Here is a 72,089-nt window from a genome sequence, read left to right as displayed (position 1 = left end):
AGGACACCACGTGGCTTTGAAGGACCAGGTCACTTAAGTACCGACCCGATCATATATGATATCCTCGGCATCAACAATAAGCTCCTCAAAGCAGAATATGACGAAGTAAGGGTTGGACTAGTGATCGGATGTCTAGTCACCAACCTGACCACTGTGGCTCCATGTCCCAAACCAGAAGAGCATTAATGAGATAGCCTGGTAGGAGGGAAAGGTCGGTTGATGCACATCCCATCCTTAACCAGATGTCACCTTACTCTTCGATCTCTGGGCGGACAGGCTGGTGATGGAGAGGGATCATTTAATGCACCTCTCATCCCTTGTTCGCCTTTCATTTCGCCACCTGATCCCTGTCAAGGAAGTAGGTTGATCATAAGCAAAACATTAAATGTAACTCAATCCAGGGGGATAGAGAATGAGATCTCTTTCATTAAATATCTTGGTCACTCTCTCTCCCCTATAAATACCCCTCACCAATCTCTGGACAAAGGTAATAAACTCTCTAATAGTGAAAACCCTATATCCATTCTCTGCACCTTATACCCATACCTGACTTCATCATCGGAGGGGGTTCAACTGGGTCCAAGCCCAGTTCACCTCAATTCTGATAACTGTTCTGAGTGTGCAGGCCTTTTTAAGGAAGCAACCTGTCCCCGAAAGCCCGGAATAGGCCCATACCGAAGCCCAAATCCAAGGTATACTCGATACGAGAAGGATCCGTGATTTACATTTTGGCACTGTCTGAGGGAAAACTTCTTTACGAACAGAAGTTGCATCCCCTCACCCATCTGAGCATTGACGCAAGCGAAACCAAGCCATGCTGAAAAACCAGCACCTCAGGCAGAAGGCCTCCTCGAGTACAGCCGGGAGAGGTGTTGAAAGACGAAGAAAAGATAAGCTAAGGTTGGCTCGTCTGAAGAACCTAGAGGGGAAGATAAGCCGGATTCTGAAGGGCGTAAAGGACGTACAGAATCTTAGCAACAGCCTCCGTGCGCAAAACGAGATACTACAGGAAAACCATGCCGAGCTGGCAGATATGGTGCACGCACGACAATCCCTCGAGCCGACCGACACCCGGGATACTGCCAAAACCTCGTCTACATCAACGGAGGTCAAGACACCAAGGTGGATGGCAGTCGAAGCAAGGAACATATTGAAGGAGAAGAAGGCCTGGTAGGAGAGCAACGAGCGCCTGGATCGGTCGATTTGGATGGATTGGATTGGATCTTATATAGCTTTTATGCGTCAAGACAAACAACAAACTGGGTTGGGTCTTCCATTTTTCATTTCTTTTCGTTTCTTCAAAAGTGGTTCCTCTCTCAATCTTTGTTCTCCTCAAATTTGGTCTTGGTATTGCAATCGTAAATTCTTCTTTTGTCTTTCTCTTTTTATAATAATTTCATAACACAAAAGATAGCGCAAAATAAAATTATTTGAATGTTTCCAAAATACCACAAGAAGGATTTTTACATAAAACAAAAAAATAACAAAAAAGAAGAAGAAGGATTTTAAAGGAAGAGGAAGCAAGGGAGAGAGGAGAGAGAAAAAAAGAAACTAATATAAAGTTAGGCCAAAAACAGTTGGGGTCGCAACTAGAGGTGTCAAACGGGATGTGTTAGGCGAGCCTGGCCCTATCAGAGTTGGCCCATTTAGAAAGCATGTCGGGCTGAACCTATATAGGAATGGTTTGCACTCATGTCACCCCACTAAACAGGGCGATATGGGCCCAAGCTAAGCTTGACTTATTTATTGCAATTTTTTTAAAAATTTAATTTCAATCCTTTTTTACAACTATGTATATGCTAATAAGATTTATTAGTTGTTAGAAAAAAAGACTTTTTTTAACTGCATTTAAATATTAACGGGCTACAATATTATTTGGGTTTAAAAAGTAGAAATTTGAAAAAAAAAATTATTCTTTTATTTATAAGGAAAACATTCACTTTTAAATTATAATATCAGACAAAAGAAATAGGCTTGAATTTAAGGTATAAATATAATTATATTGCATATTATTTGTATATAAAAAAAATGTAATTTAATAAATGGACTTTAAACGGGCCAATCAAAGATATGGGTCGTACCATATTGGGCCTTACTTAATTGGGTCCGACTCTACGGTGCTTGGACTTGCTTGGTTGACTCTACATCCATATATAGATACAATCGGCTCTTCTCAAAAAGAAAAAAATAATTTACAATCTTTTTTTCGGTCATTGAACATTTTTGTTGAACGACCCAAAAAAATAATTTACAATCTATTTTTCCGTCGTTGAACATTTTTGTTGATAGTGAAGATTTTTGTTCAACTATTAAAATCCAATTGCATGCATTAACTTTAAAAGGGCAAGAAGGAATTAGGTGAATCACAAATTATTCACATAACACTTTGACCTTCTACACTACGTTTTGCAATTTTGAATTGTTTTGCTGAAAATCTGCAACTTATTTGAAAGGGTACCTAGAATTCCTAAATTTCCAAATAGGATGTCTTGAACTTCAAGACTCTTTGACAGAGCTGAGATTCACACTTGTTCTGGACTGTTTAGACCACATCCGTATTTCATTCAGAGGTCTTCATAAAATTCTAGCCTCCCCAACACATAACATATGAACAAAAAGATCATACAAGTCATGCTTTTATACCCTGAAATGGTAAATGATCAGTTTGCTTTACAATAAAATACAATCTTTAAAGCTAACTTATATATTAGAGAAAACTATAAGTTTTAATGCTTCTTGTATTAACACTTCTTATTGTAGAAATGTTTCTTTTTTGGCCAACTTGTAAAATATTTTCATATCAAATATTTAAATATGTAAGATATTGGAGTGAACTAAAGAGGACTTTAGAACAAAAGTAGAATCTATACATGTGAAGAAAATCCATTGAGATTCTTAAGATCAATTTTAGTGTGGAAGCTAGATGGACAGAATTGATTGGATCTTTTGTTTGGCTTATCTTTTTTTCCCAAGCCACTTCGAGAAAACTAACGAATGTAGAGTGTGGTTATTAACGTGATGCGCTTGTTTTTATCTAATTGTTACTTATTCAATGTAGGTTGTTTACATGGATGTAATGGACTTGATCCAACTTGAAGAAACACTTTATGGAATGTTATCAAGCTTGCAAAACAAGACCATATGGTATCATCCTAACCAACTTCAAGAAACACTCTATGGTTTAACTTCTTAGTTTAAATTACGTTTTAATTTAATTGCATGATTCTCACTATATATAAAAATCACAAAAACATCCATACGAAGTCTAACCATTCTCGAGCCCGATGAAGTGAAAGAACCTAAGCCAAGAGTATATTCCTTGCTTGGTCGATCAATTATTTGATTAGAAGTTAGATGCGCAACATATCCATCCAACCCTTTTCATCCAAGCTATTCAGTGGCTTGGTGGTGGCACACTTACACAACTCAAGAAAAGAATGACCAAAAATTCCTTCCAATAGTTACCTCGGGTGAAAAGAGGAAAACACAATATTAAAAAATTAGCTGATATGAAGGCTTGTACTTATGAATAAAACGACAATGTCTTACTACTATTGATACGTCAACTTATGTTTTGGCTCCCACTAACTGAACGATCAAATTTTCTATCTAAGAGAACTCCAAACCCATTTACTAGTCACACCCGCGTTGTGCCACCCACAACCAAAATTTCTTACCGTTAATGCATATTTAAAATAAATAAAAAAAGAGAATTAGGACTATACTAAGCATGAAAAGGTGATGAGACCTCAATGGTTGCGTCTGACCCATCTAACCACAAAATAGGGCAAAATATTCTTGGTGATAGATGAAGCGAGAACAAAATGTATCTCTCTCACACACATAAAAACATAAATTGTAGAGGTTTCAATTCAGTGATGAAATCGAACTCATAACTCGGAGTGGCTTGGGTCAGGACAGGTTCGCTAAGTGAAAATATTTATTTTATTGGATATGAAAATATATTCAACTATATTTAATCTTAACTTTTTAATATCCAACTATATTGTATAACAAGTTAGACTAAACATAATGGATAATATTTATTAAATATTTCGGGGTGGTCCTATCCTCTATGTATATTTATGTGATTTTTTTAGGTAAGTTAAAAAAAAATTATATGAACTCAAAATCACAATTGTGACTTAAAAAGAAAATTAACAATATGTAATTCACATAACAACATTATAAAATACATCAATACATCACTTAAATATCACTCGTCTTACATTTTTCGATGTAAAAGTATCAATTGACTTTACATAATCAAGTTTTTTTACCATGTCTTTTTCAATGAATAACATAACTAAAACCATTCAATAATCTTTCTTATAACATAGTTGATCGAAGGTTAGATTTGATCAACTTCAACTTTGAAAAGCTTCTTTTTGCTAAGGCAATAGAAAATATAAATAATCAAGAACATCAATGATATTAAGCACACACATACTACGTTGCAATGAAAGTATTTGCTCTAATACTGAGTCATAAGTGCTAGATTTCATGAAACCTCAACAACTTCTTTTTTTCTTTGTCGAAACCTCAACTCTATACGATCTCTTAAATAGATCATCCCTGTATTTTATTTCTTACCTTATCCAATTTGGTATTTTTTTTCGCCATTCAACTAGGTGACTGAGTTTCCTTTTTTAAGTTTTTGTGTGGGCTTTTCGTTTTTATATACAATACTTGGGCCTAACATAATATTAAAATATATAGTACAATTTTTTAAAGTAATATACGGATGTATATAGAGGTTTATCCAAATTGGGGGCTCTCCCAATTTGGAGGCCATTGGTGGCCGACTTGCCCGCATGTGCCCAGGGTCTCTCCTTTGTAAATAATAATTTAAATATAAAATTGTGCGAATTTGGGTAAGCCTAAATGGATCGTGTCGCATTGGACTCAAATGAACCGGACTAACTAGCATATAACTTTAGTCTAAAACAAGCTTTGAGTTGAATTTGGTCCAACCTCTTCAAAGAGCTGACCAAGGGCCGAACCATGACCATTATGTAGTAAGTAATTGATAACCCAAGGAGGAAAAAAAACACACACACATCTGTTAAGGCCCAAAAAAAAATCTCAAGAAAAGCCCATGCATATTTTAAAGCCCAATGCATTATCAGGTTATAAAAGCAGCATGCCATGCCATCCCAAGCAAGGCTACAATTTGACACGTGGGAGTGGTGGTACGAGTGTACCACTTTTCACATGCAAACTTGTAAAAATTACAAGGTTCCATAAGCCCAAGCCTACCAAGCCCGCTGCACTGTCAAGCATTATCTAAACGCAAAGCCCAAGCCACTGCAATACAACATAGCCCGGGCATAAACATGCAATAACACGCGATGCCAAGCAACTCCCCTTTAGTGTCAAAATACACAACAAGCTTAAGTGGGCCCAAGCCACATACGTGCCTGGGGTTTGCTGAGCGGGTTGTGGTGTGGATGGTTACAAGATCCATGAGGCCCATTAAAGGTTCAAGAGAATGCAGGTTTTTGGGCTGCTTGGGAGCCCCAAAATCCAAGCCCATTTTCTTGAGCCCACTAAATGGGTAAGCAGAGAGAAAGAAAAGCCCAGCACCAGCACATTCTGTGCGACCGGTCGCCAGGACTGGGCGACCGGTCGCTTTTGCACAGAATTGAAATTCCAAAACAGCACTGGAGCGACCGGTCGCCTGTCACTAGCGACCAGTCGTTGAAGACTCTGCCTAAAAGAGACCGGCCGCTTGCACCTGGCGACCGGTCGCCGATCGCTTTCCTGCAGCAAAACGAAGGCCCGCAGCAAAACAAAGGCCTGCGGTAAACAAAGGTGGCCTGCGGTAGAACAAAGGTGGCCTGCGGTAAACAAAGGTGGCCCGCGGTAAACAAAGGTGGCCCGCGGCAAAAAAACAAAGGTCCTGCTGCAAAACCAACAACCCAAAAACTCCTTACCGGCAACTACATAAAATAAAGAGGTTATGTCATCTCAGCTGGGAGGCAAAACGACAAGAAGGAAACAAACACCTCGAAGCCAGAGAGCAGGTCGGACCACCTCGAAGCCGGAGAGCAAGCCGGACCACCTTGATACCGGAGTGCATGCGTGTGGGGAAGTAAACTCGCAAGGTGTATAAAAGGGCAAGGAAGCAAAAGACCGGACGAGGACAACCGGGGGGGGGGGGGGTGATCGGTTCATAATTGTATATCATTTTGTACCCTTCTAGCTTATGATTTGGTTATGTTTTTGAGTTAAACTTGTGCTTTTAATCCTTTTTGTGTTTATCTTTCAGTTCATTGAGCTTTAGGTAATAATGAGGGCTTTGGATAGTAAATGATGCAATCCATGCATGTTAGGGCCTAATTTGGATGAATGGATGAAGAGCTTAAAGACAAACTCAATTTTGGCTACAGCCCCCTGCCAGTCCAGTTCCGTAGGTCATATTGCAAGCTTTGTTTCAGCAACCTACACAGCTCGGATGAGGCAGCTTTCTTCATGAAAGTTGTTCCAATGGGTGTGTACTATAACATATCCAAAATTCAGCCCCATTGGATAAATCTGGAGTCCGTTACCTAGCAAACACAGAACCATGCTCAGGATGGATCTTATCAGCGCGGAAAATGAGTTAGCAATTTGTTTCGGCCTTAACTTCTTCCTCCGACCTTGGATTGGCCCAAATAACATATGGCTGGAAAGAAGACATTCTGAACTTCAATTTCGAGTGCTTAAAGTCCTAATTTGATTAAGAGAAGCCCAAGTTGTAAGCCCTTGAAGTTGCTGGTCATGCTGACCTCAGCATGTGCTGGTTGGATGCTTGGTCATGGTGAGCTAGGTATGAGCTATCATTTCTGGTTGGAAGCTTGGTCATGGTGACATGAAGATGAGCTAGGGCTGCTGGTGGGATTTATTAGTGAAGTGCATCAACCATTTCAGATTTTATAATGGAAGTGTTGTATGCATTAGTGAAGTGCATCAACCATTTCAGATTTTATAAAACAAAGTGTTGTATGCATTAGCCATACTTAATTCAGATTTTCAGCTTCCTTAGGCCTATATATAGTGAGGTTTCCCAAGCTTGTAAACACACCCCAAGGGGGGGAGCTCTCAAACACTTCTCTAGAGCTCCCTTCCCTTCTCTCCCTCAAATTCTCTTAGTTTCTCTTTCTAGTTTTCAATTGTTATAATGAGATCTTTGTGCTGAAATTCTCCTTAAGTTTTTCCAAGTTCTACTTAATTTTCATTGTTATGTAAATTCTTTTCTTTAGTTTCAAGTTTGATTCGTTTCCAAGTTTCAATTATGATTTTTGTTCTTATTCATTATGCTTATAAGTTAATATGCTAGTTTGAATGATTGATCACCATTTAGGCTTGCATGTTAGCTATCTTGGTTTGAATTAAGAGTAGACACCATGCTTTAATTCGAATTGAACTATGAATAGGAAGAGTATGTATGGACATTCGACAACAGGGATTAGATACATGCTTGGTTGTTTAAATTGTTCTTCTATGCTTAATGGGTTCCTAATGCTTAATTTTAGGTTAGACAACAAATGATCAAATTAGGGAATTAGGAACACAAGGTTATGACCACACACCATGGCTTAATCATACTTTAGCTAGAATCAATCCATTAATCTAAATTGAACTTGGGAACTTATTTGCTTGAGTTACTTATTTCTTTCTTCCTTGTTTTATGTTCTTTGTTTTTGTTTCTATTTTGTGTAGGGAAACTAAATTGGATCATTCAATCACCAATCCTTGTGGAATCGACCTCGCACTTACATATGCTATACTACCAACGGTTCGTGCACTTGCGAGTATCACAAGTTGAGGATGCAGCTTAATCCATTTTGGTGGAGCTAAATCTACACAACAGGGGGGAACACCCAAAAACACCCGAGCTTTAGCCATTCCAAGCCCAGAAACAACAACCATTCTTGCTGCTGTACTCTTGCTGCGTGCTCACCCAAAACACTTCAAGCTTTAGCCATTCCAAACCCAGAAACAATAACCATTTTGCTGCCGTGCTCTAGCCACAGTAAACAACCCAGCAAACCATGCACTGTCGTGCTCTAGATAAAACCCAGGCCTTAGCCTCTCCATTCTCATTCTCTTCCATAATATCACCTTAAGCCTTGGACACCATCCAATCATTCCACAATACACTCCCATAACCATTCATTTCTCAAGCAAGTTACTCTCTCCTGCTAAACTTATGGATTCTTAGCTCCCACGCCACAAGCCTCTCATGCCAAGCTCAATATCTTAACTCATCAAAGGAAACTCTCATGCCAAGCCTATCTCTGTACAACCAAAACACATCATCCTCAACCCTTTCCAAGAATGCCATACGCAATGCGACGCCTTACCAGACTATGCAGCAGTACGGTGCACCATCCAGCAGTGCCATACACCATCCAACAGCGCCTAACACCATCCAGCAGTGTCATACACCATCCAACAGCGCCTAACACCCTCCAGCAATGCCATACATCATCACCGCCGTTCATTTGCACCTGAAGCCAATCAGAAATATGGAGCTGCTGTAAGAATAACAGAGTACCCCCTAGGGCTTGCCTTCCCTTCGGGATGCTCTGGGCCTAGTTCTCGCTAACTCAGAAACGGGGACTTGAAGGCTTCACTCAAGACTAGCAACCATCCGGCCCAGCTAAGCCTTCCGGCAGAAAAAGACCCCCACAACATCTAATTTCGCAAAGACCTATTTTGAGTGATATGATGAAACTATATATAGAAGGGGAGAATATGAATTCCTAGTACTCTTTTATTTTTTTTTTATGTTTTTTGTCTTTAAGGTCATTGGCCATGGGTTGCTATGTAATTTCAAACAGCTCCAGTTAATGTTACATCTTCATATCCGTTGCTTTCCACCCTGTGTTGTGTTTTGTTTTTAAATTTCAAATATTTTTCGGAGTCCATTTATTCCTCTCACCAACTAAACAAATAAAAAGGGATCCTTATTTATAAAAATTAAAATAAATAAATAAAAGCAATCCCTAAACTATGTGCATCGGCGACAACAACAACAACAGCGCATTGACTGCCGCGCTAAATCAGGAGGAGACTACAGCTTTTGCAAGGACCACAAGAATGAAGAATAAATATTGTAATCTGGTAAAACCAAGATCAAGCATGTGAAATCCAATTTTAAATACAAAACCTTTTTATTTTTAATTTTTAATATTCATAACATAATCTTGGTCAAAAATCAAACTGTGGTTCCTTTTTTTATTTTTTAAAGTAAAGACATGGTAAGCACAAATACATTTCTTAATTTATTTTGAAATCATTAAATTTGTTTTGGGTATATGTTAAGCATGCATGTGTGATTTGCTGCCCATAAATCTAGAGAAATTATAGAGTATTACGGTAGCATGTACATGTGATACATTTCCCATTTTTAGAAAATAGTATCAATAAATATTCACTTATATTATACACGTGTACAAGATGTACCACGTGACCGTATTACCGTAGTATTCTATAATCTGACCTCGTAGCCCCCCATCCCTTTTTTTTTTTGTGGCTACATTGGGAGGAAAGAAACCCCTTAAATTTCAAACCTGGATGTCAAGCACGGGGAAGCACGAGGTCACCACTTTGATTTGCTACTAGACTGTTTTGTGCTCTGCTGAGTTTGTAAGGAACAAATTTCCATAATATATGTATATAATTAAGAAGCTTCTAGCATGAAATGAATTGTCCAATTTTGTTTGTATTGGCATTGGGAACATGTAATATGCAAATCAGGATGAGATGTTGTTAATTATTCACTAATTTATAATTAGAAAATCATATGAGAGACCAATATAAAATTCCTTGAGCATATCACCCACCAAACTCTATGAAAACAAAGATGTGTATTAAATTAATAAATGTTCAGTGATTGATATGGGCTCTCCATTAAGGTAAACTGAGGTTGGTCCTCCCCACTACTTTGGATCATCAAAATCTCCTTAGTTTATGAGATAATAATCTTCAATTTAGAAGCAATTAAAACAAACACATGCATTTGCAGGTTCTGTGTTGTACGTGTGATAATAACAATATATTTTTATAAATAAACTCATTTTGGCATGACGTATTATACGTACAAAAATCCATATAGAGTTTATTTGGAGAGAAAACCGCAAAATAGTCACTTGTCATTTTCTAATTGGTTTTTAGAAAATTCTATATTTATTACTGACAAAAAAAATTTGATATTTTTATTCAAACTGAAATTTTGCTTTATCAAGTTTTGTGTCTTCTGGTTCTAGAGATATTCTAGAATTTTGGATATTTGTCTCCGTGGAGACTTTTGTTTCTTTTCTTACAAAGGAGGAATTGAACCTAATCATGACCCCACCCTATCTCATGCCCAAGATGTGTTAGGTTAATGTCAAATCTCATGTTTGGAGCCCTCCTAAATCACAACATTAATTTTAAAATAAGTTTTGATGGTTTCGTTTTAGCATTGAGACATGAGATTTCCTGGCCTTCAATGAGTTCCTACGGCATATATTCGAACGAATTAATTAATATGGTAGCTGACACTCTAGTAAAGAAGACACACACTTGTTCAAATCCTTGTATATGATTATGTCATTTTCCTTTTGATATTTCACATAACATTAAGTTTGAAGTTTGACATGTATAGTTATAAGATTCGCGTTGTTTTATTTTTTTTCAAAAGCAACAAACAAATTGTATCATTTAAGAAAGAAAACGATACTTATAAGGAGATGTAGTTTTAGTAATTAAGAGCGTTTAAACTCTAAATATAATATTGAGGCATTTAGACATTAGGGCCAAAATCATTTCCTGACCTTGTAATCTTGACCATTCATTTGAAATCAACTATCACAAAATAATTTATGCTTTAATGTTCAACACATATCGAATAGAGAAAGATGTTCGTTCTACACTAAAATTCGTAATCTAATATTTGAAAAACCAAGAATTAATTAGATCTTAGGGTGGTCTATAGTTTATCCCACACCTATTTTTTGTTTCCTCAATTCATGACTTTCCCTCAATCGAGTAAATATATCACTAATTCCTTACTTCCTCTCTACTTACTAACATACAAGTATTTGTCACTAATTCAATACTTGAAAAGTCAGTATTGATTATTAGAGGGGAGAGTTGATTCCCATGTACTCATTTAATTCATTCTCGCTCATATTCTCCGATTCATGGCTTCCATCATTCCAAATAAGTAGACATGCACTTACGTGGATTTTCAGAGGACTTTGTTACATTTGTGTTTTGTATTATTATTGTAAATTAATGTGTAATTTTCAAAAGCTGGGAAATGCTTATTAGGTGAGTTAGTCTCAGTAGTTTACTCTATTATAGACAGATCAGTTTAAGTAGGTTCTTTTATGCTTAGGTCCGTTTCTAGCTATGTTCATATTGGAAAAATTGGGTTTAAATTGTTATATTCATATAAAACAAATTATAAATAATTCATGCAATTAAATACACAAATTCAATAGATCACACATTCATTAAAAATGATACACAAACAAAGAAATTTTTGGTTAGAAGAACTTGAAAGTCGGTCGAGGTAAATGTTTGGCATTTTGTCTTTAAAGACAATTTGCGCCTCACTATGATGCTCTCATAGTTGATCGGCGCTTGCCTATAATTCTAGTGTGCATTGAATGGTTGGAATTGAGTATTTGCTTCAATAATGAATGCCCCAGTAGAAAATATGTGTTTGTTTATGCTATAAGATATAGCATTTCTTAGGAATATATGAAAGTATGATCTCTTTATCTGTCGTCACTTATGCCTTATAACGTCAATAGCCTCTTTAGGAAAAGCACTTCTTGGCACTTACCCTCTTTGAAATGTCAAAGTTCCCAACATCCCATGGCGCGAACCTCACTTTAGAATTCTTAATCCTAAGCAAGCTTTTCAGTTGACCCAAAAAAAAAAAAAAAAAAGTTGAAGTCAAATTCATTGATCGAACTATGCGACTAACAAGGTTCTTGGTAAGATAAAGGGAATTGTATTTCTTAAATAGTTACTCAGGCATTCGAAGTTATGCGTTTGAATTTTAATCCGTCAATATCCCTTATATAAAAAGAAAAAGTTCTTCTCCCTCCCTGTATAATAAATATATGATCAAAGAGTACATACTTCACACCTGTAGTAAAAATTCAACTCTACTTCTGTTTTAGTATTTATCATTTATTGATACGAAGTTACGAACTCACAAATTATTATATTTTATACAAGCGCAATCACAAATAATTGATGACGCCAATTTGTACAATAAACATGTAAAATTGCCAGATAAAAAAACATTTTAATTTTGTTAGAAATATCCATTAAAAATTGATTGAGGGAACATATGATGAGATGAGAGCCAAAAAATAAACGTCATGCATGCAAAAGAAAACAAAAATATTGAAAACCAGGACTGAGTAGGAAAAACAAGAATAAGGGGAGCAAAATTTGGATGCATTCTTCACAAAAAAGTAATTTTTTTTTAAAAACACCAGAAAGGTAGCCAAGTGTGCTCCAATCCAGGCATGAAAAGATCAAATTGCATTAACGTCTCATTTAATGTCCTCAACTACACTGAGGTCCTATTCAGAAGCTGCAGTTTCATTGCATTAAATGCTTCTCTCTCTAGATTCTTGCTTGCAACCACATGCAACAATCCATCTTTCTTTAATTTCCCTTCAAGAAATTCACCTTACCACCCAACACACATTCAAAGCAAAATTTTATGGACAGAGAAGTACCAGATTATTGTTCCTATTTTTGAGTTTTGTAGATAGCCTGAAACAAAACTAAGTACGTGGTCGAAAAGGTTATTTACTTTCTGTTTCTGATTCAAATTTGGAGAAATCTTGGAATCATTTTTTAGTGCTAAGATTTATTTTTCAGCAGAAAGTGAAGAAACAGGAGGTTTTTGCACATCGGTGTTGATAAACAGAGTATGAGTAGGTGTGGGTTTCCTTAAAGTTGTTGCCTTTACTAATCTTCTGCAAAAGTTCTCTGTTTCAGAAAGGGCTTTTCTGATTTGGTCCTGCTTGGTTTGACTGATCTGTAGCTTCTGGTACGTTGGTTTGTTGCGCATTCACCTATTTTTCTGTTTATTCATGGCGACTTAGTTTCATCGTTGCCTTTTTCTTCATTTCCATTATGGAGAAAAGGGGAGTGTAATGTCGTTTCAGTTCTTTAGAAAAACTTCAAAAAGACAGCTTTTTCCTTGTAGAGTACTGCAATATATGCTGCTTTGTTGTGTTGAACTGTGGTGGATATCTGACTTTCTCATTTCGAATTGGTCAGAAGGAAAAGTCAGGAACTTTAGGTGGTGGAGTAAATTTTATCTTTGAATAGTTATATTGGCTTGTAATGGGGATTTTTTTAAAGGATTTCCTGATCTGGGTCCTTAATTTCAGCATACTGAGAGCTGGGTTTCTTGTTAAACTAGCAATTTTATCAGATTTATGGTGTTTAGCTTCAGGACTAGGTTCCATGTCAGCCATTGCAGTTTCTTACGGGGAGAAAGGTCCAGTTTTCTGTGGTTTAAAGTTAGATGGGTCTCATCTTGTGACCTGTTATGGATCAAACTCAGCAATAACATATGGAACTCCAAGTCGTTTCCCATTTATTGGTCTAACTGCTGGTGATGGCTTTGTTTGTGGACTTCTCATGGAGTCCAACCAGCCATATTGTTGGGGAAGCAGTGGTTATATCCAAATGGGTGTCCCTCAACCCATTATTAAAGAAGCTCAATATGTAGAAATCAGTGCTGGTGATTACCATTTGTGTGGATTGCGAAAACCTTTAACCGGCAGGCTCAGAAACACCTCTTTTGTTGATTGTTGGGGTTACAACATGACCAAAAGCTATGTGTTTGATGGACAGGTTCAGTCAATATCAGCAGGCTCAGAATTCAATTGTGGATTGTTTTCTCAGAACAGGACAGTGTTTTGCTGGGGTGATGAGACTAGTAGCAGGGTTATCAGCTTGATCCCGAAAAAATTCAGGTTTCGGAAGATTGCAGCTGGTGGGTATCATGTATGTGGGATTTTAGAGAGCGTGAATTCTAGACCCTATTGTTGGGGAAGAAGCTTGGACATTGAAGAAGAAATCTCAGTGACGTATTCGGATCAAGGCAATGTTGATTTGGCCCCAAATGAACCAATGCTCTCAGTTGTGGGAGGGAAGTTCCACGCTTGTGGGATTAAGAGCTCTGACCGTGGGGTGATTTGTTGGGGATTTATTGTGAAACCAAGTACACCGGCTCCGAAAAGTATGAAGGTTTATGAGATTGCTGCTGGAAATTACTTCACTTGTGGAGTTATTGCTGACAAATCATTCTTACCTGTTTGTTGGGGTCTTGGATTTCCAACTTCTCTTCCCTTAGCTGTGGCACCTGGATTCTGCAAGTCTACTCCTTGTGCTCCTGGTTTCTACGAGTTTAGTCATGAGAGTGCCTCTTGCAAATATCCTAACTCTCACATATGTATGCCTTGCAGCGATGGTTGTCCTGCTGAAATGTACCAAAAAACCGGATGCACTCTGAAATCTGATAGACAGTGTGAATATAACTGTTCTAATTGTTACTCAGCTGACTGCTTTTCAAATTGTTCATCTTCGTATTCCAATGCCAAGAATAATGAAAGGTTTTGGTCAATGCAATTACCTATCATAATTGCAGAGATTGCCTTTGCTGTGTTCTTGGTTAGTGTTGTGTCTATAACTGCATTTTTATATGTTCGCTATAAGTTACGAGACTGTCAGTGCACAGCAAAAGATTCGAAGTCTAAAAAGAATATTCAGAGTGGTTCTCCTTTCCATAAAGACAATGGTAAGATTCGTCCCGATTTGGATGACCTGAAGATAAGGAGGGCTCAGATGTTCACTTATGAGGAGCTTGAAAGGGCTACAGCCGGCTTTGAAGAAGTGTCTGTTGTGGGAAAGGGCAGCTTCTCCTGTGTTTTCAGAGGTGTTTTGAAAGATGGTACAGTTGTTGCTGTCAAAAGGGCTATAGTGTCTCCTAACATGCAAAAGAATTCGAAAGAGTTCCATACAGAGCTAGACTTGCTCTCAAGATTAAACCATGCGCATTTACTCAATCTGCTTGGCTATTGTGAAGAAGGTGGGGAAAGGCTTCTTGTTTATGAGTTCATGGCTCATGGATCATTGCATCAACACCTCCATGGAAAGAACAAAGCCTTGAAAGAGCAATTGGATTGGGTTCGAAGGGTCACTATTGCAGTCCAGGCAGCTCGGGGAATTGAATACTTGCATGGTTACGCTTGCCCACCGGTGATTCATCGAGACATTAAGTCTTCAAACATCCTCATTGATGAAGAACACAATGCTCGAGTGTCTGATTTTGGTTTATCATTATTGGGACCTGCAGATAGTGGATCCCCATTGGCGGAGCTACCAGCTGGAACTCTTGGGTATCTTGATCCTGAGTACTACAGACTTCACTACCTTACAACCAAATCTGATGTTTATAGTTTTGGTGTTTTGCTGTTGGAGATTCTTAGTGGCAGAAAAGCCATTGATATGCAATATGAAGATGGAAATATAGTTGAATGGGCAGTGCCTCTTATCAAGTCAGGAGAGATAAATGCAATTCTGGATCCAGTTTTGAAACCCCCACCTGACCTTGAAGCCTTGAAAAGAATTGCCAATGTAGCCTGCAAGTGTGTGAGAATGAGAGGGAAGGAGAGGCCATCAATGGATAAAGTGACGACAGCACTAGAACGAGCTCTTGCACTGTTAATGGGCAGCCCGTGTAACGAGCAACCTATTTTGCCAACTGAGGTGGTACTGGGAAGTAGTAGATTGCACAAAAAGTCCTCTCAAAGATCTTCAAACAGGTCGGTCGACACTGATGTGGTAGAATCGGAAAGGTTTGAATTCAGAGCTCCTTCATGGATCACATTCCCAAGTGTTGCCTCTTCCCAAAGGAGGAAGTCCTCAGTCTCAGACGCCGATGCAGATGGGAAGAACTTAGAAGCTAGAAACTTGGGCAATTGTGGGAGCGGTGGTGATGGGTTGAGGAGTTTGGAGGAAGAGATTGGACCTGCTTCACCTCAAGAGAAGTTGTTCTTGCAGCACAACTTTTAAACTGACCAACCAAGCTTATCAAACTTGATCCATGTTCACAGGTTGCTTGCATTTATTTTCCTGGAGGATGAAATGTAAAAAGATGAATGGGAGGATGTAAGTTTCTCAACTACTAAATTTCAGCTCTTCTTTTGTCTATTCAGTTCTAACAATTTGTTGAATGAAATTCTCCTTTCACACTAAATTTCAGCATCTTAGTAAGACTGTATTCTTCTATTTCGTTTTCAGTTGTGTACCAGCTGCATTTAAATATTTCTTAGCTATTTATTTTATATGTCAAATTTTACACAGGCAATTTAATTTATGTTGATGTTGGTGGTTTAGAAACTGGAATTTCTGTGTTGATAGTGGACTTACAAGTTCTGCCAGCCAAAAAAAAAAGAAAAATGAGACTAAAATAGCGTTTAAAAGCACTGTGGGCTACGCCAATAACGTTTAAAAGTAGGGACGGACCTATAATTTTAAAATAGGGTGGGCTAAAATTATCTTATGTACGCACCAAAGAGTGGAACATAAAGGTGTAGTTACTGAGCGTACCAATTTTTTCTTTTATTTATTTATTTTTTCACTTAAAGGGATTATGTGTGAAGAAGGTTATCACCGAAAGGAAAATTAGCAATAGAATGTTCATAAAAACATTAAATAAAAAGAAGTTCGCAGTAGGCTAAAAAAGTCAGAACGAGACGGAAATACTTTTCATTTTAGAAAGAACTTTACATAGATGTCCTACACAAGAATGTCCTGAAATAGTCAAAGAGAATTGAATTCATTAGTTTGTCTTATCTTCTTTTCCTTGAGTGTATTGTTGGATGAGCGATGGAGAAATTATAGAATGATACCGTACTACCACGTCAGCTCGTGATACTCCCACTCAAAATTTAACATGTGTACAACTTTTTAAAGAAAAATTTAAAATTTAAACAGCTGGATTTAAAATCCTTTTTTCAATTTAAATTTAATTTAACAAAAATGGAAATATCTAAAATAATAATAAATAAAAAAATTCCTCAGCAACATCAACCCCTTCTTTCAACTTGCGACAAAGCCCCCACCCCACCCCCACCTTTCTGCCATGGCTGCCGCTGGTCTTTCTTTTTTCATGTCTTTGTGTTTTTCTCTCTCCCCCTCCCTCTTCCTCCCTCTTCCTCCCTCCTCTCTATTACGGGTAGGGTTCAAGGAATTTAGATTGAAACTTTCTTGGGGGTGAGTTTATGGTCTTTGAGGAATCCAAGCTTTCAACATATATCAAGAGCAAACTCATTTGCCATGGGCTGTCATCATATTCACAGATAGAGAGACAGATAGTCATGACAGGGGGCTTCGTCGCCGTAGATGAGGCAAATGATTTTTGGGTTTTTATTTTTCTTTCTTTTTATTTGTAAGTGTTTAAAATTCTTTTATTTTTTTTTTAAAGGGTAAAATGAATACTCTAGTTGTCAAAAAGTTATACACATGTCAAATTTTGAATGGGAGTATCACCAGCTGACGTGGTGGTACGGTACTATTCTATAATTTCTCTGAGCGATGAGCCTTGGTTTGGTGTGAGCCTTTGAATGTGAGTGTGGCATGATTGTCATTAGTAGAGGTATTTAGTTATATATCTATTCTTAGCACTAGTAATATAGATAAACCCTACACAATTTAATTTCTATAAACGAACCCAAAATAGGACAGCTGGCCTTGTTGAATTTAATTTTGATTATTAAATTACTTTGATGCCTTGTTGATGCCTTGTAAATGGGCTTTGGGTGTGTTTCTAAAGTCCATTTCATGTATGGTTTTTTTTATAAGGCTTAATTACACTAATGCCCTCTGAAACTTCTGTCAAATCTCACTTTGCTTCCCCAAACTCTAAATGGCCCATTTTCATCCCTTGACCGAGGTTTGCACTATTAACTTTGATGACGTGGCAAGGGTGTTTTTGTAATTTCATACATATGGATAATTACCCACTCAAGTAGAGCCTACTCCACATAGATAAAAACATAATTAAATAATTAATAATAATTAATAATTAAAAACATAAAAAACTACATATAAACAAAATAAAATTTTAAAACTAACAAAAATAAAATTAAAAAACAAACAAACCCATTCCATCGTATGCCGTACACAACCACCTCCATCCCGACCTCTCCTTCTCTCCCACTTTCTCCATCCTTCTCTTCTTCTCTCTCCCCCTCTGTGTTTTTCTTGGAATCGAGCCAATCCCGCAAAACGGATCTCACTAACTTTCTCCTAAATCCATGGCCATGGTGGCGGCGGCTCTGCAATTTGAGATCATATGGCTCAGATCTGGGGGACTGGGATGAGAGAGGGGGAGATAGTGGGGTTGAAGGCCAGATCTATTGAGGTTGAACTCAAAACCTAGTAACTGGAAAGCGAAAATGGCAACCCCACAAACAAACATCCACAAAATATCAATAAATAAAAAAATATCCACAAAATATGAAGAACTTAAAACCTAAAAAACAAAATCTGAGGGTGCCGTAGTGGAACTCATCCGGCGCCTCCTGATCTAGACGGCGACACATTGGAACTCATACAAACCATGTCTACGCCAGCAAAGATTTTAAATTTTCTTGTTTTCTAAAATTTAAGAAAAAAAAAAACCACCTGAAAGAACGAAATGAATGATGAGATATATATATATGATGAAAGAGACGAACATATGGAGAAATGGATAAAGGTTGTTTTCTTTTTGGTTGATTTTCTGTGTAAATTGGAATTGGCGTGAACAGGGGTGGTGGGTTTTGAGTTTTTGACAATTTGGATTGTATTGACTTTTTTAGAGAAAAGGAATTTGGAAGAAAGTGTCTCCTTTCTTTCCTTCTCTACAAAGTGGTTGGTCTACCATTTCCAAACTTTTCCAGAATTACTCAAGCCACTGTACCTAGCCTTAGACCCAAGCCCCGATTTGCAGGCCCCAAGCCATTGTACCTCTTTGTCTCTCTACCTCCCCCAAAATTTATCAAGTTTGATTTTGGATTTAGGGTTGATGAAGAGATGAAATTTGAGGAAATAGCTTGAGAAGACGAGCAGAAGGAGAAGGTGTGTATCGGGTAAGACAGAAAGAGAAAGTGGGGGCGGCTAGGGATGAGCACAGGGAAGGCTGAGATGGGGGTGGGGGTGTACACTGGGATGGGTTTGTTTGTTTTTTTAATTTTTTTTTTGTTACTTTTTAAATTTTATTTGTATATATGTTTTTATTTTAATTTTTAATTATTAAAATTATTTAATTATATTTTTATTTATGTAGAAGTGGGCTCTACTTGCCATGTCACCCACTTAATTGGTGAGTAATGGTCCATATATATGAAATTACAAAAACACCCATACCACGTCATTAGATTTAACAGAATTTTGGATGGAGTTGACGGCATGAGGCAAAGTTGGTCACCAAACCTCGGTCAAGGGATGAAAATGGGCCACTTTAACTTTAAGGAGGTAAAGTGAGATTTGACTGAAATTTCAGGAGGCACTACAGTAAATAAGCCTTTTATAATTTAGGTTTCTATATTGGGCATAATAGTGAAACTCCCAATCAAATTTTAGGCTGATAGAATAACAACTCACATGGGCTATATAGCCCAAGTTAGTCCCTTCTAGGGACCGTACCTATTTAAAAGCACATGCGGGCATTCCCCGGTTCCCTTGCACCTGAGTTCGAACTCCATCCCCAATAGCTTAGAATATCGTCATTGTAAAAAAATTAGTTTAAAATAATTCAGCAAACTTGAATAAAAATCACGTGATTGTTGATTCATTTTCCAACAAAGTTTAATAAAGAAAAAATAAGATGCCCTCACGCAGGATCGAACTGCGGACCTTCAGTTTACAAGACTGACGCTCTACCACTGAGCTATAAGGGCTGTTGTTGTCTACAAAAGCTTATATTAGTTATATATATTGTTGTAACCTAGAAAGAATATGACATAAATTTTGAAGTCATGATCTGTTCCAACAATATCAGAATAAATAAATAAAAAATGAACAAGAAAATGCTTCCAAGTTCTCAACTAAAAATCTTATCCCCCATAATAAAATAAAAAATTTGGACCAAGTCAGGCCTATGAATATTAATTGCTTCCCAACTACAGTCTCACATCCAAATCCCAAAATTGAAGCTAAACTCATTATTCAACCAAAATTTCTTCACATTTCTCTTGCAGGACCATCTAGAACTCATAGTTACAATTACAATATCATCAACATTTTTGCTATATGCCATAAACTTCTTCTCTTTAGACTTTGTAAATGAAACTCGGTTTTTCTTTGTATACATATATTATATATATTTATTCGGTCATGATCTGAAACCTGCATCTACTACAAGATGCAGCATTCTGGTGCTCGACGTTGGCACATTTTTTCGTTCAATGAATTGGTTGTTCTTTTATGCATGAGCGTAGGTCTGGCATCTGCAAAACTAGTAGCCACCAATCTCAGAAACGAACCCGATCACATGGCGTTGCTCGAATTCAAGAAAAGAATAACCGAAGATCCTCTCCATGTCATGAGCTCATGGAATGATTCGACTCAAATCTGCAGCTGGACAGGCGTTACGTGCAGCGTTTCGAGCGAAAGAGTGGTGATCTTGAAACTGGATTCTCAAAAACTGGCAGGCTCCTTACCACCTTCTATAGGAAACCTAACATATCTTACGGGAATCAACCTCATTGACAACAACTTTAATGGCGAAATTCCTCAAGAAATCGGCCGTCTGCTACATCTGCAGCATCTTAACCTGTCTATGAATTCCTTTGGTGGGGAAATCCCAACCAATATATCTCACTGCACGCAGCTGAAAGTGCTTAGTCTTGTTTCCAATGAGCTTGTTGGATCGATCCCGAAGCAGCTCAGTTTGATGTTGAGCTTAACTCACATATGGCTTGATGGAAACAATCTCAGTGGCACAATCCCAAGTTGGATAGGGAACTTTTCTTCTTTGAACAGTCTCTCTCTTGGCAGCAACAATCTCCAAGGAAGCATACCGAATGAGCTCGGGCGTTTGAAAAGCTTGGGATCATTCAGGCTTGGAAGCAATAATTTGTCTGGTATGGTCCCTGCTTCAATCTATAATATTTCTTCCATATATATTTTTGGTGTCACTCAGAACCAGCTTCATGGAGAGCTGCCACCAAATGCCGGCATTACTCTTCCTAATCTCCAGATGTTTGTCGGCGGTGCCAACAGATTCACAGGGAACATTCCTGCATCGTTGTCAAATGCTTCTGGACTTCAGGTTCTTGATTTTGCTCGAAATGGTTTCACTGGAAAACTTCCTGGTGAAAGTTTTGGAAAGCTGCAAAGCTTGGTTAAACTAAACTTTGATGAAAATAGATTGGGAAGTGGGAAAGCCGGTGACTTGAATTTTCTAAGTGTCCTGGCTAATTGTACTAATCTAGAGGTGTTAGGTCTTAGCCATAATCGTTTTGGAGGAGAATTGCCAGGATCCATAGCCAACCTTTCTACCCAGCTAAAAATTCTTACTTTGGGTGTCAATTTTATACATGGAAGCATCCCTAGAGGCATTGGAAATCTTGTAAATTTGAGTGCTTTCGGAGTTGAAGGTAACGATTTGGGTGGTAGTGTCCCTGGTGAAATTGGGAAGCTTCAAAAGTTACAAGGACTATTCTTAAATGCTAATATTAGAGACAAAGCAATACCCATCCCTTTATTCCAGGGGGAACATCCCATATTGGGGAACATTCCATATTGTGGAACATCCCCTCCATTCTTCTTCAGCTAACAAATTTTCTGGTCTAATCCCATTCTCCATAGGAAATTTGCCTTCATTGACAAGGCTTTACATGCAAGAGAATAGGTTTGAGGGCAGTATACCTAAAAGTCTTGGAAACTGCCAAAATCTACTAATGCTTAACCTTTCTAGTAACAATCTATCTGGCACCATACCTAAACAGCTTCTTATGCTTTCATCTCTTTCGGTTTCTTTGAGCATGTCTAACAATTCGTTGACTGGTTCGCTGCCATCGGAAGTGGGTGACTTGGTACATCTCACGGAGCTAGATGTATCAAGAAATAAGTTATCTGGTGAAATCCCAAGAAGCCTTGGCACTTGTATTAGTTTGGTGCGCTTGCATTTGGAAGGTAATGAATTTGCAGGAGTAATTCCTCAATCTCTTAAAGATTTAAGAGGATTGGAAGAAATAGATATTTCAAGGAACAACTTATCTGGGCAGATTCCTAAGTTTCTGAGCAAGTTTAGATTTCTTAAGCATCTCAATCTTTCTCACAATGATTTCGAGGGTGAATTGCCTGAAGAAGGGATCTTTTCAAATGCTAGTGGTGTCTCAATCCTTGGAAATGATAGGCTATGTGGTGGCATCCCAAAATTATTTCTACCTACATGCTCCAGCAAAAAGCCTCGTTCATCTCAAGGGCTACTTGCCTTAAAAGTGGTAGCTCCTTTAACTTGTGCAATTGCATTCATAATTACTCTGTCGTGCTTCATTGCTCTTTGTTCAATGGTGAAAAAGGCAAGAGGTAGAACTGTAACTTCGCGTTCATATAAGGATTGGAAATCAGGTGTGTCGTACTCTGAACTCATTCAATCAACTAATGGGTTCTCTTTGGACAATCTGATTGGTTCAGGAAGTTTTGGTTCTGTTTACAAAGGGGTACTCTCTAGTGATGGAACAATAGTTGCTGTGAAGGTATTAAACCTTCAACAAGAAGGCGCTTCCAAGAGTTTTGTTGATGAATGCAAAGCTTTGAGAAGTATAAGGCATCGCAATCTTCTCCAGATCATAACTGTTTGCTCAAGCATTGATGATCAGGGTAATGACTTCAAAAGCCTAGTTTTCGAGTTCATGGAAAATGGAAGTCTAGATGCGTGGTTGTATCCAAGAGGAGCAATCTCGAATTACGAGATTGAACATTATGGAAAGATTGAATATTGCCATTGATGTTGCTTCTGCATTAGATTATCTCCACCATCGTTGTGAAACTCCCATTGTTCATTGTGATCTAAAGCCGAGCAATGTTCTTCTGGATGAAGATATGGTAGCCCATGTTGGTGACTTTGGTTTAGCAAGGTTCCTCTTGGAAGCATCAGATAATTCTTCCAAAAATCAAACCATGTCCGTGGGGCTAAAGGGTTCGATAGGCTACATTCCTCCAGGTATGAGTCTGATTCTCATTTTCTTATGTTCCAAATAACTTATTACTAAGACAAAAATGAAGTCTCTATATGTAAATGAATGGCAGAGTATGGCATGGGAGGTCAAGTTTCTATACTGGGCGATATTTATAGCTACGGGATATTGTTGCTAGAGCTTTTCACTGGAAAAAGGCCGACAGATGAAATGTTCAAAGATGGTCTAAGCATTCACCAATTGGCAGCCATGGCTTTGCCTAACCATGTCATGGACATCGTTGATCCTTCGTTGCTCCTCGAAACAGATGGTGAGGATGATGATGATGACAGATACGACAATGACATACAAGAACAACCAATTACAAGATATCATGATGGTGGTCAACTCCAAGCAAGAAGATTGGAAGAATGCTTCGTTTCAGTGATGCGTATAGGACTTTCATGCTCTGCAATATCACAACCAGAGCGGATGTCTATGGATGCGGTTGTCAACAAAATGAAGGCAATTAGAGACTCTTGTCTCAGTTTAAGAAGAAGCTAGTTACATGCAAGATAGGCCAAGATTGTTGCCTAATGCGATAAATTATTTGTATCAATGGTGTGTGGCATCATGGACGTTTGAATTCAGGCTATTGAACACTTGTAAATAAGTCTTCATCATTCAGACCATAAAAAAGAAAAAAATTCTTCATTATTGAGAACCAGCTTTCTTCTCTTTCCCTCCAACTAAGGTTCTTATAGTGAGATGTGTATTGGGTTTGATGGTTATAGGCCTGGGTACTCGGTTCAGCTAGATATTACAAGCATGAAATCAAGGCTTTTGCTTGGCCCGTTCTATATATGAAATCAAAGGATGAAGCATACAAAATTCAATCAATATGAGATCAGGAAAACAAAAAAAATACAAACCTAGTAAGTTAGCCGCACAATAATAAACAATATAAAAATAAAAGTGAATGAGAACTCAGTGCTCTGTAACCATGCCATAATTCAAAAGTTCATGTCAGGCCAAATGAAGGAGATGCTTTTTCACATATTGTTGCAGAACGCTTTTAACATATCAAGAACAAAAAATTTATCTGTCTCTCAATAATTTCTAGTTCTGTTTCATTAAACAAGTTGACCTACGAAATATATACAAATTTGCAAATTCAAATACAAAGTGGGGAACCCTAAAAACTCTTCAGACAAGAATAGAAAACGCTGCAAAACTTCATGTTGATTTCCTCGATTTCCGAAGATGAGCCATAACTCAATCAACAGTGTGGTTCTCCTGGAGTCAACGGGGTTGCTGGAAAACTGAACAATATGTGGAAACAGAGTAAGAGCTGGATAATCAATTGTATACACCATATAAAGGCAGCTATAAATGGCACAGATAGTAACAGCTACTATTGTACTATTGTTGTGACTATTTTCACAAGCAAGCTTTTATGAAGAAATTATGCAAGATATTTCAGCACCCTGAATCACTCACCAGAAAAGTACTGCTTTGGAAGGACAAGCCTAATTCCAAATGGAAGGATTTTTAAATTGTATCGCCATTGCATCCAGCAGAAACCTGACAATATTTTCTCTTTCAACTTCCTTTTCTTTCTTGAGTTCAAGATGACGGACCTGGAGATACAGTCGATTAATTAGTGGCATAATGTGTGTCAGTTCCAAAATTAATTCAGAGGATGAATACAAGTTTTTCAGAATCAAAGGTGCAATTGACATAAGTAAATCCTTGTGCAGCCATAATAGATCTGGGGAGAAGAAATTCTCTCAAAACAGCCCCCAGAGTCACCATCAAGATCTTTCATTTTTTATTGAATTTTCAAGGATGCTATTTATGTTTCTTGAAAATTCATAAATCTCTAGAGTGCTCTTTATCATATTAATTACTTGACGCAATCAGAAACTTCTACAAGTTTGTGAGCCTCGTGAGAATTACTATCATAAAGATGCAATGAAAAAGGATAACACTGTCAACCATTTGAGATTTTCACTACTTAAGGTAAAATAACACAGTACTAATATTAATTTTTTTGGACTGAATAACACAGTAATAATTGAACATACAGAAAAAGAAAAAGTTAACTCTAGAGACAACAAGTGAAAAGATTCTTATCATTAGATAAATCTACTAGAACCACTTCCAACTAATGCATGAATTCAACATGTCAAAAAACAATATAGAAACCATTTGACTAAGATAAACCTCCAGATTAAAGAGAAACATTATAAATTCGCATTAAATGAGTCAAATCTCTGAAATTTTCAGGCCTTTTGGAACTCGTCAAAATTACAACAATTCTTTCTGGCCTTACCAATAAAAAAATGGACATTTTTACAATCAAAATAGTTTTTTGGGCTACCAATGTTTTTCCACATAAACCTTGCATGTGTTAATTTGTGCATTTATTTTCTCTTTTTAAATCAGGATTAGTGCAAAATTCCTAACAGCCCACCACTTGGGGCAACCACTGGTGCCATAATTATTAAGTTATTATACATGGCTAGAGAGACATAAATTCCCATTTTTATAGCATGAAATTTGAGAATGATGCTACTTGACATTTATCTACTTGTCATGGAGAACTTTATAGTCATTAAAATAAATATATTTAATAATGTTTTCTTGCCAGAGAGTCTACTACGGTATCAATATAAACACACATATAGACACATGAATTGCCCAATTAACAGTCTAACAACATAGCAGACTATATAACATTCCCATATGACTCTGTGCCCCTCCCACAATAACATCAAGCTGTTGTGTAACTTGTGTTTAATGTAATTTGCATACCATATTGACAAGGCTACCTGTGACCTTATATAAAATGAGACTTCTACATCAGCACATATATATTACCTTAACAGAACCTTTCTGTGAAACCCCTGTGTCTGTTATGATGACAAGGCACTTTATATCATGTTCATTTGCATATTCATACTGCTCTGTTAAACTTGGATCTGGTATTGGAACAAACTCAGCCTGATAGATAAAAGACTCACTAGTCAGCACAAACCATCAATTACCAGTAACTCTGTAGCCTAAATCTTAAAAAATTCCATCTCAAAACCTTAATGTTCTCCTCCCATAGCTCAGCGACTAGTTCCATGCGCTCTGCCAATAGACCACCACCCCCTTTCGAGCAAACAAGAACATCGTTGCTAACTTCATATCTGCAAGAATGAAAATAAAGAAAATAGAACAGAAATTTATTAAATTAAAGATAGTGAACCATGATGGCAACTTTACAAGATAGAATAAATAAACAAACAAGTAAACATCTACCTGATTGGTTTAACATCGACGGGAGAATGCTGAATTATTGTCTCTAATGCAAGGCTGGCTCCAACAGCACCAGGAGGGCTTGATTTCTGACAAACAGAAAACAGAAACCATTATCAATGTAGGAAGAAGAGAAAGGTTAGACGTAAGTGTAACATAAATATCTTTTATATGGTCAGTAATATTTTTCCTATTACCTTTCAAAATGGTTCACTATAAAGGAAATGCAAGACCTACCAAAATCTTCCAAGACACATCGTAACTAGGTGCAAGTCTTAGATATAAACCTCTACGATAATACGCCATTTAAAAAAAATGCAATATTAATTGCAACTGAGAATAGAGAATGTGACAAATTAATAAACATATCAATATCTCTGAGTATCTGAAATAGCACTAGCATGGTAAACAACTTCCCTGACTGAATCACCCGAAATTAAACACAGTATAATTCAAGAAATATGGTTGAAAACGAAAAATAACCATACAACAGAAAAAGAGAACCAATACAAGAAGAAAGATAAAATTTGATGCTTGAGCCGCTTGGTTATACTAAGAGAGATGTTAAAAGATGTTTTTAAAAAAAAATCATGTATCGAGGGATACAAGGAGGAGGAGAAAAGATGACTTCCACTGCATATTCAAACAAATAGAATAACTCAGCAACACTTTGAATTATAACAGCCACTAATAATCATAAAATTCTTCAACACATTGCTTGTGTCTTAATGCATTATACGGAAGATTTGCTATCGTAAACCTCCTGATTTCTTCGTATAATCCAATTGCTTAATTTACATGAACCTTCACATAGTCAAAGTACTTCAGGAGCATGTGGAGTTTTATAACAAAGAAGAATTCAAGTATAATGTTCCATGCGACAGTCACATTAAAGAGGTATATTAACATTCAGTTCTAAATTCTGTATTGAGTAATTTAGGTAGTTATTAAGGGCAGTAGCAAAAGTTGCGAAAGAGCTCAAGCACATTTCAACTGTTCACCTGCATCTACATACTAAAAAATCTTGTGTTTTCCAGTAATGGCAAGTATTGCTGTAAAGAACAAAAGGTAACTAGAAGAAAGTAAACGTGTATAACCTACATGTTCAAGACCCCACATTTGACGAAGCAAATAGTCATAGCGACCGCCAACAGCAAGCAGTGTACCTTCGGTAAGTGATCCAGGATTGTTATCCTTCACTAAATATACCTGGGAAAGAAATTGCAACTCTTAATAAATACTTTTAAAAAAAAGAAATTTCATTTCTCATCAACTCTTGGTATGAGAGAACATATATATTTTATTATTAATCATGTACTAGAATATTGATAGGACATGTATTACAAAAAATTCTTATAAACAAAATCACTCAAACAGTTTTATCCTTTTGTTGCTGGACTCCTTGTTTGCTTTTTATGTTCTATCATATTTCCTAATAAAAAATGTTTCTAAATAATAATAAAAAAAACAAAATTACTTGAACATGCTAGCAAATACAAAAGGGGCATGCACATAGAGTACATATATCAGGAAACTAATGTGTGAATTTCAGATTCGTGTTCTAATAAGTTGTAGTATTTGAATTATTTGCTAATTTTATTTTGTACTTAACTGCTATTTGAGATGAAATTATATGTTTGGGGGCAGTGAATTCTTTTCTTAATGTTCTGACAGATCAGTGTAATCTGGAAATCTATGTAATTTTTTGTGTTATCACATGATTGAAGTAGCTTGATTAAAATGTAATTTGCTATGATCAGTTCGATGTTGTTATTTTGTAAACACCCATTTGGTTGTAAAACATTTTTATTTTCAGTAATGGATCAATCCATGCACACTTCAACTGTCCATTGTTTTTATTGTGTGTAGACAAGCTAAAAATTCATTCAATCAATGTGTCACTTTCACTTTCTCATTCAAGTTCTGGCTAGTTCACATCAAGATTTAACCATAAACTTACAATAACAGAATTTTATTACGAGCTCACTGTAGCTCAAGATCATACCAGCCATCCATGCTTCACTCAGGTGAATCCTCAACGACTCTACATGCTTACAGGACTAGCATTACTGTCTCATAGATGCATATCTTGAATAAGTTTTATTGACTTTTCATGATAGGAAATACTTAAGTATCCTTATGGTTCTTTGGGAGAGAAAAAGGAAAATTAGCATAAATCTAAAGATATGATACCTGGAAGAACAAATCTCTGTGATAACCCTCAGTTGGTGGCATAAGTGGGTTTATGTAAACGTGTCTTTCGATCCTCCAAACTCTCAAGTGGCTATAGAGATCTGACAACTCATCAAGTGCCTTCCGCGTTGGTTTATCTGCATTAAATTTCTGCAAATGATTCTCATTGCTCATTTGATGTACATGTATAACAGTATAATCAAACATGACAATAATACCAGTTGGCAGGGCTCCCCTCAGTCTAGCAAGTGCCTGATCTGCAGCTCCACAAAACCTTAAACCAACGGTTTGCAACCTGTTTACAACAGCTTCTGGTAAATTAAGTTCCTGTAAAAGGAAATAATTAATAAAATATATAATCCTTTCTGCTCATATTATATTTAGCAATAAATTATTTTCACATGTATTTCACAAATGAGTTGACATAACTCTTTTTATGCTAGTTTAACCATATGAAATCTGTTAGATGCATCGAAAATTCGAGCATAAACTCAATGGAATATGAGAAGCTCATACATTTATATGTGTTTATGGGTGCTTGAGGGAGAGATGGGGGTGGATGTCAGAAAGTTTCTGAACCACCTAAATGATTAGTGTTCTTTTTATGTGTTGATGCAATTAATTTTGTAGCTTTGTGTTGTTAACCTTTTTGTTTTAGTATGAACCAGTTAGATGCCAGTCAATTGAATTATGAATCCCAATTGACCAAGTTGGATCTGCCAATTGACTGAGTGATACATGTTAGCATAACAAAATGCCAGATACACTAGAACTTGAAGCAATGTAAGCTATTTAATCCTTAGAAACCCACAGTAAAATTAAACCACCTGCATAACTTATTTCATTGGACATATCAAAATGCTTCCGAACACCAAGGCGCTTTATATTCCTGCTAGGTATTTGGAAGAACACAACTGGACAATGTCCCTGATGAAAGTATTAGCTCGTGCACTTAAAATAGGTATTTTTCATAAAAGGGATAAGGGGCATATGAACTTTGTTAGGACCCTTGCTTCGCATATTCTAAAAGAGAACTAACATAATGACTAACACACATGGATTAAAAGAAGACATAGGATATGTTTACCTAGAAACAACCTTCGAGTAACTTATTTTATAGAAAATAATGGACAATACCCAGTTTACGAAATTAGCAAAAGGTATTTTTTTCCTTCCAGTGATTCACCAAAATAGGATTTAAGTCCAACCCTTAAAGTTCAAGGCTATGCTGGAGTCTAATGGGGCTCAAAGAGGGGCAACGGCGTAGTCTACTGGGGCTAAAAAATTGGTTAAATCCTAATCAGCCCCTCGAAGGAAGCACTTCCATAGCTTTCTCTACAGAGGCAAAGTTTCTATAATTTAGAAACTTAGTGATGCAGGACGCGTAGGACCTAAATTTATTAGTTTCCTAATGTATTTGTTAGTTTCCTAGATTCTCAAGTTTTCCAAATTCTAGTAGGATTTCTACTTTTCTAGATTTCCAGATTTCTAGTTTTAAGTTTCCTATTTTATTTGGGTTAAGATTTCTGTTTAAGCAAGGGATTTTTATCCTATTATGTCTAGGTTTTAGTTTGCTATAAACACCCCCGTGTAGTTCTTTAAAATTCAGATTTGAATGTTGAGTAAACCTTTTCCTAGAACTCTCTGATTTCGTCCCTTCGATCTATATTTCTTCTCCTTGACCTCCGATATTCTTCTTTGTTCTACTGTTTCTGCCCTTTATCTTGTCTTTCGATCTATATTTCTTCTCCTTGGTCTCTTATATTCTTCTCTGTTCTATTTGTTTAAGTGCTTAATCTAACACCTACGGACTGTACTACATCACTTACTTAGAAAAATAAAAAAGGTATGGAGATCTGCTGTGCTGACAATTCTGGGTAGTGTGGTTGGAGAGGAATGGAAGGATAATTGAAGGAGCAAGGGATGAGGGAGTGGATCATCTGTAGGATAGAGTTTCTTTTGGGCTTACCTTTGGGTGTCAGTTACTTTATAGTCTAGGGAATTTCTTTTCGGTATTTATTCATGATTGGAGTGCTGCTGTATCTTAGGTTTCATTCATGTAATGATAGGATGCTTTCATCTGAGTTACTGTTGTACTTGTTTAGTCTGCTTGTCCAGTGGACAACTTCTCCCCTGTTTTTATTACTGAAAGTATGTTCCTTATAAAGGGTGGGGATTTTTTTTGTCCACTGACACTCCCTTTTGTTTTTTAATAGTTTTTACTATAACCAAAAAAGGAGTGTAAGTGATCAAAAGAGGAGCGGGAAAATCAGCTCCCATAAAAAAATATACTGAGTTTTTATAATTTGATCCTCTTTATTAGTAGATCCATGGAAAAGCATTTCACAATCCTTACATTGTTCACTTCACTATTGATGGGAAAAAATAAAGTACTCCTAAAAATGCAGGATCAGTTTCCATGCACAACCTGAACTAAATTTGAAGACAAAATAAATAAAAATATAGCAAGCTAATCACACCAGCTACAAATCCTATTTGGTTTCTACATGTTAAACTATATAGCAAATCATAAAGACTTCTGGTCTGCTGAAGTCGGTAGTTCCAATTATAATTGTTAACAGGCTAGAAAGTGTAAGTACATTTTTATCAAACCTGCAAAAGCTGACGCCGGATTACCACCCATTTGGATTTCCGCTCAGAGGATTGAGGACGTAAAGAGCCCATCATAGACAGGAGCTTCATTCATTAAGGGTAGCATCAATGAGTATCATTAATGGTAATACACACACAGATCATTTACGGAAATGTCCCGAATACATTAATTGTTTACCTCTGCTACTTTATGTCTATGCTCTGACTTGACTCCTACCCAAGACCAAATTGCTTCCAGTAAGTCCCCATGGTTTAGATGAATATCACAAAAATCTGAATTAAAAAAACGAGCAACAATGTCCGTTGTCACCTGCAAGATGAGACACACTTAGTAAGCATATGCTACCACACAAACCATTGGCCAGTGCATGCCAGTGAATTGCCAACAAATAAATAAATATTGGCCAGAAATACCGTAGTACTTGCTGAAACAAACATGACAATTAAGTAATTAAATTGGGGACGCTACTCTGCAAAAGATTGCAACATATATATCAATACCATAACATGCACATCACTTTCGCTTTGGATTCACTACATCCCAGAAATTCTTAGTACTTTTTGGGAAAGATGAGAATAAACAAAATGTTGAAGTACCCCTGTGCTTTAATCCTTTCAGTATAACAGATTCCAAAATATTCAGGTATTGACAGTGATCCCTTTCTGGTATATAACCAGGAAAAGAATTTGGTCTGTCGACGAATAAATTTTTTACAATGCATACAGCAGTAGACATTTTAGAAATAACTGCATAACTTCTTAATGTTCCCACACCGCAATTATTATTTTACAAAAACAGAAATAAAAATCAAAATGAGTCTTTGGACTTTTCATAAAATATAAAAAAGAATGTGCATCAGTTTACATCATATCCACAAATAAGTTCACACAAACATTCGTGTGACATGCACACATGCATACCAACAGACACACACACACATATAGATAAATAAATCAGATAATGTATCACCTTGATTACTTCTGCCTCTGTTAATGCTGATGCACCTCCAATAATATCGAAGTCGCCCTGTTGACAGTAAAGGTAGTAATATAAACCCACAACTTACATCAACTTAGACAGAAAATCATTGAGAAAGTACAGTAAACTTTTGAACATAAACATCAAAATTCTATTAAGATAAAATATAACGAGAGAGAGAGAGAGAGAGAGAGAGAGAGAGAGAGAGAGAGACAGATAGACCGACACCTATAAGAAACATCCATTTAATAATACCTGCAGGTAGCGACTTGGGGGTGAATGTCCAATGGGTCTTCTGTGCACATATGATACTTCATAACGTTTGAATGAAGATTTCTACAAGTAGAATGGCCAAGTTATGCCCCCTGACTTTAACTTAAAATTTTTCATACAAAAGAAGCAGGTAGAATAATATAAACTGTATAAAGCAACGATTTCATCTTATAAAGAAACCTATCTCAGTTGAGCATAAAACAATGATTTCCTCTTCCACAGAAATCCTTGTCAACTGAATAAAGTCCTCAGGACTTTGCAACGGTGGAATACATGATTAAAACTAGGCATTGGTTGTTTGATGGAAACATTATACTGCTCTTATCTTCGAAAAAAATTTATGCTATAAAGCTACTAGCCCAACACAAATAAAAGTTACAGCTCCAGCTCAAATCAGGATCAAATGCATCTTTCCTTTTTCTGTTGGCAGTGATCTATCTTCAGAACTTTGATCTTCTTCGATCTTCTAGCAAATATCATTTTCTATTATATTTTAATACCTACCTACAAGATAATTTCTATGAGCTAATTACATTTCTAGCATATATAATAAACAGCTTAAATCACTTTACTGTTTTTACTTCAACCATTTATCAACCTACTAGTTTCTTTTAATACACAACTTATTTTCTGATAATATTGCCAATCTATGCATTGCATGGACAATATCTACTTAGTATATAAATATGCTTAGCTTCCAGAAGAAAAATAACAAAACCCAAGCAGAACTTCAAAGGTGCAGAACATGACACAAAAACGTGAGAGTTAAATTAGGATAGCACGATCAGCCAAGGGATAACAACTTGACTTAAAAACTAAAAACCTTAATTTGGTGGATGCTGGACAACAAGAATGAAAGGGATAAGAAAAACAAGCAAAAAGTCATATTTATTTTGATATGTTTAATACCTGGCTGGAGATCATCCAACTAACAAAAGGCAAGCGCAGCTCATGACAAAGTTCAAGCATATCTCCTCCATGGGTTAAAAGTTTGACAGTGTTCCTTGTAAGATATAACAAATAATTAGCATGAACTAGCATATAATAAGAAAGAGAAGGTAACAGTAAACATTATAGTAAACATGACTACAAAGAGTTCAAGAGAGGAACCTATTGAACTGTTGGCAGTCATCTAGCAAACGCATGGTTATTACTTCAAGGTGTTTCGCACAATGCTGTCTGAACACCTCCCTTGTGATGTCAACAACATAATCACGAGCCTCAGTGTGTAAATCCGCGTACTGAATAGCAGAAATATCACTTACAGATCCCAATCTTCCATCATGATGTTGCTGATCTTTCATGCTTAACATCTCCTCATCGAAGATGGCATTCAGAACTTTATCGTATACACTTCTGTCCTCTGAAGTTTGCATTGTTCGTAAAATATCTGATCATATTGAGGAAATCATTTAGTCAAGCTACTCAAAAATCATCTTGAATCAGTTATAAAATTCTACATATGCTTGGAAAGAAGAACAAGCGTAAATATTATGAATCACAAGAAACATCTTCACCATCCTTCCTTTGAGCACATGCTGGACAAGCACTAGGTAAAAACAAATTATATATCTGTAAATACTATGAAAGAAAGGAAACTGTCATGATGACCAAATATCCCCCACAGAATGGAGTGATTCCAAAAGGTTATTAGGACTTGAACACATATGAAGTACTGACGAATTAGAGAAAAAAAAAATGAATAGATCCTCTGGACAAGCTGACTCATGTAGTATCTTTATCACAGAGCACTATTTTGGGCTTGCTACAGCATACTGGGATTCTTGGATGTAGGCTAGACACATTACCTTGGACATTTCATTTGGATGTTCACCACATTTTACGTTATTTGAAGTCATGCTCATGTTTCACTAATGTGAACTATGCTAGTGCATGTATAAATCATTGGTCCATATAAATGTTATATACCCTCCATGGGAATAACTGTTATTTCATGGAACAGTAAAGCAACATGTAGTCTCTAGATCCTCTGTTATCATGCAAAGGCTTATGGCTTTGATCAATTCTTGATGCGCTGGGATTTACAGCAACGAATTCAACCACGTTATCTTGTGACAAAAGTTTTCCGTTATACTTGCTTCGGATTCTGTTTTACATGAGTTAATGAAGCACATGGAGGCTGATATTCACTTTATTAGAGGAGAAGGTTCACTTTGGTGTCATTGCCTTAGCATTTGTTCCACCATTCAAGCAGAGAGCTAATATGTCTGCAAAACCAGTTAAGTCGTCTTACTTCAGGCTTCTATAGTTAAGCTGCACTTCAAGGACATCTTGCCCGCAGCTTGAGAGGAGTATTGGAACTTGGAAACCCTGTCTATCACATTATGTTACTTGGTTATTCTCATTTATCCTCTATTATTGTTTGGCCTTTTAAAGGTATTTTAATTAAGTTGTACAAATGTTTAAATGTTAAATATACGCTTGGTATCACAGAGTCAACAACTACAGCTATATTATTTTGCAATTAGATCAAAGAAGCATAGCAGAGCTTTTAAATAAATGGAACATTATAGTTAGAGGTGCAAATGAACCGGGCTTGCAAGCTGCTCACTCCTCTACTTAGATTAGCTTAATAAGGTAAATACAAAGATCACAATTGCCACTTACTGTCTAATAACTCGGATTCCATTCGTGGTGGAAATGCATGCTTTAGAAGTTCTGTGGCAGAAGGACGATCTGATGGACTTGGAGACATTAAGCGTCGCAACAAAGATGCCTGTTCAGGAAATTCAGCAACCCAAGCAGGAGGAAGTTCGCCCTTCTGTTTCAAATCAGATAGCACATGGTGTCGTTCCATTGCCGTCCCAAATGGGTGCCATAGCTCGAAGAATACAACTCCCAAGCTGTACATATCAGCCTGCAATCCAAGTTGACTCAATGATGTTTACCTGATATTATGTTGAATAAAAACAAATTACATGCAATTAAAGCTGAAGCACAACTAGCTGAAGCAGAAGCTTAAAGCTGTAAATTATTGAAAAAAATAACAAAAATAAGTACAATCAAACATTTACCTTTTCATCAATCTTTGGCCATCCTTGCTCAATTTCAGGAGCAGTGTAAAAATATGTACCAACTTGGCCAGTACCATCAAGAGAAACCCCAGCTGTATCTGGAGGAAAACTAGGTTCTTGATCCAACTGCTCCAACTTCAAAAACTTGGCTGAAACAAAACAAATTACATTATTGTAAGCATACAAATCTTGACTTTTAGCAAACATCTTTGAGTATAAAATTCATGAGTTATGTGTGTAAATAGTTTTCATGTTATCAACCAGGAGACTCCTCTACAAAAGGAAAATTGGTATGTCCAAAAGAAACAGACTTTCATTTGAAACAGTAGTTTTCGACAGAAAATAGTCATGAAGTGTGAAGCTCATCCCCATGCATTTTCCAACCATGTTCTCATAGTTATAAGAGTTGGTATACAATAAGCTTATTTGAATTTCCTCTGGCATTCTTGACAAAATGCTTTTAAAAAGACCTGACTGCAGGTACATAAAAATTGGACTGCATAGTTCTCAAACTAACACTTACTAAGGAGTAAATATTACAAAATCTGGAACTTACCCAGACCAAAATCCCCAATTTTAATATCATTGCGTGCATCAAAGAATATGTTGCTTGGGGTTAAGTCCCGATGAATGATTCCCTGTCCATGTATGTGTGCCAAGCCTTCAACAATTTGACGACACAAATGCCATGCTAATTCTTTGTCAAAACGACTATACGACTCGAAAACCTGGCGTAAAGTCCTTCAAACCATACCAAAAAAAGACATAAAAAACTAAAACGACATATGATAAGAAAATTCAGCAATCAAACAAATTTTAAGGGATTTATGAAACCAAATTGACGGACTGAAATCATCTTAAGTTCAACCATATGAAAACCAAAACACACATCTTTGTTCAATAAGGGGTTGTTGGCAAACCAACGTCATTTGCAGATAATTAGCTAAACTAGACATGCTACATAGTTCAAGGGATGATAGAGAATAAACCAAAAAACAAGTGGGTCGGTAGAGACAGTTTCGTGCATCTCATTTGTACGCTTATTATTGATTACAATTTTTTTCAATCTTGCATACCTTTACCTATTTTACATTGAGACAGTATTAAACTTCATATATTTAAAAATTCAACTCACTCCCGATCAATGTTTGCAAGCCTAGTAATGTTATCGTATTAGCAGGTTTCTATTCACAGACTATGAGAAATGATGAACTCTCAACCAATAAACCACATACCTTACTTGGACTCAGATCAGGTTGGTAATAATAAAATAAAAAAGTTTTACTGACAACAAAATTTTGGCATAGCTTAATGTTCTCAGTCGCATAAAGAAATAAGGGTAATGCAATGGCGCAAAACATACCAGGATGAACCTGGTTTCAGTAATTAAAGATGGCAAATGGTAGAAAACTAATCAATCACTACACATCATAAATGTTATTCTTTGAGAAGATCTTAAGACAAGAACTGAATCTAAATAGAAGTTTTACCTAGGGCAATACTCCATTTGAATGTACAGATATGTCGATTCAAGCTTATTCTCATGCCCAAGAGCATCTGCTGAGTTTGTACCTTTGAAGCTGAAAGTGGAGCTGGCTGCAGTCATTGAACCCCAAGTGGTATCACCATGAGCACCAACAATACCTGTTTCAAACCACGCCTGCACATGATTGCAAATATTAGGACCATTGTGGAAACAAAAGATTGCCAGCAAATAGCTTTCTAATTAAAGAATAGTCACCCAAATAAAGTGGCAAGCTGCTTTGAAATAAATGTAAGCCAGGACAATATCGAATATACAAATTCATAGAAGCTAAAAACAACAAAGAAATTATTGCATAATTGAGGACAGATACATGCCACAATGCAAAAGCAGGAAATAAGAAAGGTTTTACCTGATAGTATCGTACAACATGTTGATGCTGCAAACGAGAAAGTGTGGCAACTTCCCTAAGTATCTCGCCAAAGTTAAACCATGAACAAAGTTAGAAGATATAATGGGGAAAAAAATAGCGGACCAAATTTATGTTCAACTACATATTTTAAACATATAGCTAAATAATATATTAGAAAGATTTAAACATTGTGTTGAAGCGTTTTATTGATTGAAAATGTATGAATGGGCGAAAAAAATGTTGAATACAAATAATTGTACAAGAAAGGTTTGTAAGAGCTTAAAGAAGTAAACAAGTTTGTTAGAAAGAAAAAAAAAACTATCAATACAAAACAAACTAACAAGTATCAATGAGAAAAATGGTAGGAGAAAAAACATAAAGAGGAAAATGAATAAAAAAAAGATACGGAAAACAAAAAGGGTTAAGGGTATAAAATCTAGGCTATGGGTTGGGCTTAGACACGTGTCTCGCAGGTTGGGGCAGGCCAAAAGATAATTGGTCTGATCCCACCAGGCCTACGGGTTGCAGATCTTTAGGTTACTGTTAAGTTCCGCCAAAGATACATCTTAAAATTTATTTGTCAAAAAATCACCTAAACATGAGAGAAAATATATTCTTCAAGAATCTGTAAAAATACTTGAAAGAAATCTGCCCCACTCTATCAGACTCGACATAAAGTTCTTCAAAGGTTGTCCACTTAACTATGTGGAGTCTACAAAAGTCATCCCTTTGGCCCAATACAAAAATCATAACAGAAATTATGAAGTCTACAACAGCATGTCACTTAAAAACTCTATAAGAATCTACAGAATTGATTATAACCTCCTTAATCCCAGTAACCAAAGTTCACTCCATGATTAATTTCCTTCCATAACAGAATTATGCATACTTTGCCTTTTATATTTATTAAGTATCATATTATTTTAAAATGAAAAAAATAGAAACCCATTCACACATCACAAATTAATCTGAGATATGATTCATGAAAAGATATAAGTTTGTCTAAGCTAAATGACCCTAAATTTCAATCAGATTGTGGCAAACATTAATATACCTCAATATTCTGTCATTAACTGGCAGGCTTTTATCCTTGAGTCGAATTTTCTTCACTGCATACTGCCTTCCATCTAGTTTATTTTTGCACAATACAACATGGCCAAAGCCTCCATGACCTGTTACCAGTGTGAGAAAAGAACCTCACCGGTTATAATAAAACTAAATTTCTTTAGAAAACTAAAAACTAAAAACTATGTCATGTACAGTGCAAGTAAGAGAAGAATATACAAGAGAAAACCCCTCAAAAATTGTGAGAAACAATATGTCAAAATTAAAAGAAAATGTATGCTCCTAAAACTCAAAGCCATCCATGAAGACCAGAAAATAAGTCCAAGAAGCATAAAAACCAGTAAGCACAGAGGAAATCAATAATGGTCAGTTAAAAAAAATGCCAGAACTAAGGTTTGGAAGCTCCTAACACTTGAAACTATTCTTATTGCACGAACACAACCGCCTCCACATCAAGTAGAAACACATACCTCGCCAAGCTAAAGGAAACAAAAAACTATATACAGAAACCTACCTTGACGCCTTCTAAGCTTTTTTTTCTTTCTTTATAAGCAATTTTACTCCCCCAGGCACAATAAATCAAACTAAAGGGTACAACTTCCAAGCAATTCCATTTGTAATAACTGACACAATCCAATAAACACCAAATAGAGGAAAGAAAACTGATATTATATCTTTCGCTATCCAATAGCGCAGTAGGAAATGAATTACTCTCTCCCTTTGCTTTTTCACTTGCAACACTCACATGAATCCTCGTGCCTTTAATGGCGTTCTCCACTATGGATAATCTTGCCAACTTAGGAGGTTCCGAACTCACCACTTGAGATGAATAATAGTATTCTGGTTGTTTCCCTTGAGGGATGTGGATTTAGCATCCACATCATTTTATCATCCACCAACACCTGTACCTTCAAACCCAAAAGTCTATGGAAAAAAATAATAATAATAACCTTCAACTTCATCCAACTGAACCAGTTTAACCAAATATTACTTGTTCGTCATCAACTTTTCAAATCCATTTTGATCTATGATTTTGAACTCAAAATGCTTGGGAGAATGAAGGGGAGAAGTTACATATTTCTACACAAGAGCCTTTTCATGATGCTGTCCTATTAGTTACAATAATGCCACTGCAACAGTTTTGCACCCTTCAAGGCTAAAATGAAGTGCAAGAATTACAATGACAAGCTGCTTTTCAAGTGCTTTTGCATGGCATACATCAACAACACAAGAAATTTTATATTTCCTCTTGGGCACAAAAACCTCTTATGCATTATCGGTAAAATATTATCTCACATAATAATTTTTAGTCTACCATGGATGGGCACCCCCTGGGATCTACAAACCTTTTTTGGATTTATTAACCAAACTATAGTTTGCTCAACCAACTAAGATCCCCTAATTAACTACCTACCTAGTAGCTACACACACTGAAAGAACAACAATTAAGCTATGATGAAAAAAAAAAAAAAAAAAAAACAAGAATTTTCATTTACCAAGGGACTGTAGCTCCTCAAAGTCACTAAGATATCGAGAGCTTGGGAGAGATGTACTTGGCCCTTCAAAATCAGATGTGGGTTCCCAAAATTGAGAGACTCGTGATGAAACCTAGATAAAATTAACAAGGCATGTAGTAATGTGAATTTGATTTTAGAAGCCAGTTCATAGCAGCAAACAAAAGAAGAAGGGGGATGACCTACCATATGTTCTCTAAAAGCATGATTAAATGTTCTATTCAAAAGTGAAGGTGGTTTAGATGCTAAATCCCTTCCCCATTCCGATAAGATCTGGAAATGAAATTAACAGAGATCAAGATCTGGAAAGTATATGAGTTATCAAAAACTAAACAAGATGAAATGAACTGCATACCCCTAAGTTTTCCAATTCTGTGGTTATTTGTGGCAAAGCATCAGCCAGTGGTCCCTTAGAAGTGCAGGCAAGACGGAGCAGATGAACCTAAAATAAAAGGAAACAGCACCCAATAGAAAGTTTAGGATCAAATTCTGTGTGTACAAAAGAAAAGAATACATGATAATACCATTATAAGATCCTTTTTAACAGTTTGAGACACTTGATCATGACCCAAGGAAGCAAACGAGAGTGACTCTGATTGTTCACTTCCAAATTCGCAATCATCTTCTGTTGAATCCTCCTCAAGAACCAAATTCTGTCAAAGGATAGAAGTATATTGTGGTATCAAAGGATGTCCAAAACAAACTTTCTATACAGAAACAGACAGCAAAACCGAAATGACATTATCAAACAAGAATGTCCAGAAAGAACAACTGCTGTCTAGGTCACTTTGCCTTCTATGCAATGGGTTTCTGGTATAACTTGTTCTAACTTCCCTCCACCTTCATTCATCCACACAAAATAAAAATAAAAGATTGTTCTTCAGCCTTGGGGCATGATTCATTTTACTACCATACCAAGAGAACTCCAGGGTTCAATCATTTTGGAGCATTAAGATGTCAATTCAACTGTAGCTCAGTGCACAAATGGTAGAAGTGGAGACAAAACCAAAGATCTACTGCAGAAGAAAATATATATCTCCTTTGAGAGAATTTGAATAAAGCTTAGAAAAAAGGTGATCTTTCAACTCCAAAACAAAATGTTCCTTCCAAACAAAAGCCCTCCTATATCTCTCCAACCAAAGACAGCAAGACCATAAATAATAATCTGTCCTCAAATCTCCTTAATGTGCCTTCTAACAGGCTGCTAGATCTCTAGTCACACTTTAATATTGAAAAGATACGAGTAAATACGAAAAAGGATACAATATATGTAATATGACAAAGAGACAATACAAGAACATATATGTAATGTGAAATTCATGCAAAATTGTGCACTAAAAATCAAATAAAAGCATGTTATATTATCTACAAAAAAAGGTAGTATATTACTCGCCTCTTTCTCAGCTTTACCACCATTGCCTACCAATTCTTCCAACAAAAATCTACTAGAATCAGTAGAAGCTATGCTCTTGTTGCCATCTTCACTGTCTTCTTCAAGGCTATCTAATTTGACAGTAGAGGAAAGTAATGAACTTTTCTTTATATCTTGTAAATTCAAAGGTTCTGCATGTCTATCAAGTTTCTTTTCCTGAATCTCATGCTTGACTTTGGAGACATCCACTGTGTGCGATGGTACTGAAGGATTTATCCCACTGGTCTCATCTACTCCTAAACCCCAATTCCAAGACTCTCCAGAACCACTGAATAGGTCTATGAAACCATAAACAAAAGGCCCCTTCTTGTTACTTGAAATTGCAATGTCTTTCTGAAACAATTGAGCACTGCTACCCATAGTCGGACATATTACCTTCCATTTGAAATAAATATAACAAAAAATCCATCAATTGGATAATGAGTAGGGAAGTAGTGAAAAGTCAAAAATTTTGTTAAGAAATGTGAGTGAAGTTTTGTCTCTACATGTTGAAAAAGCTTAAAACTAAAAATCTCTCATCAAATTCAAAATAACACAGAGAAAAAATGTAGTCTCTGTAGTTGCCAATATTATATTGTCTTAAAATCATGTACCATGTATCATACAGTATCATGTATGATACGGATAAAATGCAATTAATCTTTATAATAATTTTGTTTGTCTATAATTCAAGTACTTTCCATAATTAAAATACAGATAACAAAACATGGGATTGGCATTCCAATGCGAGAATGTCAAAATCCAAGAATAATCAAGACCTTGAAGATGACAAGTAGTAATCATCTTTATTCAGAATTGCACACACATTTGAATCAACAAAAGAAAAGTGTATAATAACAGAACAAGAAGAAAAGATCTGCACGAAAGATGTTTCACACATGTAATATATCGATATAATACATATACCATTTGTATACGCATTTGCTCACACAAACAAATGGACTAATATGATGATTAAAAAGTCTTACCGAGCCACGTGATTGGCTCACTGGCACAACTTCAGATAGGAATTCCTGGGCTGTCTCTACTAAATTGAAAATCATTACCCGTCCTTCTCGAGCATTAGAATTTGCCTGAAACAGAACAAATAAAAGAAGAATAGAACAGAACCCTACAAAATAAGGCATTGGAAGCAAACAAGTTTATTATGTAGAAGACTAACCAATGATATTCTCCATGCAAGTGTATATATTTACATGAATATTGGATAGAAGAGCACAGTTTGTTTCAGGTAAAGTGGCCTTTCGGAAAATTAACCTCATATTTATACTTCATTATACCAAAAGTTCAAAACTAACTTGGTGATGAGGACATCTTTGTCAAACCCATTAGGGTTTACAAAAGAAAGAGATGGGAGAGGAAGTCATTTAATTTGGTCTTTAAATCTGGCAATTTTTTATTCATGCGATTAGTTTCTAACTTGTTCTCTAAGTTTTCCAGATTTTAGTAAGATTTTTAAGTTTTCCAGATTTTAGTAGGATTTCTAAGTTTCCTATTTTATTTAGGTTAGAATTTCTGTTTCAGCAAGGGATTTTTTCTCCTATTGTCTCTAGGTTTTAGTTTGCTATAAATACCCGTCTCATGTAATTTATTAGGAAGTTGACATTTGAGATATTGAGTAAAGCTTATTTTCCAGAGATTGGAGACTTCTTGGTGTGAAGCCAAACCACTGGAGTGATTCCAGACCTATCCATGTTTGTTCTATTTTCTGTTTTCCATTGTTTTCACTTCCACTAAATTACCTAAACACTCGATTCACCTGTGTCCTACATCACTTGGTCAATGGGCTAGCAGCCGCTAAGGCATATACTGTTGTTAGGATTCAGGGAAATAAAAGTTGCATTTATTACCATATCAACCACTCCAGTATAGAAGAACTTCTTGAAGATTTATCAAATCCTGGTTAAGGAATAATACCTGATCATGAATAAGAGATAGCAGCCTGTCAGCATCACTTTGTGATAAACCCTTCTCAGGAGTTATCTGTAACTTCGGACACTTGTAAGGATACCCTGGTAAGCACCTATTAAACAAAAATATTAAGATCCATGAGAGGGATTGAAGCAATATGCATTAACTTTAAGTAAAAGCAACATTGAACAGAACCTCACTTACCTCACTTACCTAACTAAAAGAAGTGCAGAAACATCTAGATCCTCATAACCCATATCCTTCGAGTGAGGCCTGTTACAATAGAGAACAAAAGTCAATCAAGAGGAGTCTAGTCTAGAATCTAGATCCATTGCATTCATCTATAAACAAATAAGACATACCTAAGCTTAATGATGATTTGAGGATGGGATCCAGACATAACTTTGCAATCGTCTTGAAATATTGCACACCTAAACGTCACAGAAGAATAGCAATAAAATTATGAGATAGAATTAAATTCCTTAGATGATTATCATGAATATTTCAAACACAAGCATCAGCATTTTTATAAACATAATAACTTACAATTTGCATAATTAAAAAATATATATATACAGACATTAATTTACAACCATCCAGGTTATTGTCCCTGGAACAGAAATACATTTTGTAATAGAATTTTGTGGTAGGTTTTGTACATACCAGGAAGAGCCAACTGTGTTACTTCAATTACATTACCATAAATAAAATATTACACTTGGTAGGAGATAATGCAGAACTATAAAAAGTTTTAACCATCAGATCTTCCGACATCAAAAATTTTATGAAACATTTTCTGTGGTCGGTCTTTCTTGTCCAGGTAAATAATGGATATTATCATATACGAGGACAGAAGAGGAAAGGCACTCAAATAACCCCGAAAGAAAGGGAAAACAAATAAAGAAACCACTAAATTGCTCTAGAAAGATACAGCTTTCTTCAAGTAACCATTTACCCACAAAAAAAAAAAAAAAAACAATGCACAACACTCAAATTGAGTCGTAAATTATTGATTTAAATTTAGAAAATGTCACCTACTGTAAGGAAGTCATAAGAAATTACTAAGAACAAAAAAGGGAAATTTAAACAAAAAAATAATAATTCTGTCAAATAGAATAATCCCTTTGAGTTGTATGAAATGCCTGAGGTCAATAGACCCTCTCCGGTTTTGGAGGCTCACAGTGGACCAAATAAAAAGATTACCATTAATCTACTGCATCACCTAAATCTTACCTCTCCCCAATCCACAGTCTCCTTCACACCTCCCAACGATTGAGCTAGAAGCTCATAAAGTTACATTAAAAATAGAAAAAACAGAGAAAAGAACCCAGAAGGCTCAAACTAGAACCCTTGAACACCCAAAAAAAATATCCAGATCTGTTCCTCAAATGACCCAAAAGGTGACTAAACTAGCACCCTTGAATACCCAAAAGTAACTACAAGAGAAGGAAGCGGATGGAAAATGTGTGATAATCAAATATAATACAACGTGATTATGGGTAGAGGATAAGCTTTAGACACAATGGGACAAAATGCAACCCCCATGCAAAACATGCTCTGTTTGTGCAGTGACTAGCATACGGTGCAAAAGGGCAAAAGAAGAAAAAACCACAATTCAGATAGTGCATTCGAATCAATATCCATTTCAGTGATGACATTGAAACCACTGTCAGAGGTTTATATTGGCGAAAATATCGTAAAATGAAAAGAATTTCATTATTTTGTCCTCTGAGTTACAAGACCCACCCCTTACCTTTAAAAAGGAACATTATTGTTTGAATTCGTGTAACAAAATTTATTTTCAAAAGTACAGTTTCCATTTTGATTTGAAAATCATTTATCAATTAATCCATTTGAATTTCTGATAATCCTAGGCCCTAGAAGGCTTGAACCATATCGGAAGTTGTCAAATATACATCCAGTTGTGTGCAACTGTTCAAGTTTTCATTCCATGATGTTCATGATGATTACATTGTTTTCCCCATGCAGTTTTGAGTCAATTCCTTTGAAGAAGAAAAGGGTTTAAGAAGTCTTTACCAAAAAAAAAAAAGGTTTAAGAAGAAGAGTCACTTACAAGGCAGTGATCTCTTCAGAAAGAAGTTCATTATCATCACCACCAACATAAGCCCCATGATCTTTCAAGGCCTTCTTCTTCTTCCCACTCCCTCCTCCTCCACGCTTCTTCTTCTTCGAACTATGTCCCATATTTCCACCCCAAGAAAACCCCTCTGGAGCTTTTTATCAAACACCCAGTAAACCAGTTCACACTACGAATCACAAAGCCACCATCAACAAATAAACAAACCCTTCTGCTCTTTCTTCAAATACCCACCAACCCAAATTCACCTTTTACGCCAAAACCTAGAGCCCAAGTCATCAAGAATCAAATGATTAATGAAATGTAGAGTAGAACAATCAGACGCAGCCTTTATGGGAATATATGGATCTTGGCAAACCCTGAATCTTGAAAGGGTTTTGAATATGCGAACAAAGCTATGTGGGAATGTTGAGGATTGAGGGGTGTTTGTGTTTGAGAAGCTAATCGAAGAGATTGGACAAATACCACCAAATGGAGCGAAGGAAAATAATATAATAAACTCCGTGCAGAAGAAAATATTGATGGAGGCGCTGAACTTGGTTTTGAACTATTTCAGTGACATTATATTAACATAATAGAATACGGGTACGGCCATAGCTTCTCTACGCGCTAAACAGAAGAGGCAAACAACCATTATTACGTTGCCACCTTTGTTTTACATACTTGAAACCCTTATGTGGCGTGTTTTGAGTTATTTACACTTACCCGCAGGTTTTTGGTGTTTTCACAAAATTAGAAGTGGGCACACTACAGATTGGATCGGTTTCACATCAAAATTGTGACTGAACAAATTATAATATAACGTTTGATTTGAGTTGATTTTGACAAAAATCATGAAGAAAACTGAACCAAACCAAACCAATTTTAAACGTTTTGATTCGGTTTGTTTCAGCCGATTTGGGCCTAAGCTCAATTATCTTTACTTTTTCTTTTTTTTCAACATTATTAGCCCAATTACAACTGAAAAAAATCACAACTTTACATACTTTTTTCGTTTTATGGCGTATCAAACCATCCTAAAACTCAACATGACATAAAACCTCAAACTTCAATAACTAATATAGCTACAATTTAAATATCAACAACTACAAAGGTCCATCTAACTTCAAATTCAACATTCATATCTACTTATATATATATATAAGTAGACAGTCTAGTCTAGTTGAAGCCGGTTTACAAAAGCTCAAAACCAAACCAAGCCAACTAATATACAGTCCGATTCGGGTTTTAAATTGTTTGACTTTTACTTGGTCAAAACCAAACCGATAATTACGGTTCGAATTAGCCATTTTAATCGGTTCGATCGGATTGATGCCTACCCTACACAAAACACCCTAATGTCTAAAAAATTACACAAACACTCCCTGAGGTTTCAATTTGTTTTCACAAAATCCCTTTTCATTGATTGTTCGTCCAAAAATTGATGATTTCACTAAAAAAAACACTTACACAAATGACAAAATTAACCTCAATAAATGTATATGCAATCTAATCTCAACTTCAAATTTTTTCATTTGGAGTTTTTTTTTTTTGTATAAAATAATCAATTTTTGGATGAAAAATCAATGAAAATGAGTTTTGTGAAAACAATTTAAAATTTTAAGGGGTGTTTATGTAATTTCTGAAACCTCATGGAGTTTTGTGAAAAATCTAAAAACCTCAGGGGGTGTTAGTATATATATATATAAACCTTATGCAGCGTTTGGTTGATAGGAAAATGGATGTTTGGTAAGTCCAAATTTGGGAAAAGATTTCATAGCTCATGGTAAATATAGGGAAAATGAAACCCTCAATTTACCTTGAGTTCTATAATCCTTATCAATTGCATTTTGTTTATCTCTAATATCATGACACACATACAACATCTTATTCAAAGAGTTTCCCCACTATTCTCCTTTGTGTCTTTCTCTTCGTTTCCACATCTTATATTGCAAAGCCAAACTGATATCAGGTTCAAATCGTATTTGAACTATCAGATTGCACCTATCAATCCATATCTGTTAAGCATTAAATTTAGATCAGATCGGATTTATTTTGACATATACAAAAAAATCAAATTTTAATTAGTAGTATCGTTCTTTTATTGTATTTATCTCTTTTTAATAATTTTGATACTTTATCATAAAAATTAGTTTTAAGTATATTCTTAGTGCATATAAAACTAAAATTACTCATTTACACATGTAAAATATTAATATTACGCATATAAAATTAAACTATACTTCATACTAAGTCAGATCGGATCAACTATAATCCATATCCGGATCCATTTGATAAACACATAATTATTACAATTTCTATCCCTAATCTATATTTGTTAGTACTTTGTTTTATTGATTTTTGCACCAATTAGAATGTTCCATTGCATTTTACGAATCCATTTGCACTTCATTGAAATATAGGCTAATTCATTTGAATTCTCTATTTGGTTATCTCTCTTTGAAGTGGCACCCAAACTCTTATCAATTGGGCAATAATTGTTACATTCTATTCTAATATCATGATTTTATATAGGTGCATGTTGGAGCTATTAAGGAGAAAGAATGTGCATGCATGTGAAGCAAAAAGAAAAGAATGAAAAGAAATGAAGCCAATTCCAGTCCATTTCCAGAAGTCAACTTGTAAGGCCCAAAACGTACACTTGTACTGTTCAGATGGGAATACATTCTTCATAAAAGTTGTTCCAATAGGTGTCTATTATGACATAACCAAATCTGAGCCCCATAGGACACATATTGAAACCTCAGGCCTTCCTACACCAAGCCTGGTTCAGAAGAATCATTTTTTCCAGCAATCAAAAGAAAACCCACATGGGTTGGCAGCAAAAGGCAGCCATAATTGAACACCTTTGAAAACTCATGTGAAGAAAGCTTGAGGTGCAGCAACTAAAGAATTGAAAAGAATGCATGAAGTGCCACACCCATGCCAAAAGAAGAAAGGAAAAGAAGTATGGGATGGAAGCAAACAAAAAAGAATTGATTCCAACCACAGTAACTTAGACAAGATGAAGTGGGAGTTATGGATTGTATTGAAATAGGAATGGTGGTGTTGGAATTCATCATGATGTTCCTCCTTCTTAGCCGTATAAATAGAGAAGTCTTCAAGCTTCAAAACACACACCAAGCTCCACAACTCTTGAGCTTTCTCTCCTTCCTCCATCTTTATAGTTCTAAATTTCTGTTTAAGTTTTATGTATTTTATGGGGAACTAACTCCCTAGCTAAGGCTAGGGAGAAAGCTTTTAATATGAGTATGTAATTTTTATTAGTTTGATCCAAACTTAAGCTTTAATGTGAATTTGTAGTTTTTGTTCAAATGGAATTTGTAGTTTTCTTTTTTAATTAATTGATGAATGTTTGATAATCTATTTCATGGGTTCAATCATGTTTTTCCCATTGTGTAGTAAAAACTTTCATGCTTTTAAAAGAGAAGAGAATTACTAAAGATTAATGGAATTTTGACGAAGATTATTTTTTGATAGTTTGTTGTCAATGGTACAAGTTATGCTTAGAATACTTCTAAAGGAAATTAAAAAGAGCTTTAATTATTTTGAACAACTATAATGGAAAATGTTTTGTGGATCAAATTAATAAGAGTTGCATGCTTATGTTAAAAGTGGAACCCCAATGCCTTAGTGTTTTAATCAATTGAATTGTCTTTAAATCAAATCTTGCATAAATCTACTTCTCAATCACATTTGTTCTTTTTCATCTCTGTTATTTTCTTTACACCACTCTCTGTGGAAACGACACTCGGACTTCCGAGCTGCACTACTATAAGACACCGTCCCTTGGTTTTGCAAAGTGGTATTAACACATTCATAATAGGATTATAGGATTTGGATTGTAATCGGTTTATTGGATTAAGAAGTCTAATCCATCTCCTATTAATTACACCGAATTCGGATCAAAATCCGATCCATTGACAGCTAACCTCATCATTTTCTGATTGTGCACCATATTAATAAGCAAATGCCCAATAAAGTTTGAACTTCAGTCATCCCACCTAAAAAGTATCTTGTTGTTTTGATTTAAAGCTCGAATGAGAACCCATAATCTACAGGCATTAAAAACCAATATAATTTCATATAAACATAAATAGTTTATGGTTTTGGACTTTCTAAAAAAATTTGTCGCTTCACAACCAAAAACCAAAGCTTTCCTTCAATTTTAATCCATTATTAATTTTCTTCATATGTACCATAGAGTTTCTATCAACACACTTCAAAGATAAAATCCTTTTCAGAGCTAGAAGCTTTCAATGTTGTGAACTTGTAACAATTAGTCCTTGAAACTTCCAGAAATAAGTTTAATTTCCACAAACTTTTGGAAACAGAGAAGGAGACGTGAATAGAAAGAGCACCATCCATTAGAGAGAATGACAAAATTGAAAAATTAACACACACACACACATCTTTAGTTGTTATTCTTGAGTAATGTGAATGAGTGGTTTGAATGATATTTAGCACATGTTGTTTAGCAAGTGAATGTTTTGGGAGACAATTGAAATTTGGGCGTTTCATGAGAAACCTTTGAGACGCTTCATTCAATAAGGTTACACCAACATATCCGGATAAAAAATGATGATAAAACTTGACAACAGAAAAGCTTATGATTGGGTTGAATGCGGTGACATATTTTTGCCTAATATCTTCGTTATTCTCGTTATTCGTGAGATTCATTTAACTAAGTTTGTTCTTATATAGACAAAATAGATAAGCAAACATCAAGACTCCTTCTACACAACATTATTGTTTCGGTTATTTATATGTTCATTGGGGTTATTGTTTGCTCCAACATTGAAATGGTGAATACTCTAGTCGATGTAATTTACTTCGTAGTGGTCACCTTAACCACAATGACAGGACATTACCCCCAACACATCGGACAAGAAGTCAAAGAATGACAAGTGGGCAAGACATAGGTTGCATAATTGATTTTAGTTGCTTATTAATTTATTATGTAGTGGGAATATATGTTGATAGATAAGTTATTTAATTGGCTTAACTCTACTACCTCATTTAGTAGGATGCCTGAAATACACAAGAGATTAATCAAATTTTGGGATGAGATTTTCAAGATAGTAGCGTCAATCTCCCTGGGTACCGCGGATTCTGGTTCGGAGAGAAACAACATCCTCAATGCATGGTACATATTAACTTAGTACAATTGGATATGGCGATTTATCATTCATCGTATTATTTGTCTAACGGGAGAACGTTTGCCTGCTTTTGGCTTGTTTTAGCACTATACTTGTCAGTAAGGCACTTTTTAGCACATGTGCAGTACGTATGAAATGACGTAAATGTCCAGGATTTTTGTTCAAAAGGTGAATGCATGTGATCTATTATGTTCGAGCTCATTTGAAGTTCTTTAATCTTGAATGAGTATGAAATGTATCTTACTTTGAATTCATTTATTTCTATTCTTCTTGTTGTTGTAGTTATTTGGTTGTTCACTCAATGTCTATGCTTGCTGCATTTATGACATAACTTGTTTTGTTTGATTTAAACCTATTAATCGTTATAAATAATTTGGACAACTCATCACTAAACAATGCGACTCTTTTGGATGATTCGTACTTTCGCCATTGTGTGAAGAAACACTCAATAGTTTGTATGTAATTGTGTTTAATATTTGACTTTAAAGATCAATTTGATTAGCAGTAAATTTTGTTAACCATGGAGCAGTATGGGGACCACCACCCCTGTGAGAAGTAGTTAAATGATGACAAGTGGGCAAGACTTAGGGTTGTATCTCATGGGTATATACGTTGATAGATCGATTATTTGACTTTAAAGATCAATTTCATTTCCTTCTATTCTTTATCCTTGTTGCAGTAATGGTTGTTCACTCAATGTCTATGCTTGCTGCATTTATGATATAACTTGTTTTTTTTTATTTGAACCTATTAATCATCAGAAATAATTTGGACAACTCATCACTAAACAATGCAACTCTTTTGGATGATTCATACTTTCACCGTTGTGTGGAGAAACACTCAACAATTTATATGTAACTGTGTTTAATTGTCTTTAAAGATCAATTTGATTAGCAGTAAATTATATCGATCATAGAGCAGTACGAGCATCACCACCTCCATGCACGTGAGAAGAAGTTAAAGGATGACAAGTGGGCAAGACTTAGGGTTGTATCTCACGGGTATATATGTTACTAGATCGATTATTTGATTGACTTCACTATCACCCCATTTCAAAGGATGTGTGAAATGCTCAAGAGATTAATCAAATTTTAGGGTGCAATTTTTTAGGATAGTTGTGTCAATCTACATGGGTGACTCATTTGTTGGTTTGAAGGGAAACAACATACTCGATGCATGGTATATATCGATGAAGGGGCGAGTTTTGTGTGGCTTTGGCTGCGACTGTCGGGTTAGGTTTAGTTTGTGCGTTTGTTCGTGTGATAACAGCGCAATTATTCTTAAAAATGACTTTTTTTTGGAAGAAAATGATCTAATATTCTCACGGTAGTTGATATGATTTAAACATTACATTTAAAAAATGATATCAACTACCGTGAGAATATAAGTTCATTTTTTTCCCAAAAAAATCTTGTCTCTAAGAATAATTGTGATGCTGTCACATGAACAAACGCACTAACTAAACCTAACTTGGCAGTCGCACAAAACTTATAACTTCCCTATCTTGTTGTATTATCTTCCTCAATATATCACAACAACGACCATTTCCTTTATTTCTTACCTATAATCTCTCTCTGTCTCTCTTCTTTGTCCCTTCAATCATTCGCCCTTATGTTGAGAAGTACTCAAGGTTTTGTATGTAACTGTGTTTTATATTTAACCTAAACGATTAGTCTCAATAGTAAATCATAATGGCTACAGTATGGTACGGGGACATCACTTCTACCCCCGAACAAGAAGTTAAAAGATGATTACTGATCAAATGTTAGGGTTGTATATTATATTTTAGTGGTTTCTTCTTTTTTATACCACGGGTATATATGTTGACAATTTACTATAATAATGCATATCATATGAATCCTTATTTGGTCATGTGCGACCTTTTTACAAGAACAATCAAGATTCTTGGAATAATGCATATTATCATGCTATTTTTTTCTGTCTTGCATGGATTTATATGGGTCTTGGGCCCCTTGGGTTGATATAGTTGTATTCCTATTCACCCTCTCTTGTTGTCTATCAACGTTTTATGTGTAATCATGTTATGTTATGCATAAAAAAGTTTCAAGTCTCATATATTTTAAATTGCTCATTGTCGTTTCTAGCCTATTAATCAAAACGATAACATGATTAATCTTTTTTTCTATGCTTCGGAAAATTATGGAAGTCGATTGTTTGAGTGTGGTTGATTACTTCTTTAATATATCACAAGAACGACCCTTTTCTTTATTTCTTACCTATAATCTCTCTCTGTCTCCCTTCTTTGTCCCTATAGTCACTCGCTCTTATGTTGAGAAGTACTCAAGGGTTTGTATGTAATTGTGTTGAGAAGTACTTATGAGTCTTGTCCCCCCTAGGTTGATATAGTTGTATTCCTATTCACCTTCTTTTGTTGTATCAATGTTTTATATCTAATCATGTTATGTTATGCATAAAAAAAGTTTTAAGTCTCATATATTTTAAATTGCTCATTATTGTTTTCTAGCCTATTAATCAAAACGATAACACATAATTAATCTTTTTTTCTATGCTTCGGAAAATTATTGAAGTCGATTGTTTGAGTGTGGTTGATTACTTCTTTAATATATCACAAGAACGACCATTTTCTTTATTTCTTACCTATAATCTCTCTTTGTCGTCTCTCTTCTTTGTCCCTCTAGTCGCTCGCTCTTATGTTGAGAAGTACTCAAGGGTTTGTATTTTAACAATAAATCATAATGACCATAGTACGGTACGGGGACACCACTCCCTCTCTCGAACAAGAAGTTAAAAGATGATTATTGGGCAAAAGTTAGGATTGTATATTTGATTTTAGTGTTTTTTTTTATACTACGAGTATATATGTTGACAATTTAGTGGAACAATGCATATCATATGAATCCTTATTGGGTCATGTGTGACCTTTTTAAAAGAACAATCAACGTTTTATGTGTAATCATGTTATGTTATGCATAAAAAAGTTTCAAGTCTCATATATTTTAAATTGCTCACTGTCGTTTTCTAGCCTATTAATCAAAATGATAACATGATTAATCTTTTTTTCTATGCTTCGGAAAATTATGGAAGTTGATTGTTTGAGTGTGGTTGATTACTTCTTTAATATATCACAAGAACGACCATTTTCTTTATTTCTTACCTATAATCTCTCTCTGTCTCTCTTCTTTGTCCCTGTAGTCGCTCGCTCTTATGTTGAGAAGTACTCAAGGGTTTGTATTTCAACAATAAATCATAATGACCATAGTACGGTTCGGGTACATCACTCCCTCTCTCGAACAAGAAGTTAAAAGATGATTACTGGGCAAAAGTTAGGGTTGTATATTTGATTTTAGTGTTTTTTCTTTTTTATTTTACGAGTATATATGTTGACAATTTAGTGGAACAATGCATATCATATGAATCCTTATTTGGTCATGTGCGACCTTTTTAAAAGAACAGTCAAGATTGTTGCAATAATGCATATTATTATGCTATTTGTTTTTTGTCTTGCATGGATTTATATGGGTCTTGGCCCCTTTGGTTTGATATAGTTGAATTCCTATTCACCCTCTCTTGTTGTCTACCAACGTTTTATGTGTAATCATGTTATGTTATGCATAAAAAAGTTTCAAGTCTCATATATTTTAAATTGCTCATTGTCGTTTTCTAGCCTATTAATCAAAACGATAACATGATAAATCCTTTTTTCTATGCTTCGGAAAATTATGGAAGTCGATTGTTTGAGTGTGGTTGATTACTTCTTTAATATATCACAAGAACGACCCTTTTCTTTATTTCTTACCTATAATATCTCTCTGTCTCCCTTCTTTGTCCCCCTAGTCGCTCGCTCTTATGTTGAGAAGTACTCAAGGGTTTGTATGTAATTGTGTTGAGAAGTACTTATGGGTCTTGTCCCCCCTGGGTTGATATAGTTGTATTCCTATTCACCTTCTTTTGTTGTATCAATGTTTTATATCTAATTATGTTATGTTATGCATAAAAAAGTTTTAAGTCTCATATATTTTAAATTGCTCATTATTGTTTTCTAGCCTATTAATCAAAACGATAACACATGATTAATCTTTTTTTCTATGCTTCGGAAAATTATGGAAGTTGATTGTTTGAGTGTGGTTGATTACTTCTTTAATATATCACAAGAACGACCCTTTCCTTTATTTCTTACCTATAATCTCTCTTTGTCGTCTCTCTTCTTTGTCCCTCTAGTCGCTCGCTCTTATGTTGAGAAGTACTCAAGGGTTTGTATTTTAACAATAAATCATAATGACCATAGTACGGTACGGGGACACCACTCCCTCTCTCGAACAAGAAGCTAAAAGATGATTATTGGGCAAAAGTTAGGATTGTATATTTGATTTTAGTGTTTTTTCTTTTTTATACTACGAGTATATATGTTGACAATTTAGTGGAACAATGCATATCATATGAATCCTTATTTGGTCATGTGTGACCTTTTTAAAAGAACAATCAACGTTTTATGTGTAATCATGTTATGTTATGCATAAAAAAGTTTCAAGTCTCATATATTTTAAATTGCTCATTGTCGTTTTCTAGCCTATTAATCAAAATGATAACATGATTAATCTTTTTTTCTATGCTTCGGAAAATTATGGAAGTCGATTGTTTGAGTGTGGTTGATTACTTCTTTAATATATCACAAGAACGACCATTTTCTTTATTTCTTACCTATAATCTCTCTCTGTCTCTCTTCTTTGTCCCTGTAGTCGCTCGCTCTTATGTTAAGAAGTACTCAAGGGTTTGTATTTCAACAATAAATCATAATGACCATAGTACGGTTCGGGTACATCACTCCCCCTCTCGAACAAGAAGTTAAAAGATGATTAATGGGCAAAAGTTAGGGTTGTATATTTGATTTTAGTGTTTTTTCTTTTTTATTCTACGAGTATATATGTTGACAATTTAGTGGAACAATGCATATCATATGAATCCTTATTGGGTCATGTGCGACCTTTTTAAAAGAACAGTCAAGATTGTTGGAATAATGCATATTATTATGCTATTTGTTTTTTGTCTTGCATGGATTTATATGGGTCTTGGCCCCCTTGGTTTGATATAGTTGAATTCCTATTTACCCTCTCTTGTTGTCTATCAACGTTTTATGTGTAATCATGTTATGTTATGTATAAAAAAAGTTTCAAGTCTCATATATTTTAAATTGCTCATTGTCGTTTTCTAGCCTATTAATCAAAACGATAACATGATTAATCCTTTTTTCTATGCTTCGGAAAATTATAGAAGTCGATTGTTTGAGTGTGGTTGATTACTTCTTTAATATATCACAAGAACAACCCTTTTCTTTATTTCTTACCTTTAATCTCTCTTTGTCTCTCTTCTTTGTCCCTCTAGTCGCTCGCTCTTATGTTGAGAAGTACTCAAGGGTTTGTATTTCAACAATAAATCATAGTAACCATAGTACGGTACGGGGACATCACTCCCTCTCTCGAACAAGAAGTTAAAAGATGATTATTGGGCAAAAGTTAGGATTGTATATTTGATTTTAGTGTTTTTTCTTTTTTATACTACGAGTATATATGTTGACAATTTAGTGGAACAATGCATATCATATGAATCCTTATTTGGTCATGCGCGACCTTTTTAAAAAAACAGTCAAGATTGTTGGAATAATGCATATTATCATGCTATTTGTTTTTTGTCTTGCATGGATTTATATGGGTCTTGGCCCCCTTGGTTTGATATAGTTGAATTCCTATTCACCCTCTCTTGTTGTCTATCAACGTTTTATGTGTAATCATGTTATGTTATGCATAAAAGAGTTTCAAGTCTCATATATTTTAAATTGCTCATTGTCGTTTTCTAGCCTATTAATCAAAACGATAACATGATTAATCTTTTTTTCTATGCTTCGGGAAATTATGGAAGTCGATTGTTTGAGTGTGGTTGATTACTTCTTTAATATATCACAAGAATGACCCTTTTCTTTATTTTTTACCTATAATCTCTCTTTGTCTCTCTTCTTTGTCCCTTTAGTCGTTTGCCCTAATGTTGAGAAGTACTCAAGGGTTTATATGTAACTGTGTTTTACATTTAATCTAAAAGATTAGTTTTAATAGTAAATCATAATGGCCACAATAAAGTACGGGGACATCACTCCCACCCTCGAATAAGAAGTTAGAAGATGATTATTGGGCAAAAGTTAGGGTTATATATTTGACTTTAGTGGTTTTTTCTTTTTTATACTGCGGGTATATATGTTAACAATTATTGGAATAATGCATATCATATGAATCCTCATTTGGTCATGTGCGACCTTTTTACAAGAACAATCAAGATTGTTGGAATAATGCATATTATCTTTTTTTTTTTTGGTCTTGCATTGATTTATATGGGTCTTGGCCCCCTTGGGTTGATATAGTTGTATTCCTATTCACCCTCTCTTGTTGTCTATCAATGTTTTATGTGTAATCATGTTATGTTATGTGACACCCTGACCCAATTTTAACAATATATTTAACATATTTAATTGTGAAATTACAATTTTGCCATTGGAAGTAGGGTAACTTTAGTCACTTTTTGTTCAGGAAAGAATTTGGGGAATTGAGTTACGCTGTTGCGTCGAGCTCGTCGAAACGAGTTTGTAGACATGCGGCACGCCCAATTTTGAGTTGTAACGAAGGAGGAAATGTCCATAAACAAAAATGACGTAGTGGGAATTTTTAAATATGTATTTTAGCAAACGATACTACTATAGTACTAAGCTTTTTTTCTTTCTATTTATTTATTTTTTCTTCTTCTTCTTCCCGACCTCCATCTTGCTCTCTCCGTCGCACCTTAAAAGGCCAAAACTTTGGCCTGCTTTTCTTCGTCGTCCAGTGACCGTTTCCGGCGAAATTGGTCCCAAAAGTTTCGTATCGACGTCGCCTACCTAACCCAGCCCTTTTTGCAGCTCAAAAACCCGAGAATTTTGGACTGGAATGACTGGAAGTGGAGGTGGTTTTCGAAGTTTGCAATGTAGTTTCCGGCAACTCCGGCCACGAAATCCAACAAGTGAGGTATGGAAATTCATCCCATCATCGTGCTCTACTTGTTTATGTAGTTAGTTTGGGTTAATTTTGGAGTTTTGAATATTGATTTTAATACCCATATTGGGTCGACGGTTCCGGCCCTTCTTCACCCATTTTCGGCCATTTTTTGGCTGTGGCCCAAGAACAAAGGTTGCTTCACTAATGGTCTTGATCACGTAGGTATAGGTATTGATGGGTGTTTTGAGAATTTTCCAGTCGCCTGAATTTTCTCAATCCACCCACGCGCTGCTGACGCGTGTGGCGGAGCGTGGGCCATGGTTGGGTGGCCCATTTGGCTCTAAAATGTTTCTCATGTCGTCCCGAGCACGACGGTATGCTCGAATTTGAATTTGGTTATCATTTGACGATCGAACGAATTTACGCATATTAGGCGATATCCGGGTTTGATATGGTCGGACCGTTGCATCGACTCTATTTTCAAATATGTTGATCTAGGTACCTCTAGGATCGTGTAGGAACTCACGGATCAAGAATCGGATTCCCTAATACTCCGAATCAGTGATTCAAAGATTACGTAAAACGGTGATCGTCTGATCTTGCGATCGAGAGTTATTCAATTGCTCGATTTGGACCAAACTTGCAGGACGTATTTAGTAAACTTTGTTGAACCCGTAGGAACTTTCGGATAAGAAATTGGAGGTCGTGGGCCCCGTGGGCCTGATTGACTAGAAACGAGAAGTTTGACCAACTGTTGACCATGGGTATTTTGAGACCGTCTCACCCTTTGAGAAGGTACTAGAATGGCTTTAGGACCTTTCCAAGGTTGTGCATACACGTTAAGTTTTTGGGAATTATGGGCTTGGGTGTATGTTTCAATTGTGGCCTTACAGTACCGGATAGTATTATTGGAATTGTTCGCCAATGTTAAATACGTGGGATTTTGAATGGTGGTTATGGCGTATTGTTGAAAACTTGGACTTATTTTGATGTTGTGATATTGGGTGTAGTAGTGATATTGGTGGGAAACTGATTTGTTTGGTAATAGGCATTTTGGTTAATGAGGTTATAAAGGTGGGCTATCGGTTCGGTTTCGGCCTTTGCCATGTGACACGAGACTTTCCGTTTATATATTGTTATTATTATTATTATTATTATTATGCTTATTTACTGTAGCACCCCCTGAAACTTCGGTCAAATCTCACTTAACCCCCCCAAAGTTAAATGGCCCACTTTACCCCATTGACCGTGGTTTTGTGTTCCACTTAACCCCCCACCATCAACGCCATCCAAAAGACCGTCAAAATAGCTGACGTGGCAAGGGCATTATGGTCAAATCATCCATGGTGCCCAATTGCTGACCCTATTCAGCATCCTATGTGGCATGGTGGACCCCACATGCGTTGAAAATCCTAATCTAAGCGACTGAGTTTGTATAGTCTATTGACCCAAAAAAAAAACAAATAGAGTTTGTAGAGTCTGGCAAAAGAACCCCCTTTTCAGTCGATATAATTTGGGGATTAGGGTTAGGAACGTATAATCAGAGAGAGAGAGAGAGAGATTTGAACATCTGAGAAGAAGCGAATATTGTAGATGAGTGAAATCTCTTATCCGTCGATATAATTTGGGCATTAGGGTTTGGACTGTATAATTGAAGAGAGAGAGAGAGATTCGAACATCTGAGATTGCAAAAGAGTGAAATCAGAACAATCGACATCTTGGGTACTGCGCGAATATTGGAAAAGGACAATGACGGTGCCGAGAGAGAAAGGAGGTTCTCAACCCGAGTATGGTAAGTGGCCATTTGCTTTTGAAATGGATTCGACAAAAGCGATAGATTGTGTGGTCCAGGTTGAAACTTCTTTATTGTCTGCTTGCTTTGTTGGGTTTGATTAGCCTGGAATAAAAAAGTGTTGTGGTCCCCTATGCGTTGCTGTTATGTTTTGTTGTTTACTAGTAGTTTAAAGGTTGTTTTAGTGGTAGTTTGGTGGTTGTGTTGTCCTTTTTAAACTATACATATGATTAGGCAGTAGTTAAAGTATGCATATGAGTAGGCAGTGGTTAAAGTATACATATGAGTAGGCAATGGTTGAACTATACATATGACTAGGCAGTGGTTAAACTGTGTTTTTTTATGTTATGTTGTGCAGATGACAAAGCAATAGTCACCTTTGAAGTACACCATGGAGGTAGAATTAATATCCCCAAATGTCAATGAATGGTGGTTTTATGTAGGGGGGTCTGTTGATTATTTGGACTGGTGTCTTCTGGACTACATAAATTTGCTAGAGATATATGCGTATGCAAAAGAGCTTGGGCACCATGACCAAGTGGTTGTGACAGGGATACAAAATGGTAAAAAGGTGTGTATAGATAGTGATGCTCAGCTACTTGATTGGTGTCATTTGGTGCCTCCTAGCTTTCAAAGAGTGATTGTCATTTACTTGGAACACCCCACTGTTATTAATGTGGACGAATCTGCAATGGCTTGGAGGGAGAGGGGTCCTATTGCAAGAAACCTAACTGCAGAATTTGAACAGTGTGGTTATGAGGGTATGTATGAGGAGGATGAGGAGGATGAGGAGGATGGCATTGCTGTTGATGAGGAGGAAGAGGGTGATGAAGGTACTATTCCTGTGGGTACAAATGTGGCTGAGGATAGGCATGAAGGCACTGCACATGAGGGTACAAAGGTGGCTGAGGATAGGCATGAAGGCACCATTCCTGAGGGTATAAATGTGGATGAGGAGGGTGATGAAGGTACTGTTCTAGATGGGATCAACGTGGAGGATGAGACTATGTATGAAGAGGGGGAGAATGACAACTGGGCTAAAAATGAGAGTGAAGACAGTGAACATAGTGACGACAGTGAAGACAGTGAAGCCAGTGAAGACAGTGAATTTTATGACAATGCGTATGAGCAAAGTGAAGATGAACAACGCTTGCTGGAGAAGGATGATAGAGCATTTGACAACTATGTTGACCACAATGCTCCAGATATTGATCCAGCTGCAGATGAAGGAGAGAAGTTAGATGATATGGCTGTATGTTAATAGCTTGGATAGTAGCTCATGTGATGAGGTTGATTTGCGTATGAGAAAAAGGAAGAGGAAACTGCCCAAGTTTGAAGATTTTTGGCCTGAAACAAATTTGAATAACCCAATATTTAAGCTTGGTCTAAGATTTCCCAGTGTCTATGTATTTAGGAAAGCAGTGAGAAACTATTCAGTGTTCAACATAAGGAAGATTAAGTTCTCCAAGAATGATAAAGATAAGGTTAGAGCAGTTTGTGATGGGATCAAGAATGGAAAATGTCCATGGTTTGTTTATGCTTCAGTTGTAAATGGAAGTAGCATGGTTCAAATTAAGAGTTATGAAGAGGAGCACACTTGTGGGACTGTTGAACGCAATATCCATGCTAACTCATCATGGTTAGCAGAGAGATATGCTACACAGCTGTCTAGAATAATCAATTGGGATATAGGAGCTTTTAAGGAAAGGGTGAATGAAGATCTATGTGTCATAACTTTAAGATCACAAATATACAGAGCAAGGCAAAAGGCAACTGCTGTAAGTGAGGGCACTTACACAAAACAGTTTGAGACTCTTTGGGATTATGTTGAGAAGCTAAAAAGGACAAATGTGGGAACTACTGTCAAGATTAAGTCCAATTTTGGAGGGTGACAAATCCAGATTTGAAAGGATTTATATATGCTTGGCAGCTACAAAGAAAGGATTTATTGATGCTTTGAGGCCAGTTGTTGGTTTGGATGCTTTTCACATCAAAGGGCAACACCCTGGGCAATTACTATCTGCTGTTGGTGTTGATCCTAACAACGGCATGTATCCAAAAGCTTATGCAGTGGCAGAGGCTGAGTATTATGCAACTTGGACTTGGTTTTTTAGAACTCTTAGCTATTGATCTTGGCATTGAAAATAGCAATGGATATGTGTTCATTATAGATAGACAAAAGAGTTCACGGCTTGAACACAAAAACAACGACGTGGTTAATATATAAAACGTCACAAAAACACTAAAACCGACGTCGATTTGATACATAAAGCACAAAAAAGAGAACTTTCGACTATAATAGACGACGGTTTTAGTAAAACACAGACGTTTAAATAATGTTAAATGTCAAAAACAACTACAAAACAGACGTAAATATTTTTATCAACGTCTTTAAATCAGACAAAACCGACGTATAAACATTATAAACCGTCGTGGTTAATAAATACTACGTTCACTAAATAAATAAACTGACATCTAAAACATATAACATGGCGTATATTTACTTGAACTGATGTAAAAACAATAATAACCACGACCCTTTTGGTCCCCACAGACGTTGAAAATTATTTTGACGGCTTGAACACACAAAAAAATGACGAGGATTTAACATTACACGTCGGTTAATTAAAATACCTGTCATGTTTAATCCATTTACTACGGCCTAGGAGTCACATTTTAGGACGTTGTTAGCGCTTTACAACGTCGGTGGTTGTAGACTTTGACGTGGTTGGCAATTTAAAAGTCTCTTTTGTGAGCCACTTAGACGTGTGTAATCTCTAAGACGTCATTTCTTTTAGCTAAACCGTCGTTAATAAGTAAATTTGATGTCGGTTATTGTAAAATGAAGGTCGTGGTTATTCTTTACTATGTCCGAAGAATTCAATTATTCGACGTTGTTATGCCCTTACTACGTCGGTTATTTATTTATTCCATGACGTGGCTAGTCTTTGTTAAGTCTCTTTTATAATCTTTTTTGACGTGTATATTCTCTGAGACGTCAATTGTTTAATTATAACTGACGTGCAACAATGTTTTTACGACGTTAATCATCAATTGATTATATTTGTAAATTCGTCGGTTTGAACTCTGCCGTCGTGTTATACTTTATTTGTCGTCGTTGATTATTTTATTTACCGTCATTGTTTTATATATTTATTAACCGTTTTGAAATGAATTTTAATTAACCGACGTGTTTTCTTTTTCAAATGGCGGTTTTTATTTCATTTTTGCGTTGTCATTCCACGTCGGTTGTGAAAACCGGACGTTGGTTGTTTTGTAGACGTCTCTTTTTGCGATTTTCGTAACTTGACCGTCGTATTTTCAGCTTTAACCGATTATTTTTAATTTTTGATTTGTCGTGCCCAAAGCCTGCAGAATAAAAATGTGATCGGAATTAAAATGATATACAGAGCTATGAATTAATGTCATACAATTAACTGCATAACTAATGTCATACAATACAACAATCAATCAATCCATATATCTTCACACCCATCTCTAATATTCTCACTCCCAAACTCACCCACTAGGTCATCAAATGTGTCAACATTTGGTATCCCTCTAGAAAATGGCTCACACTCAATTCTAATATCACCTAGCACATCATCACCAATAACATCATTATATTCTCTATTAGGCATTGATAACACCACCGACCAACCACGATGCATTGGGTCGTCAACATAAAATACTTGTTTGACTTGAGAAGCCATAACAAATTGGTCATTCTTATGTCCAATTTTACTCAGATCTACAAGGGTAAATCCAAGTTCGTCGACTACAAGGCCCGAAGTGTTATCTATCCAATCACACCTCAAGACTGGGATTCTGAACTTTTGGTAGTCAAGATCCCAAATTTCTTGAATAACCCCATAAAAACCCATATTGGAGACAATAGGGTTTTTGTCCTTGGCACTAGCAACTTGCATAGTATGTGCAAGTAAATAAACTCCACTATTTTGGACAGTTCGCACGTCATCTTGTGCCTTGGTGCTAAATTTGACACCATTAATAAGATAGCTCCTATATGATGGCACTGCCATGCTTGGACCAGCTGCTAACCACCTCAAATTTTCTGATATGCCATTATAGTCTTCCCCATTAAATTCACTTTGAACCTGCAAATTAAACATATATCTTAATTCAATCTAACATATATATAGAAAGAAAGAAAATTAAAATAAGTTCAATATGTCATTCAATAACATATATACCTTAAAACGTAGCCATTGAATGAAAGTGCTATTGTGCTTATCTTGTAGCCACTTTGTTCTCTTTCTAAATTTCGGATAAGTGGTCTTGATGTGGATCATATGTTCCCTACAATTGACACAAAAAAAACACGCATTACGGTCCCTTGTATATAAGATAAACACAAGGAGTAATAATATTTAAAATGGCTACGTATATATGAAAAATTAAACTCATACGTACTCGATATAATGTAGGACTTCCTCCGTATTCTCCAAGACATATAGATGTGCCTGGTTCAACAAGTCCATATCAACTAAGCTCACTGTGCAACCTGATAATGGCTTTGAAACTCCCATCTTCTGGCTTGAAGGCACTCCAACTGTACTAACATCAGATAAATGCTCGGTACAAAACTCTACAGCTTCTTCAGCTATATACCGCTCAGCAATGCAACCTTCGGGACGAGTACGATTCTGAACATACCCCTTTAGCACTTTCATATATCTTTCAAACGGATACATCCATCTAAAATATACTGGCCCACATAGACGAACTTCTCTGACAAGATGTACTACTAGATGAACCATGATATCAAAGAATGAAGGGGGAAAGTACTTCTCAAGCAAACACAAAGTAACTACTACATCTTCTTCCAACTTATCTAGCTTGGAAACATCTACCGTCTTTGCACATATAGCATTGAAGAAGAAGCACAATCGAGTTATTGCATACCTTGCAGGCTTCTCCAAAACAAAACGAATTGCCACAGGGAGCAATTGTTGCATCAAGGTATGACAATCATGAGATTTAAGGCCAAGAAGTCTTGAATCTTTTAAAGATACAAGATTTTTTATATTTGAAGAATAACCTTCAGGAACCTTCATACTGATCGGTTCATAATTGTATATCATTTTGTACCCTTCTAGCTTATGATTTGGTTATGTTTTTGAGTTAAACTTGTGCTTTTAATCCTTTTTGTGTTTATCTTTCAGTTCATTGAGCTTTAGGTAATAATGATGGCTTTAGAGAGCATAATTCATGCAATTCAAGCATGTTAAGGCCTAATTTGGATGAATGGATGAAGAGCTTAAAGACAAACTCATTTTGGCTACAGCCCCCTGCCAGTCCAGTTTCGTAGGTCATATTGCAAGCTTTGTTTCAGCAACCTACGTAGCTCGGATGAGGCAACATTCTTCATGAAAGGTGTTCCAATGGGTGTGTACTATAACATATCCAAAATTCAGCCCCATTGGATAAATATGGAGTCTGTTACCTAGCAAACACATAACCATGCTCAGGATGGATCTTATCAGCGCGGAAAATGAGTTAGCAATTTGTTTCGGCCTTAACTTCTTCCTCCGACCTTGGATTGGCCCAAATAACATATGGCTGGAAAGAAGACATTCTGAACTTCAATTTCAAGTGCTTAAAGTCCTAATTTGATTAAGAGAAGCCCAAGTTGTAAGCCCTTGAAGTTTCTGGTCATGCTGACCTCAGCATGTGCTGGTTGGATGCTTGGTCATGGTGAGCTAGGTATGAGCTATCATTTCTGGTTGGAAGCTTGGTCATGGTGACATGAAGATGAGCTAGGGCTGCTGGTGGGATCTATTGGTGAAGTGCATCACCCAATTTAGATTTTCTAAGTACAAGTGCATCAACCATTTCAGATTTTATAAAACAAGTGTTGTATGCATTAGCCATATTGAATTCAGATTTTCACTTCCCCTAGGCCTATAAATAGGGAAGTTCTCTAAGCTTGTAAACACACCCCAAGGGGGGGAGCTCTCAAACACTTCTCTAGAGCTCCCTTCCCTTCTCTCCCTCAAATTCTCTTAGTTTCATTTTCTAGTTTTCAATTGTTGTAATGAAATCTTTTGTGCTGAAATTTTCCTTAAGTTTTTCTTAGTTCCACTTTACTTTTCATTATGTAAATTATTTTCTTTAGTTTTTCAAGTTTGATTAGTTTCCCAGTTTCAATTATGGTTCATGTTCTTATTCATTATGCTTATAAGTTAATATGCTAGTTTGAATGATTGATCACCATTTAGGCTTGCATGTTAGCTATCTTGGTTTGAATTAAGAGTATACACCATGCTTTAATTCGAATTGAACTATGAATAGGAAGAGTATGTATGGACATTCGACAACAGGGATTAGATACATACTTGGTTGTTTAAAATGTTCTTCTATGCTTAATGGGTTCCTAATGCTTAATTTTAGGTTAGACAACAAATGATCAAATTAGGGAATTAGGAACACAAGGTTATGACCACACACCATGGCTTAATCATACTTTAGCTAGAATCAATCCATTAATCTAAATTGAACTTGGGAACTTATCTGCTTGAGTTAGTTATTTCTTTCTTCCTTGTTTTATTTATTTCCTTTTGTTTTCATTTATGTTTTGTGTAGGGAAATGAATTGGATCATTCAATCACCAATCCTCGTGGGATCGACCTCGCACTTACATATGCTATACTACCTAACGGCTCGTGCACTTGCGAGTATCACAAGTTGAGGATGCAACTGAATCCATTTTGGTGCAGCTGTATCTACGCAACACATACCATAAAAAGAATTGCAAACCGCTCTCTTCTCTGCTCTTGAAAAATTCCAAGGCCCTGAAGGCAAGCGAGTACGTCTTTCTCCATACTCGGGTTGCAAATCAATTTTTACCCCCATGTTCAATAAGTCTAATCGAGCAGCAATCCCATCTTTATTTTTTCCAGGGATCTCTAGCAATGTACCAATGATACTATCGCAAACATTCTTCTCAATGTGCATAACATCTAGGGCATGCCTCACAGGGAGGTATTTCCAATACTCGAGATCAAAGAATTTTGATTTCTTCTTCCAACAAACTCTGTCACCATCATTCTCACCAACACTTCCCCCATTTTTCGAGCCCCATATGTAATTAATATCTTCAACCATATGCAGTCTTACATTGGTGTTTTGGCATGCACCAGAGTCCCTCTTGTGGACAAGAAATGGAAACAATTACCCAAGGACGTGAAGGAGCAGATTTGGGAAGCTGTTCAAATGTCCTATGTTATTGGGGATAGTTACAAGAACTTGGTCTTGTCGTCTGCCGCCAAAAAATGGAAGGATTTCAAGTATCACGTAACTAAGCGTTATATCCTTCCATTCGCACATGACAAGGAGAAATTAAAAGAAACCCCATTTCTTTATAAGTTCATAGAGAAATCGCAATGGGATGCCTTCGTAGCTTCAAGGTTAACCCCAGATTTTGAGGCTAAGCATGTTGAGCAGAAAGAGAGGAGGGAGAAATTGGAGTACAACCATAGGTTGTCTAGAAAAGGGTATGTTGGTTTGGCGGACCAATTGGTAGAAACCATGCCCGAAGTTGAAGAAATCGATCGGGCTGTTCTATGGAAGAAAGCAAGAGAAGATAAAACAGGAAACATCCCTGATCCAAAGGCTGCAGAGAAGGCAAAAATAATCGTAAGTCTCACTAACTCTGTTCTAAATTTGAAAAACAGAGTGTTTTATTTTGGTATAGACGTCGTTTATCTTTAAATTAGTGACGTTATAAAATGAACACCACGACGGGCTTAATTTACGGACGTTTAAAAATGAATAGGACGTAGGTTTTTGAATAAAGTAGACGTCTAGATAGAATTAATACGACGGATTAAATTATTCTATGAACTGCATTTTTGTTTTAAGTTTACTCAAACACACACTCTCCCTCTCTTTGTCTATTTCACTGAAATTTGTGGTGCACAATTTCTGGAAAAGAATGCATATTTCAATCGAGTTTTTTCACTTCTTCATTAAAACTTACGACGGTTTTATCTTATCTAGACGTTAGAATGCTTATACAACGACGGTAATTTTGTGCAGCCGTATGGAATTGGACATCTACGTCTGTTTGTTTAATAGTCCGTCGTCTTACTTTGAATACTACGACGGTCTTTGATTTATGTCTTAATCTGTTTTATTTTGAATATACGACGTATTTTTATATACCGACGTTGTAAATTATAAACAACGATGGTATTTAAATACAGACGTTTTAAATTAATACCACGTCAGTCATTTAAGAAAAACCGTCGTTTTTAATAATTTACAACGTCGGTATATTTATCTGTTTTACACACTTCTCAGTTTCTAACAATCTCTCTTTCTCTCTTTTAGGATGATTTGCAAAAGCAAGTCTCCGAAGGCACTCTGACTGTCTCCGGGACCAATGATATCTTGACTCTGGCTTTGGGAACCCCCGAGCATGGTGGGAGAGTCAGAGGAGCTGGTGCTGGCGTTACCCCAACTCAGTTCTTCAATTTTCCGAAACAGCAGAGAGTGAAATTTGGTGACAAATTGAAGGAAAGTGTGAGGGAGGCAGTCAGAGAAGAGACCTTGAGGATTGAGGCGAAGTCAAGGGAAACTATAATGGAAGCAGTCAGAGCAGAGAGGGAGGCTATGTTGGCATATATCCGTCAACTAGTTCCTAATTTTGATCCCAGCCAGATGCTCAAAACCCCAATTTCTCCAATTCCTCCAATTCCTCCAATTATTTTACCCCCTCAAGATCAAAGCCCAAAAAATCCAATGTCTGATAAGGCAAGCTGCTCTGGGGCCACTAATATCAGACCCCTAGCTTTGGAATTAGAAGATCCGAAGCCTGAAGCTGATACTGCTGGAAAAGAGAAAGAGAACACGGTAAAATCTCTGCTATTTTCTATTTCTGCTTTTTAAATTTTAAATAGACGTCGCTCCGTTTAATAGACGACGTTAAAATTTAAAATAACGACGGTATATACGTCTGTTTCTTACAAGACACGTCGTGTTTCGTTAAATACCACGACGCTTTTACTTATTTTGCAAATTATTAGACATTAAAAATAACGCCTGTGTTTTCTGCCGTCGTCTAACTCTTTTATAAACCGTCGTCTATTTCATGATTTTATTAACTGTATTTATATTAGACGACCTTTCTATAGTATAGCGACGTTATAAATTCAACACAACGACGGTTATCTATTTACCGACGTGTATAACCTTTACTACGTCAGTATTTACTAGAAAGAGAATATGAACATCACAAGAATCCTAATAGCATGGTGTTTACATTAGGTATTCAAGAAACCAAATCACATGGATGATTCTTACTTCATCCATTTATTGCTTAGGATAACATGAAGATACACATAATCCCAACAATCTCAAGAAGCATGCTTTCAAAGATGGCCAACCAAGGAAAAACACACATCAAGGATAGATTAATTTGGTGAATTGGAATTCATCAACAATATCTAGAAATTCATACACTCAAGCATCAAAACAATAAGGTAATCATGTTTAGGGCTTCAACCTAAGCCCTAGCTATGGAGTTTAGTTGCTCATACTCATTCCAAATACAAACTCAAAATAAAATTAGAAAGAGTTTACAGATTTTGAGAAGATGATGAAAGCTTCAAGGTCATCAATGGTGGAAACTTTCTTCTCCACTTAGCTTGGCTGCACCTTGGCTTTCTCCAAGCTCCAAGCTCTCCAAAATCTGCTCTCCTCTATGTAATCTCCTCAATGACTTCCTTTCCCCACGTTCAAAAGGCTCCCCAACTTCAGATTGCAATTCCCTTTGCTTCCCTCTCTCCTCCTTTCCAGCTTTTACTTTTAGTATTCTATTGCCAAAGTCTTCACCCATCATCCTTTGTCTCCTTCCAAATGATGAAGCTTTGTCCTCACAAAGATGCCAATAGCTTCAGAAAATATCTCATTTACCAAGGTAATTCCTTGTTACCAAGAGTTATGGTAACAAGAAATTAAGATGACACAAAGGAGGTAAAAGCTGGCCAAATCCGGATTTCCAGAGCTGTGGTAACATGCTGGATTGGTTGGATAGGCAATACTTGTCCAATGGAGCTCAAATTTGGATATGTTGTAGTTAACATCCATTGGAACAAGTCTCATGAAGATCATGACCTCATCCGAGCACCAGAGCATGTTGATTCCAGGCCAAGAAGTTGACCTACGAAAATGAACAAAAACAGAATTTATAACTAATAATGCACTTTTAGCTCATTTTCATCCCAACCAAGGTAAAATCTAAGAAAACACAAAAAGGAAGTAAAAAGCTATAAAATGACAAGAACTAACTCAAAATAGTGGGTGAATAACATGAAAAATCATGTGTAAAAATGAACTGAACAAACTTCCCAAACTTATCTTTTGCTAGTCCTCGAGCAAAACAGAAACGAAAACAAGATTCGAAACAAAACTTTCCGAACACTTTCCAAAGAGAGAGCGACTTATGCAAATGACTTAAAAGTTTTCACAAGAAAAACTCAGTTTAGACATTATTCACAAGGCAGCAAAGTTCAGAACACAACATGTTCAAAGTGTAGTAGTGTGATGGCCAAATGGAACTCATTCTCTAATTTCAGTTTTCACACAACTTCAAAAATCATACCAAGCACAAATGTAACTTCAAATCTCACAAAAGTTGTCCTCTCACAAATGAATCACTCGGAAGAGGGGTACAATGCATCACTCAATAGTAAATATGAGAATAGAGTTAAACCATACGGGACTTAACTCACAATTGGCAAGATGAAAAACATGCATGAATATGATCTCAAGAAGGATGCCAAACACTTAAAAGCAGAATGTGTACAATTCAACCACATGACATTTAGGATCAATTTAGGTCTTTATTATAGGTTGTAATGGGGCTAAGGGTGTAAGGTGAGTAAGAAATAAAGGATAAGGATACAACAAAGTCCAAGGAACTCACAATGTAAGAGCATATAATCGTTGACTAAAAGACTTTGAAACATCACGCTTGAGATTTTCATTCCTTTTTTTTTTTTTTGTGATCAATTAGACCACAAAGCCTTATACCTCCACAAAAATTTGATTCACACTCCTTCCTTCCATTCGAACAACCAAGAAACATGGAATTGAATTTGAAACCATTGCCACTTAACCACAACTTTTCTCTTTTCTTTCACCCTTTGAGTGAAGTACTATTTTTTTTATTTTTTTTATTTTAGAATGTAATAACCCTTCCCAAACTTAGCATGAAAAACACATCTAAATTAAAGCTCACGAGTTCCTTAGAAAGGTAAATTCTTGTTTTTCAGGCTAAGGCTAGAAGTAATAATTGGTTACTTGAAAGAAAAGGCATACATATAGGCTCAAGATGGTTAACAATGGAAAATCATGCTTAAGCATGCATAGGGTTAGCTTGAAAGGCACAAACGGTCCAAAGAGGGCCTTAATATCATTTCTCAAATGTCATGTAATGAAATTGCACAAGAATGAGTAACTTTTAAGTGCTCAACCAAATCAATGAATAATGAATCAAACAACAACTCAGATGACAAGAAAAGTGGAATATGTGTATAACACTCATGAATTGAAGCACAAGGCTCAAAGCTCACATTATATGGTTATACAAGTCTAATTCATGCTTGATACAATTCTTTGGATCATGCAAGTCCCTCAACTGGAGAATTATGAAATGATGAGCACAAAATTAATACAAGTTTTATCCTTAAATTTATATTTGTTAGTATTTTCTTTTGTATTATGTAAATCTATTAGAGTATTTGTATTGGTGATTTCCAATCTTTGTTTTTGTATTTAATGAGTGGTTGTTTGTAGATATTAATTGTCTTCCACCAATGGCATGAGAAGGAGGAGAAATAGGCAATGTGTTGCAAAAAGAGAGAAGAACTCAAGTTGGATTTGATGACTTTGCCTTTTACAGCTCATGCTGTACAGTCCATTTGCAGGCCTGAAAACAGAATTCTCCCATGCTCAAATGAATAAATATCCTTCATGAAATTTGTTCATTAAGATGTCGACTAACACATATCCAAAACTTGGAGCAATTGGATAAAAACTCAATCCACAGGCTGTCACACACCAAGACAGGTTCTAGAAGACAGCTTGCACATGCAGCTGGAATGAAAGGGACTTCATGCTTCTATAAATAGGCAGCAACTCAAGAGGGTGGAGAGGATAATTTCAAGAGTGATACACGGCAGAAGGAAGGAAAGAAAGGAAGAGAGAAAGAGTGAGGAAGAAAGAGAACAATGATGGAAAGGAAAGAACCAAGAGCTAATAACTCTTTTAAACTTGTTCTTCCTTTCCTAGTTCTCATGTAAATTATGTATTTTAGTTTCTTTGTTTTGTTTTAAATATTAATTATGTCTATTTAAATTACTTAACTAAGGTTGGATGAAACACCATTATTAAATAGAATTCTAGTTTTTATTTTCAATTCTCAAATATTGTGGTGTTCAATGATTATAATTTTCACTTCACATGATTAATAGATTAATCTTCTTTTCACCACTTCTATCATGTATTGTGACATATAACATGTATTTGTGGTAGTTAAGAGTTTGGATTAATCTATTAATTCATCCTTGGTTTATATTTTTAGTTTACAAATTTCTTTGATATTTTGTTATTC

At 36.0% G+C, this 72,089-nt stretch overlaps 2 protein-coding genes, 1 non-coding gene and 1 pseudogene across 5 annotated transcripts; 2 read left to right on the top strand and 2 right to left on the bottom strand.

Moving 5' to 3' along the window:
* The first annotated feature begins 12,566 nt into the window (after positions 1-12,566).
* On the top strand, positions 12,567-16,308 carry CR4 (crinkly4). The gene is made up of 2 exons (XM_021957677.2): positions 12,567-12,805; positions 12,886-16,308. The coding sequence occupies exon 2, from the start codon at positions 13,354-13,356 to the stop codon at positions 16,090-16,092; it is 2,739 nt and encodes a 912-aa protein (XP_021813369.1). The 5' UTR covers positions 12,567-12,805; positions 12,886-13,353; the 3' UTR covers positions 16,093-16,308.
* A 3,584-nt stretch (positions 16,309-19,892) lies between these two features.
* TRNAT-UGU (transfer RNA threonine (anticodon UGU)) lies at positions 19,893-19,964 on the bottom strand. Its single transcript has one exon. It is a non-coding gene; the product is annotated as a tRNA-Thr (tRNA).
* A 212-nt stretch (positions 19,965-20,176) lies between these two features.
* Positions 20,177-23,903, top strand: LOC110756266 (putative receptor-like protein kinase At3g47110; annotated as a pseudogene). Its single transcript, XR_015833626.1, has 3 exons — positions 20,177-21,742; positions 21,846-23,236; positions 23,323-23,903. The product of XR_015833626.1 is annotated as a putative receptor-like protein kinase At3g47110 (transcript).
* Positions 23,904-24,215: 312 nt separating this feature from the next.
* On the bottom strand, positions 24,216-46,112 carry GCN2 (protein kinase family protein). Of its 2 annotated transcripts, XM_021957675.2 has the most exons (30): positions 45,480-46,109; positions 43,768-43,836; positions 43,619-43,678; positions 43,412-43,517; positions 42,463-42,567; positions 41,456-41,869; positions 40,587-40,715; positions 40,418-40,504; positions 40,249-40,335; positions 40,045-40,156; positions 38,538-38,655; positions 37,484-37,538; positions 37,079-37,248; positions 36,145-36,329; positions 35,589-35,737; positions 35,182-35,431; positions 33,664-33,943; positions 33,463-33,556; positions 32,536-32,616; positions 32,272-32,328; positions 31,480-31,611; positions 31,302-31,385; positions 28,907-29,015; positions 28,689-28,825; positions 27,597-27,704; positions 26,499-26,584; positions 26,284-26,386; positions 26,073-26,195; positions 24,690-24,829; positions 24,216-24,511 (listed from the first exon to the last, which is right to left on the bottom strand). In XM_021957675.2, the coding sequence occupies exons 1-29, from the start codon at positions 45,608-45,610 to the stop codon at positions 24,719-24,721; spliced, it is 3,732 nt and encodes a 1,243-aa protein (XP_021813367.2). In that variant the 5' UTR covers positions 45,611-46,109; the 3' UTR covers positions 24,216-24,511; positions 24,690-24,718. The 2 variants fall into 2 exon arrangements, with proteins under 2 accessions (XP_021813367.2, XP_088102560.1); XM_088246434.1 differs by lacking the exons at positions 24,216-24,511; positions 24,690-24,829; positions 26,073-26,195; ... (1 more) ...; positions 26,499-26,584; positions 27,597-27,704 and having other exon boundaries at positions 28,907-28,983; positions 45,480-46,112.
* Between the last annotated feature and the right edge of the window lie 25,977 nt (positions 46,113-72,089).

This window comes from Prunus avium, chromosome 1 (assembly GCF_965620075.1).
Source record: "Prunus avium chromosome 1, drPruAviu1.hap1.1, whole genome shotgun sequence".
NCBI classification, from domain to species: domain Eukaryota; kingdom Viridiplantae; phylum Streptophyta; class Magnoliopsida; order Rosales; family Rosaceae; genus Prunus; species Prunus avium.
This window is presented reverse-complemented; position numbering and strand designations above follow the sequence as displayed.

Coding starts and splice junctions, on each gene's coding strand:
- GCN2 (XM_021957675.2), bottom strand. CDS start 45,610: ATGGGACATAGTTCGAAGAAGAAGAAGCGTGGAGGAGGAGGGAGTGGG. Junction 36,330..37,078: donor CAAATGGAGTATTGCCCTAG/GTAAAACTTCTA, acceptor TATGGTTTGAAG/GACTTTACGCCAGGTTTTCG. Junction 32,617..33,462: donor GTTGGATGATCTCCAGCCAG/GTATTAAACATA, acceptor TTCTACTTGTAG/AAATCTTCATTCAAACGTTA.
- CR4 (XM_021957677.2), top strand. CDS start 13,354: ATGGGGATTTTTTTAAAGGATTTCCTGATCTGGGTCCTTAATTTCAGC.